General features: G+C 36.7%; 3 protein-coding genes and 3 non-coding genes across 9 annotated transcripts; 5 read left to right on the top strand and 1 right to left on the bottom strand.

Moving 5' to 3' along the window:
• Positions 1-10,074: 10,074 nt before the first annotated feature.
• On the bottom strand, positions 10,075-26,268 carry LOC149834131 (Pyridine nucleotide-disulfide oxidoreductase family protein). Of its 3 annotated transcripts, none has more exons than XM_090009988.1 (13): positions 26,108-26,268; positions 25,927-26,031; positions 25,182-25,295; positions 24,906-24,959; positions 24,687-24,803; positions 13,984-14,093; positions 13,807-13,880; positions 13,040-13,101; positions 12,556-12,748; positions 12,343-12,403; positions 11,036-11,103; positions 10,603-10,745; positions 10,075-10,515 (listed from the first exon to the last, which is right to left on the bottom strand). In XM_090009988.1, the coding sequence occupies exons 1-13, from the start codon at positions 26,231-26,233 to the stop codon at positions 10,285-10,287; spliced, it is 1,458 nt and encodes a 485-aa protein (XP_089866114.1). In that variant the 5' UTR covers positions 26,234-26,268; the 3' UTR covers positions 10,075-10,284. The 3 variants fall into 3 exon arrangements, 2 of the variants coding, with proteins under 2 accessions (XP_089866114.1, XP_089866115.1); XR_016432508.1 differs by lacking the exon at positions 10,075-10,515 and adding an exon at positions 11,200-11,277 and having other exon boundaries at positions 10,687-10,745; XM_090009989.1 differs by lacking the exon at positions 26,108-26,268 and having other exon boundaries at positions 25,182-25,308; positions 25,927-26,013.
• A 10,003-nt stretch (positions 26,269-36,271) lies between these two features.
• On the top strand, positions 36,272-40,317 carry LOC149834127 (small ribosomal subunit protein RACK1-like). Its single transcript, XM_090009987.1, has 2 exons — positions 36,272-37,148; positions 39,961-40,317. The coding sequence occupies exons 1-2, from the start codon at positions 36,303-36,305 to the stop codon at positions 40,060-40,062; spliced, it is 948 nt and encodes a 315-aa protein (XP_089866113.1). The 5' UTR covers positions 36,272-36,302; the 3' UTR covers positions 40,063-40,317.
• On the top strand, positions 37,943-38,025 carry LOC149834130 (small nucleolar RNA SNORD24). Its single transcript, XR_016432851.1, has one exon. It is a non-coding gene; the product is annotated as a small nucleolar RNA SNORD24 (small nucleolar RNA).
• LOC149834129 (small nucleolar RNA SNORD24) lies at positions 38,249-38,330 on the top strand. The gene has a single exon (XR_016432852.1). It is a non-coding gene; the product is annotated as a small nucleolar RNA SNORD24 (small nucleolar RNA).
• Positions 38,419-38,501, top strand: LOC149834128 (small nucleolar RNA SNORD24). The gene has a single exon (XR_016432853.1). It is a non-coding gene; the product is annotated as a small nucleolar RNA SNORD24 (small nucleolar RNA).
• Positions 40,318-59,802: 19,485 nt separating the features above from the next.
• Positions 59,803-70,994, top strand: LOC149834126 (uncharacterized). Of its 2 annotated transcripts, XM_090009985.1 has the most exons (5): positions 59,805-60,055; positions 64,902-65,058; positions 69,503-69,553; positions 70,393-70,485; positions 70,847-70,994. In XM_090009985.1, exons 1-5 carry the CDS (start codon positions 59,886-59,888, stop codon positions 70,916-70,918), a joined length of 543 nt encoding a protein of 180 aa, XP_089866111.1. In that variant the 5' UTR covers positions 59,805-59,885; the 3' UTR covers positions 70,919-70,994. The 2 variants fall into 2 exon arrangements, with proteins under 2 accessions (XP_089866112.1, XP_089866111.1); XM_090009986.1 differs by lacking the exon at positions 69,503-69,553 and having other exon boundaries at positions 59,803-60,055.
• The last annotated feature ends 1,095 nt before the right edge of the window (positions 70,995-72,089 follow it).

Here is a 72,089-nt window from a genome sequence, read left to right as displayed (position 1 = left end):
CAATTTTAAAGAATTTTATGTTCTCATTCAAAATCAATTTCATAGCAACATAGTTATTTTTAGATCCGATTCTGGAGGAGAATACATATCAAAATTATTTCAAAACTATCTTAAACTAAACGGCATTATACATCAAAGATCTTGTCCAAAAACTCTTCAAAAAAATAGTCTTGCTGAAAGAAAATATAGGCATCTCATTGAAACAATAAGGACTCTTATTGTTTCTAAAAATGTTTCAAAGAATTTTTGGGCCGAAGTTATCCTTACTGCATGTTATCTCATGAATCAAATGTCCTCCTCTTCTTTAAAAAATGTTTCTCTTTTTGAGAAATTGTTTAAAATATCTCCAAATTTTAAAAGATTAAGAGTTTTTTGTTGTAAGTTCTTTATTCTTTTTAAAGGACAAGATAAATTATCACTAAAAGCTCTTAAATGTGATTTCATTGGCTATGGTAAAAATAGAAAAGGTTATAGATGTTATGATATATAAAACAACAACCTTTATGTCTCAAGAAATATGACCTTTATTGAAGAACAAAATGGTTTTGAAATTCAAAAATCTAAAAAAGAGATTGATTATTCTTTTTTATTTGACTTATTACCAAGAAATAAGTCTAAAAGTGATTTAATTTGTGATCATGCTTGTAATGACAATTCACATCAAAATAATGATTTGTCACATCCTATTGTTGATTCTCACAATAAGGATCCTAATGATATGCATGTTTATACTCTGCGTGAGGGCAATGTGCATCAAAGTGCCTTCAATAGATACTCTCAAGACATCTCCTTGGAAAATTAAGTTGAAGAAACCCAACTTCGAAGATCTTTTAGGAATAGTAGACCTAAAAAATTCGTGTCATATAACTCATTTTCTCTAACATATAGAACTTATGTAATGATGATACACTCGTATCATGAGCCTTCCAACTTTAAAGAGGCCAAACAACATCTACATTTGGTTGATGTTACGAGACTTCAACTAGAAGCTCTTAACAAAGCTAACACTTGGACCATCGTAAGTCAACCATTAAGAAAAAAGGCTATTGAATGTAGATGAATTTATAAGGTAAAAAATAAGAGCAATGAGACATTAGAAATATACAAAGCTAGGTTAGTTTCTAAAGGATACATCCAAAAATATGAAATTGATTATGAGGAAACCCTTGTCTCAGTAGCTAGGATGACTAGTGTACAAACTTTGATAGCCTTAGCATCTATTAAACAATTGCTTATCTATCAACTCAATGTTAAAAATGTGTTTTTAAATGAAAATCTTTGTGAAGAAGTTTTTATGAATCCTCCACCGGGTCTTGAGATTGGTAAAGGAAATATTTTCAAACTTAACAAAGTTCTTTATGGTATCAAACAAGCTCCAAAAATTGGTGTGATATTTTTAATAAAGTTGTTATTGCTATTGATTTTACCTCTTGTTATAGTAATATTGCTTTATTTGTTAAGATTGTAGGAGATCACATAACTATCTTATTGTTATATGTTGATGATATGATCATCACTGAAAATGATAAAAAAGGCATTGAGCTTGTTAAAAATATTTTCAAAGATAATTTTGATATGTCCGACCTTAGTTTTCTAAGGTATTTTTTAGGGATCAAAGTTGCATATTCTTCTAGGGGGTATGTTCTATCTCAGATGAAGCTTGCATCAGACATTATTGCTTGGTCTGGATTAACTGATGAAAAGAAAGTGAAGACTTTTGAAGTAATCAATGCCAAGATGAGAGTCAATGATGAAACTCCTTTAGCAGATCCCACTCCTTATTGTCAGTTGATTGGCTAACATATTTGTTTATTACCAGGCCAGATATTACTCATGTTCTTCATAGTGCAAGCCAATTTCAGACTGTTTCTACTTCAATTCATATGGTGGTTGTCATGAGAATTTTCAAATATTAAAAAAAAACTATAACAAAAAGATTATTCTTATCCTCATCTTCAACTCCTAATTTAATAGCTTATATTGACTCTGATTGGGTTGTAACCCCAATGATTGTATTTTTACAACAGGTTATTGTATTTTTCTTTGAGACTCATTAATTTTTTGAAGATGTAAGAAACAACAAAAAGTTTTCCTTTCTTCTACAGAGGTTGAGTATAGAGCAATGACTACTACTACTACTGAACTTGTCTGGTTGAAAAGTTTGCTCAAAGATATGGGTGTCCTTTTTCTACTCCTTCAAAGTTGTGTTGCGACAATAAGAGTGCTATTTATATTGATAGCAACCACACCTTCCATGAATGAACAAAGCATATAGAGATGAATTGTCACTATGTTCGAGATGAATTCTTATGAGGTACCATTCAACTACCCTATGTTACTTTCGAGTATCAACTAGCGGACTTTTCCACCAAAGCATTGCCATCGCCCCACTTCTACTTTCTTCTCAGCAAACTCTCAATGATCTCACCGTGTGTTTGAGGGAGGGTGTTAAATTATATTACATATATAGAGAGACACCATACATATATATTATATATATATGTTTATGTGTCTATCTAGACATATATACATTTTGTAATATCTATTAGAGGTAAAATAGTTTTTTCACATGTTTCATGCATATTCATTTGAAATATGTTTTTTCTTTTTCTTTTATTTATTTATTTTTTTACATCATTGGAGGGGCCTACAATATGAACGTTGGAGACCCCTCCAACGGTCATAAATATGAATGTTGGAGGGGCTCCAATGTTCCTATGAGAGCCCCTCCTTGGGTCTCCTCTTGTGTATAAATAAGGAGTTTTGCCACATGTAATCTCCAAGCTTCTTGAAGCCCTTTTGAATAATTTTTTTCATATTTTAGCTCTCTTTCTCATTTTATGTTTTTCAATTGTCCCTTTGTGGCTTATTGTATTCTTGCGTTTGTACATTTTCTTGTCACTTAGTGACATTATCTTTTTTTTTAGTATTTCGTGACATGTTTTACCTGGTCAAATAGGGTCTACTTTGACCCAGGTTAACTTAGACCTGGGTCAAAACAGAAGTAGGTCTGAATTCTTGGGCCAAAACAGGCCCAAGTCTGTTCTGATCTAGCTTAGATTCACACTTGGGGCAGATTTGACCCATGTCGGACTCAAACTTGGTCAAAACAGACCCCAAGTCTAGTCCAGATCTGAGCCAGATTTGATCGAGGTCTGATCCAGACCTGAGTCTGGCATGAGAGAGAGAGAGAGAGAGAGATGTACCTCACTGGAGAGTCTTGTTGCCAGTGAATGCAGGAGAAGGAGAACATGAGAGGAGGAATGCAGTGGAGAAGAGGTCGGGGTGCTTCTTTGCCCTTTTTTTATTTTTTATTTTATGCAAAAATTGGACCAAAATGGAATTGGTCAGTGTTGACCAAGTCTATTTTGAACATTTTTGGCATTGGGTGCAGGTTGACCGCACCCAAGAAACATTGAACACACCCGCAGGGTGCGTCAGGCTATATGAATATTGAAAAGTCCGTATGACATAGGTGAACTCATATTATTGGTATACCTGTGGTATATAAATATTTACTTCACTAAGTTAGACCAACTAGCCAGTATTTCTGTGTCTGTTTCAAGCCACATATTTATGCCTCTGCCCTTGTCTGAAATATCCTTAATGACAAACTATTTATGTTCTTAAAGATGGTAGAGATCTTGTACAAACTTTAAAAATGGGGAAGAAATTTTAATTTTGAGAGAGAGAGAGAGAGAGAGAGATGTACTTTGCCACATCTCTTATCCTTTTGGTCTATAATTTGCCGTTTTCTGAAAGAAATTATCTTGGCAGCAGTTGCTTTTTCTCTTAAAAACTAATATGAATTGGTAGGATTGGCATATCTGGGGTATATAAATATTTAGGCCGACTAGCCAGTATTTGTGCCTAATAGCTTATGCTTTGAAAATACACATCAAATTGCTTGAGCACTTGAATAGTTATTGGACATTTATAGTTTCTGCTACTTTGCAACATTCAGGCACATGAACCTTATTGAGGCAGCTCTAAGAGCAAGATTTGTTTATGGAACCCCCAGCATGAATCGTGCCATCAGTTTTGAGTACATGAATCGCCAGTTGGTGTGGAATGAATTCTCAGTAAGTTTTCTTCTGCTTTCAATATATGACACCTTATCTATTGCAATTGCAAGTAATACAAATACGAGTCACTAGAATACTAGAACTAATGCGTAAATCGAGATTTTCATGGATTTTCTTTTCTTTTCTCCCGAATCTAACAGTACGGATGTGATCTACATGCTTGGTTTTATAAAAACCCACTTTTGAATCATCCAATTTTGATGCATAAACAAGATTTTTTTAAGGTTTTAAAATCAATGGCTCATAATCAAATATTCAAGCATTCAAAAATCACATTTTTCATCGAAAATACATGATTCAACAGTTGATTCCTAGCAAATTCACCATGCCAAGCACATCCACATAGTTGGATTTACAAAAAAAAAGTTGAAAATGCTCATATTTCTAGTTCTCATATTCGAGCGATTCATAAGTACTACCATGAAGGCATGTAAATGATCGTGTGCTGATGGCTTGCCTAATTTTCTGTCTCTCGGATTGTTTTCCCATTGTGTCAAAATTTGCATGAATGGATAAAAAGATATAATTTCTTCTGCAGGAAATGCTGCTTCTTCTTCCCTTCAATAAATCATCCATGAGGAGATATCCCTTTCCCAAAGGATCAACAATCTGGCAGCTCCAGTGATGATACAGCCTGTCCCATTTGTCATAGAAGTCCTATAATTCCATTTGTCAAGCTGCCAGTTACTATCATGAACAGTGAGCCTCGGTTTCAAGTGATTTACATTGATCAATAATGGATATTGGAACGTCTAAAGTTTCGGCAACACCAGAATCAGTATATATATATATATATATATATATATATATATATATATATATATATATATATATATATATATATATATATATATATATATATATATATATGGGAGGATCATAATTCTGCAGAATCCTCAAGGTCTGCCCTCTGACTGCCTGAAATATTTCCGTTCTAATGGCTTCCCTCGATCCAAGTTTTCCTTCAAACACTTTCATTCCTAAGATTCCAAATCTTCCAGATGGCTACTTGGAAGCATACCATCCAGCCCATTTCAATGTTTTCATCCTTTAATCTATTCCAGCTCCATTTTTTCAGCTCTTCATATACATTCCCTGATGGAATGCAATGCTTCTCATACACCCTTACTATTCTAATCCACACACCTTTAATAACCTGACAGTTAAAGAATAGGTGCTCACAGGGTTCCCTTATGCTTTATGACATAAGGGGCATCTACTTACTATACATCGCAAGCTACATTTTGTCACGAGTCATCAACCGATTCATAACAGCAAAATATAACGTTGTGGCCGCTCTCGAATAGTGTTCTTTACACCAAATTAATTTATACAGAGGATATAAGAGCCCCATGGTTGGAATGGTCTGACACACGGCTTTGGCTGAGAACTCACTAGTTGCTGACCATTCAAACTTATCATCCACAGAGGGGTTCCATAGCTGTGTCTCCAGTATCTGACGCACAGTATCATGAAGTTAAATCCTTAAGGTGCTGAATCTGCATTCAGGCCAGACCTCCCTATTCAGAACGTTTGCCACTTTGACATTCATCGATTCCTGGAAACTTTACATTGTATAACTGTGTACAATGGAGATGAGCTGCTTCACGGGATCCATCCACATTTTGATGGATTGTCCATTCCCTAGTTTCCAATGAGCACCCTTATTGCATCAACACCCTTCAAAATACTCCTCCCCTCAAAACCATGAGACTCTGGTTTCTTCACACACATAACCTCTTTGCCCAAATATTTATTTTGGATCAATTGAGTTCAGGGGTTCTCAACCATTCGATGGCTATGAAAGAAGTTAGACACATTATACAAATCCACTCCCACAATATCCCAAAAAGTAAGGAAAAAACTTCCTGGAAATCCATCCGGGTCCGGTGCCCTTTGCCAGTCCAAACTAAACACCACATTTTTCACTTCCTGGTCAGACACCGGAGCCATGATACTGGAATTCTCTTCAAAAGTAACAGGATCAGTAGCCTTTTCGTTTATCCATTGATTGGTTGTGGGTTGTTAGGAGAATAGTTCCTGAAAATACCTCATCTCTTGCTTAGTATCCCTTTGGCTGTGGTCAAAAGATGCATCGGCCTTCTCAAGAGATGATAGAATTTCCTCTGAATCCTGTGTTTCACCAATGCATGGAAATATGTTGTGTTACCATCCCCATCACGAAGCCACTTACATCGAGACTTTTGTGCCAGAAGGATTCCTCCATGGAGGATAAGGTTGAAGCTCGTGCCCCGTATCCACTTAAGCTTGAATGTCCTCTAGCTGCTGAATTACATCTGTAATCTGCTTAGGAAGGTCTCCAATGCTCTCCTTATTCCATTTTACTAGTCGGTTCTTCACTACTGCTAGTTTATTTAACAATCTAATTATCGGACGTCCTCTTAACAGTAGTGATCCATTCCTTTTTTTTAATGTCCCTACGCTCAGTATTATGGGTCCAAAAATCAAAAAAGGAATTTTTTGGCGACTGGCCTTAGACATGCTTATCCTCAATGAGTTGTGATCCGACACTGATTTGGGCAAAAAATCCAATATGGTGTTGGGAAAGGAGGACAAACCACATGATTCATAAAGGTTCGATCAATTTTACTCTCTCAAAATGACCTAGAAGCTTGGCCATTGTGCCAAGTGTAATGCACACTGTCATTAACAATTCCATGAGTCCACAAGTTTCAATGGTCTGGTTGAATTCATGCATCCCGATTGCACACCCAGTTGAACCCCATCTTTCTGAATTACTCCTGGTCTCATTCTAATCTCCAAGAATGGGACAAGGAACTTCAAGATTATGCTCTGCCAATATGTTACACAATGCCCTTCTTTCTACATAGTAATTACAGTCATCGATTGTTCAAACAATTGAAGGAGGTCCACTTTTAATTCCGTTTCCCACATACAAATGATGAGACTGTTGTTGATACATTAATCATCAAATAGTGTTTAACATCCTGCTGCAACTCAGGCATACGATGCTTGGTTATTTTAGTCTCCAGAAGGAAAACCAACTCCACAGATGCACGTTAGAGCTCAGCTGCAATTCTTTTTCAGGCCCCTCACATTCCATGTTGCTACCTCCATTTTGAACTTTAGTAGGGATTTGATTTTCCTCCATGGTGATCTGGCTTTCAACATTCTCTGTTGGCCCAACCTCTAAGCTCTACTCCTTGTATTCTTTTGGAGTTCTCGCCTCCCCTACCTCTTCTCTCTTTTTCCTGGCATGGGTCTCTCTTTCCTCCTGAGTCATGCATTGGATATATCCCTGATAACTAGTCTCCATAAGGAAGATTTCTGTTCCCTAGTTCGACCCCTTGAAGCTACCCTGCGATCCATATACTCCTGCCTGAATGGGTTGGATGGTTGTTGCACACTAGCACACTTGGCAACTAATTCAAAACCATGGGGGTATAGTTGCATTAGTTGTTGCTGAATCCCCTTGTGTTGTTGCTGGTTCAAGTATTAGAAGCTGGGAGGCAGACGCCTTGCTCTACTTCGACGCCTCTCCATCTTTTCCAACTTGTTGAACTTTGAGTTGCCTCTCCTTCTCTACTGGCCCTCCCTCACACTCTAGGCTATGCCAGCCTTTGTCCTAGTAATCTCCATATTCTCAACATCACTCTCTTTTTCTGCCCTTCTTATAGAGCCCCCTAGTTTTTGTAACGAGTCTCATTCTTACCACCAAGCTGACAACCTGGTTGAATCTTAGGGATGGAATTCCTCTTTGAGCCCTTTGGCTTGGACTTACTGGCCTCCTTCACTTGACGAGCATTACCTTGTTCCTTTCTGATACCATCTAAGATTAGAAACCTAGATCCTGCTCCTTGCCGCCCCCTCATGGCTCCACTTGTTCCCCGTGTTGCTCCTCTGCGCCTATTTCTATCAAAACCTGAAACTTGTTTTGTTCTCCGGCACAATGTTGTCAGTATCGGTACCAGCCCTGTATCGTTGGACAACGATTCAGGTGAATCCGGCCGATACCGATACTCAAGTGAAAAGGCCAAAAAAATAATTAAAAAAAACATTACGTGCCAATCAGGATGTGATACGTGTGAATGTCATTAAAATAAAATTAAATAATATCAAAAATAATTTTAAGTATTACCCGATTCAGGGGTGAAGGGTATCGATTTTCTGTTGATACTATACATATCTACCGATACGCACTGATACTGACAACATTGCTCCAGCACTCTTCTTCTATTCTGCCTCTTGGAGACCTTGAGAACCTAGGGGTTTCAATGGCTTGGGTTTGACCCAAAACCGACCCATACCAAACCCTATAGGGTCAGAGTTTTGGTGATAAATAAGAAGGTCCGATTATAATCCCTGTCGAACCCGATGGGTCCAATTAATATATGGAACCGTGTATGGTTTGTGAAAATTCATACCAGACCCAGGTCTCACCCGAGTTCCAACTCAGATTCATAATTTTTCAATGTAAAAAGATAAAAAAATTATATCTTATTTTACCTGGTATGGTCCCAGTTTGGTTCATGTAATCCTTATAAGATCCGGGTATGGTTTCTCTTATGCTGAGTCCAATTGGACCCTAGTCCTCAAATCGGGTTTGGGTTTGATTCCACGTGTCGGAATCAAACTCGAATCCTACTCGAACGCATTCATCTTCTGGTTTAGGAAGTTGCTCCTCCCCAATTTTCAGTATAGGGCATGTTGCCGCACTATGATAAGTTGTTGAAATGACCCACACGATGGGCAAAACTTGATTTTTACCTTCGTATACATCTGTTGAAATGACCTACCATTATCATGGAAGGTATGGCCCGAAGCAAAGAGGGTGCAGTGGCACACTAAAAAGTGTAATGTGATTACACCTGATCTGCCTGTCGCCTACAAAATATCTATATTTTGTAGGCGACAGGCAGATCAGGTGTAATCACATTAACCTCCCCAATGGAAACCCTCCCAAACCTCAATGAAATTTCTTTGGTATTTTTTTCAAAAATTTGACCTTACAGATGTTTTCAGCATGATTGATTTACTCTAAATCAATACTTGGATCATGAATTTTGGATAGGAAAATGGTATTTGAGGCCTTAAAAATTTATGAAAATTGTACACCATTGAATTTGAAACTCATAAAAACCTATCCATGAGTCCAAATCAAATGCTCCAAGAACTAATTCCTATAAAAACAAGCATATAGATCACATATGTACAGTCCAAATTTTGAAAAAAAACACTCAAAATCAAATAACACGTCCATTGAAGAGGTTTGGAAGGTTTTCCACTGGGAAGGTTCTCTCTCTCTCTCTCTCTCTCTCTCTCTCTCTCTATCTATCTATCTATATATATATATATATATATATATATATATATATATAGATAGATAGATAGATAGAGAGAGAGAGAGAGAGAGCTTCAAATATCAAAAGCATACACTGTACTATATTGACTTAAAAACCTGGTTTTATGTTGAAAAAAACATGATTCCAGATGCGATTCCTAACAAACATCTATGATGTTAGATTGAACTGATACAACTTTCAAGTATGATTTCCCAACTAGATTGCAACAGTCAACTGTGGCAAATATACAAGAGAATGCGAAGTACAAACCACCTTTGGTGCGAACTGTGTACGAATTGGGCATTGAACCCGCATAATCCATTTGCTAGGAATTGACACTCGGATCTTATTCGATCAAAAAATCTGATTTTTTGAGTCTTACATTATGCAAAATTTGTGGACCATTGATTTTGGAAGTCTTAAAAAATCCTGCTCATGCGGTGTAATTGGATGATCCAATAATTGGTTTCTGACAAATCCAGTGATGTAAATCACATCTATATGGCCAGATTTTAAAAACAAAAATCAGAAAAGCTGTTGAAAGTGCCCCGTTCGCAGTTTGTAACTAGGTTGTTTCATGCCTGTGGAAAATGCTCTCTTCTCTCATATGTAATGCTGATATTACTAAATTAATGACTCAGGTATTGCTACTACTGTCTCCGGACCCGTTGTGCAGCAAACTCCTCGTTCCAGTGTGTTCGTTGCAATGAACCTGTTCTTGCCATGCAGCGTGCCCGTGTTTAAGCAGATATTAAGCCTCAGTGAATAGCAGGAGAGAAAAATTTGTATTAAAGTTACAGAAAAAAAACGGTAAGTTTCCAGTAAGGTAATTGATCCTAGTCATGTAATAAAAAGTGACAAGCTTGTTTTTGTGATTATGCATTAGCAGCTCTCAGTAATTCTTCCCATGATGTTATCTTCTCTCTGGGCTTGTTCTTCTTGCTGCCTACAGCTTTCTCTATGAAATCTATTCTTTCCCAGTGGTTGAAAGTCACATATCTGATGCCTCTGTCTTGCAATAACTGGACCAGACCTGTTCGTCCCGGTTTCATACCCATGAATTGCAGCAATTGGCCTTGTTCCAGGTCTTCTGAGATGCTATGTACCTGAGATTTCCACAGTGGTACTTTAATCAGCATTCTGAATTTTCCCATACTCAACAGAAAGGTTGACTGGTCTAAGAAGGAACTTACAGTTTCTTCAGAACAGTAGAGGTTTGTGGCAATGATTCCAGTGGGGCCTCTTTTCAACCAACCTGCTACATAAAGACCTTTTTCTTGAACATGGGGTTCTGAGCTGTCTCTTAAAACTCGGCCTCTGATGTTTGGTACTATGCCTATAATAGATGGAAGTGTCAGATGGACGTGACCCAAATGTTTGTAGATGGAGAAGAATTTGAATGATAATCAAAAGCGAAAAAATTCCTTATGGTATAAAACCAACACAAACAAATTCAGGAAACTTGCTTTGTGGTTCTTCCCGAGACTGTGGTAAATTGTTGGTGGCATTCTTGGTGATTTTATGAAAGCAAGATTGAACTTTGAAAAAGCAGAAGCAACGGAAAATCATCCGAATTGATACACTAAAGGACTTACGAAAATAAGCTGGAGATCTGAATATGCTAACCTTTGTGATTATCAAAAGGCAGTCCATCAACTGGAAGAGACTTGTAACCGACACTCTTCAACACCAACCTAAATGTAGCAGCAGGGTAGACAACAATTCAAGCATTAGATCTGCCGATACCTAAATCAAATTCATAGCCTAACGGGGAAGCAAAAAATGTTAACCATTTAGTCATTCATATGTCGCAGTTGTGGACACCATGGTGGCTCACCAACCTAGTATTATATCACATGGAACCAACCCTGCATGGAAATAGAAAGAGTTTCATGGGGTATGCTGGAATGCCAATGCTTACCTATGGTTGATCACATATATCAGAGTCTAAGCACAAGTTTCCTTAAATGATCACATAATTGAGAAGATGTGGCATCTAATTTGATATTATTGTCACCAATGATGTATAGTGGGAAGAAATTTTGCGAGCTGTTCATCATGAGGTGTGCATGCCAATGCTTAACTAGGTTCATCAAGTGATCAGAGCCTAACCACAGGTTTTGTTAGTAGAGCGCATACTTGAGAAGACCACATGTAATTAGCTATGTCACAAAGACACGTGGACACGAGGGAGCGAAAGACGCGTTCAACTTGTAAGTTCGAAAGCATTTTGGGAAATAGGACACAATTTTTTTTTAAAATTTAATCAATAAAAGCTCTTTTTAGATGTTTTAACGATAAAAAATGTATTTTTATTGAAATAAAACCTTGAAACATTAAAAATAACACAATAATATAAAAATATTATCTGTATGTGTCAATGTCCATGTCCACATGTCTGCACGACACGCCACCAAAATGGTATGTCCCTGTGACATAGATAATTTGAAATTAAGACTAGTGAGCAGATTGCGTAGTGGGAATAACATCTGTTCATCCATTCCCTCATTTCAAATTAACTTAGAGAAAACGTCAGTGCCGGTTTATTCGTGAACAAGCTACCAAAACTCAAGTCTGTGAACCATCTGAGAAGCGCATAACGTAAATTTATCTTATACCAAGAAAATGGAACAGACATCATATTTGCTTATCATTCTTGTCATCCATCTGTTCTGATGTTGGGTTAACTTGGAGGCTTCAAAGTTGGGCCAGAAGTATCAAAGGATAAATAAACCACATCAACAAAAAAACAAAAAGTAGAATTCCGTTGTTTGGTAAGATACGTGCTTGTCAGTATTTTCAACAGTTTTTGGTATACTTTTGGTTGAGGTGTAAGAATGTTAATATAAGGAAAAGAAAAATTGCTTGATATCACTTTTCAATATTAGAAATGGCCACAATATCTGATGGTTTCTGGCTACCTGAATACTTACCCAGTTTGAAGGTCTTCAAATTGCCCGGTACCAAATGCAGACTGTCTACTAGCTCCATTTTCTGCGATACAAGATGCATGGTACCAACAGCATTTAGTGAACAGAATGTGAACATTCTATAATATATCTCAGAACAATGTTTCATTCCTACAACCAAATAAAAGGCAGATCCCTTCCTCAACACAGTTCCTTAAGCTATTATACACAGCAAACCTCTCAAAGCTGTCTTCTCCAAGCGTAGCCCATAGATTCTGCTTCCTGTATCAGATTGTAAGAATCTGTCTGGCTTCCTGAAGAAAACAAAGTGAAGCTCACGCTGACAGGAGATGATATTTGAATGTTGGAAGGCTCCTTTACGGAATAGTTCATACACTCTTTTCTGAATCCTACTGTTTTTGAGCTCTTCCTGTAAATAACCACACCATGCACTATGTATAATAAGCAGTGGTTATCAACAGACGAGTCAAAGAAAAGAACCACACAGTTGGTCATGTGCATGATCAAAGGCGCACATTTTTTTTTTTGCTCAAAGGCGCCTTTAGCGGTGAAAAAGACCACTGCTAAAGCCTTTACGAGCAGACACACGGTGTGCAGTGGTTCATTCAATGGAGTAACGCCGTCCAACGTTACTCCCGTCCCTACACACACACCATAAAATTCCATGAATTGCTCAACTGCATGTTAACAGACATTATACCTCATCCAGATGTGACAGCATTAGATCGGCTTCCTGTATGTGTACATGCAAATTCCTGATTCCTATAAGGGAAAATAAAGTGGTTCATTTAGAAGGAAATGTGAATGACATGATACCCACAATCAACAGATAGGTCAATGCTCAAAATCATAAATGGACATGAGGCCTATATCTGGATTATATGGGACGCTAATCATAATGACCAAACATAAAAGAAAATAATCCATGCTTCTGTGGCCCTTATACATTACTCCTTTTTAATTCCTAAAGGTGGGTGACCCACTTTGGGAACGAAAAACTTTCTTTCATTTTATAGAAAATTATGCATGTCATCTAACAAGAGAACCTTTCTGCAATGAACATATGAGAAAACCTTCTTTGTGTTTGCCCAAGATCTCCAATCCACTCTGGAAAAGAGAAATTATCTTCCATTTTACAGAAAAGTGTACATGTGCATAGGGTGGTTAGCCAGCACGCCATCAGAATCCATTACCTATTGTCAGCAAAGATTGCTTATTGTGATTTTCTATGCAAAATCTGGTTTCTTTTTCATTTCCAATAAAGAAAGGTGGTATATTGGCATTATGGTTATCATGTACAAGACACTACTTTTGACTTTACAATTTAGGAGGTTGAAATAATCATCTAAAATAAGAACCTAGGAATGTGAAAACAGTTATTCTGTCTTTGTTGCGCTAAAAAAAATCCATGAGAGAGAAAAACAAGGTTCAAGTCTACAAATTACTTCTAAAAATGCACATACTGACCCAGAATTTCACGTAGCTCCTTTGCAGTACAAGCAGCCTGTGCTGGCCCACGTCTCCCAACCAAATATAATTTCCTACAGAAGGCAAAAAGGAGAACAATGTGTTGAATGGATCCAACTGCTCAACTCTCAAAAATGTTCCACCTATAAGTATTTATCAATTTGGCATGGACGTTACCTTATAGAACTCTCTTGCAAAGCAACCAAAGCATGTTCTGCAATATCTGTAGTTGATAACTCGGCCACATCTCGCAAAAGAATACGGGCAACATCCAAAGCCACATTACCCTAAGATCATCACGACTGCAATTGGTTAGCAGGATTTACAATTTTATAGCACTCAACATTTCTAACACACACACACACACACACACACACACACACATATATATATATATATATATATATATATATATATATATATGTGTTGATTAAACCCTATATATATGATATATATACATTCTGTCGTAGAAAACATGCTTGGATCATGTGATTGTGATGCACTAGTATGCTTCTTAAGATCTTCAAAAATCAACAGCCTACAATATGCCAAAATTTTATAACTTAGAAAATCGCATTTTCACATCCAGAAAACATGATCCAAGGCATGATTCCTATCAAATAAAATTTGTTGAATTCATCTAATGAGGCCAAATTCTGAAGATGCAGCCTACACCCATGGTTTCTAATAGGTGGGTGTAGGTTCTCCTAGAGCACCGTAGCATTACTATATATATATATATATATATATATAGAGAGAGAGAGAGAGAGAGAGATGAAAACCTACCAGATAGAAAACATACCAACCCTACCCACTAAGAAAATTTTCGGTGTTTTTTCAAAATTCTGACCTTACAGATGTGTTCAGCATGATTGATTTACTAGAATTTGACACTTGGATCATGCATTTTGGATGAAAAAAATGGTATTTGAAGCCTAAAAAATTTATGAAAAATGTAGACTTTTGATTTTTTAACCTTATAAAAACCTATCCATGCAGTGGAATCAAACGATCCAAGTGTCAATTTCTATTAAATCAATCATGCTAAACACATCTGCAGGTCAGAATTTCGAAAAAACACCAAAAATTGATGGTCCCAAGCAATTGGGTAGCTTCCCACTATATATATATATATATATATATATATATATATATATATATATATATAGAGAGAGAGAGAGAGAGAGAGATCATTTTTTAAGCAGTAGAACTGCATGGTTAGCATGAAGCTCTACTACTACTGACCATCCATCTCAGCATTTCTCGAGATGAACACTACATCCATCTTGAAAAATGCCAAGATGGATGGCTGTTAGGCAGGTCACAGCATGCCCACCATGCAACGGCACTGCATATAATGCAGAATCTCTCTCTATATATATAGAGAGAGAGAGGGTGGTATCTGCTAACCGCTAACAGGCCCGCTAATCAGGTTTTTGAAGGGTTTCTTCTTCCATGTTTTTTTCAAATCTAACTATACAGATTTATTCTACATGGTTAATTTACTAGGGAACAACAATTGGATCATGTTTTTTCGATAAAAAACATGATCCACCCCCGCCATTATTGATAGCTTTGTTATGATCATTTTTCTTAAGAAAAGATGGTTTTAACTTTCAAGTCTTGAATATTTATGAAAATCTTAGACCATCATTTTTAAACCTTATAAAAACCTACCTGTAACTCCGCCTGTGTATAACTGTTTAGTTATACACTGCCGGTCCCAAGCCCGGATAAAGGAGGAGGGTTGCGGTAGGCCAGTGACAGCCAGCATAAAAACTTAGTCATACCCTATGAATATGAACCAATTTGAAAATTTCGTTAAGGCATTCCTTACTGAGCAACGCGTTGTACTCTATAGGCCCGGAGGCAGTGATAAATGGGCAAGGGTTGCTAGGTCATCGCCCAGAAGCGACGCGTCACATCGGCGCCCGGGTGTAGTGTCAAATAGGCAAGGGTTTCCTCACTTTGTTGGACGGGTGGAGGTAAAAAGTTAGTCCAAGACCATAAAATTAGGTTAGCCACTTGGAACATAGGGACTTTAACAGGTAAGTTAGTAGAGTTAGTAGATGTTATGTGTAGGAGAAAGATTGATATTTTATGTCTACAAGAGACCAAATGGGTAGGTGAGAAAGCAAAAATGATAGAACCTTGGAGATATAAGATTTGGTATATAAGAATAAATAGGAATAAGAATGGAGTAGGGATTGTTATGAGTCGTGAGTTTATAGATAATGTAGTTGAGGTTCATAGGAAGGGTGATAGGATTTTACTTATTAAATTAGTATTAGGTATGGATATTATTAGTGTTTATGCACCTCAAGTAGGTTTAGATGATTTCATTAAGCGTCAATTTTGGGAAGATTTAGATGAAGTAGTACAAGGGATATCTTATGGAGAAAAGTTTTTCATTGGCGGTGACCTTAATGGACATGTAGGCATTAGTAGGGATGGATTTGAGAGTATCCATGGAGGCTATGGTGCAGGAGAAAGAAACGAAAGTGGAGAAAGGATTTTAGATTTTGGTTTGTCCTATGATATGATCTTAGCAAAGACTTGGTTTAGGAAGATGGAGTCTCACCTAGTAACATTTAAAAGTGGGGTTAATACGAGTCAGATAGATTTTTTCCTACTTAGAAAGAGAGATAGGGGTTGTTGCATCGATTATAAGGTTATACCGGGAGAAAGTGTAGCTAGACAACATAGAGTCTTAATTTTAGATCTTAGAATTAGACAATGCCGCAAAAGGGATAGACATAGGATAGATCCTAGAATTAAGTGGTGAGCACTGAAAGGAGCTAAACAAAGAATGTTTGTAGAGCAAGTAGTTAAGGAAGCTGATTGGTGTCTCGAGGAGGATTCAGAATCAATGTGGAATAAGGTAGCGGGTGGCATGAGAAAGGTGGTTAAGGAGGTATTGGGTGAGTCTAAAGGCGGTGCACCGTTAGGTAAGGATACATCATGGTGGAAGGAGGATGTCAAATTAGCTATTAAGGTTAAAAGAGTGTTATAGAAATCTAAGTAAGAGTCGTGATAATGAGAATTTGAAGAAGTATATGATAGCAAAGAAGGAAGCTAAAAAAGTAGTTTGAAACGCGAGGGATAAGGTATATAAGGAGGTTTATAACAAGTTGGATACCAAAGAAGGCGAGAAGGATATTTATAGGCTTGCAAAGATGAGAGATAGAAAATCGAGGGATCTGGGTATGGTTAGATGTATCAAAGATGAAATGCAAAGGGTTTTAGTCAAAGATGAAGAGATTAAGGAGAGATGGAAAGATTATTTTGGTAAGCTATTTAATGGAAGTCATGTTGAAGATCTTGGGACTTCTTCATTCCTTTTCATGAGATGAATCGTGACTTCATGCGCAAGATTCAAAAGAAAGAAATTGCAGAGACTTTGAAGAAAATGAAATCAAGAAGGGTAGTTGGCCCAGATGGTATACCTATCAAGGCTTGGAAATGCTTGGGAGAGAAATGTTTAGAATGGATGACAAATCTTTTTAACAAGATTTGGGGGACAAATAAGATGCCTAATGAGTGGAGGAAGAGCACTTTGGTGCCTCTATATAAGAATAAGGGTGATATACAAGATTGCACAAACTATCGTGGTATAAAACTCATGAGCCATACTATGAAACTTTGGGAGAGGGTGATTGAGTCTAGGTTGAGGAAGGTTGTCATGATATCGGATAATCAATTTGGTTTTATGCCTGAAAGATCAACTATGAAAGCTATACATCTTCTTAGACAACTTATTGAGAGATATAGAGAGAGGAACAAAGATTTGCATATGGTTTTTATTGATTTGGAGAAGGCATATGATAGAGTACCTAGAGACGTTCTCTGGTGGACAATGATGAAAAAAGGTATTTCTCTCAAGTACATTAGTATAATTAAAGATATGTATGAAAGAGTAGTAACCAATGTCCGCACTTGTGGAGGGGTGACAACCAATTTTCCTATAACGGTTGGGTTACATCAACGATCTGCTTTAAGCCCTTTCCTATTTGCTATAGTGATGGATGAGCTTACGAGATCAATTCAAGAAAATGTGTCGTGGTATATGTTGTTTGCTGATGATATTGTTTTGATTGATGAGTCTAAAACTGAGGTTAATGCTAAGTTAGAATTATGGAGACAGACATTGGAAGCAATAGGTTTTAAGTTGAGTAAGAGTAAGACAGAATATATGGAATGTCGGTTTAGTAAGCAACGAAGTAGTGATGGGAGTGTAGTGAAGCTTGGTGAGCAAGAAATACCGGTGGATGATTTGGGATCTATCATTCAAAAGTATGGAAAAATTGATGGAGATGTAAATCATAGGATAAAGGTTGGGTGGATGAAATGGAAAAGTGCAACTGGAGTGTTGTGCGATCGTAGAATATCATTGCGGTTGAAGGAAAAGTTTTATAGGATGACTATTAGGCCCACTTTACTATATGGTACGGAATGTTGGGCTGCCAATAGACATCATATTCAAAAAATGAGTGTAGCTGAGATGCGTATGCTTAGATGGATGTGTGGAAATACAATAAAAGATAAGATTTGCAACGAGGAGATACGTAAGAAGGTAAGCATTGCACCTATTGAAAATAAGATGAGAGAGAATCATTTACGGTGGTTTGGACATATTCGACGAAGGCCTAATGATGCTCCAGTTAGAAGGATGAAGAAATGGGAAAATATATTAGTTAAAAGAGGTCGGGGTAGGCCTAGGAAGACATGGATGGAGATGATAGGAAAGGATAGGAATGCTTTGAACCTCACCGAGGACATGGCATTGGATAAAAATGATTGGAGGAGAAGGATTCATGTGAAAGACACATAATGATTTTCTTTTTTGGTTCATATCGCCGACCCCAATTGTTTTGGGATGAAGGCGTAGTTGTTGTTGTATAAAAACCAATCTGTGCATCAAAATCTGATGATCCAAGAGAGAGAAAATCAAGTGATCTGTCAAATAACTTTAAGAAAGTGATTTGACATCTTCACCGTCCATTGCTTCATCCCACAAGGACCTCATGGTCATTGGCATACATCTCATAAAATCAAGCATGTAGAACACATGTATGGTCAGATTTAAGGAAAACATGAAAAAACCCAGTTAGCTAGAAAAGTTGTTAGCAGCTACCACCTTCTCTCTCTCTCTCTCTCTCTCTCTCTCTCTCTCTCTCTCTCTCTCTCTCTCTCTCTCTCTCTCTCTATATATATATATATATATATATATATATATATATATATATATACACCTGAAAAATCCGATGCTAATCAAATTAATTTGTGCTGCTGATCACGCGTGTGCAATCAGCAGCGCTTTTTAGCGCATTCACGTTATTTAGTGGCAGTCAGGAACCACTAAAGGGATGTGCGGCACACAGCCACGAGTCCGACGATACACTCTTTCGTGTATGTGTGTGTGTGTGAAATCTACATGCTTGGTTTTATAGGGACCAGCTCTTGAATCATCTAATTACGATGCAATAGCAGGATTTTCAAGGCTTGAAAATCAATGGCTTAGAGTTTTCATAAGCATTCAAGCACCCAAAAATCTTTTTTTTTGTTGAAAATACATTATACAACAGTTGATTCCTAGCAAGTTCACCATGTCGTACACATCTGCATGGTTGGATTTGCAATAAAAGTGATGGAAATACCCAGTTCACATGGTAGTTGTCATATTTTAACACCCCTATATATATATGTGTTGTTAAAAGCGTGCCTCTAGGCTGCCTTTGGTGCCTCAAGGCATATAGAAAAAGCATAAATGCTATGCGGCGTGCACCTCATATGCTATGAGGCGCGCCTCAGGTCTCTTCCCCTCCTTTTCTCACACTTTCTGCAGATCACGTCAGTTTATTAGCAGATTTATCAAGGCTGAGGTATGTGCCTCATTGATGTTGGGTCAAATGGGGGCTTTGGGTCAAAGCCCCCATTTGACCCAAATTAGTGGAGGCGCCGATTAGGTCTCTCTCTCTCTCTCTCTCTCTCTCTCTCTCTCTTTGCCGAAAGGAGGAGGAATTCTCGTCTCTCTCTATTATTATTCTTCCTTTATTCTTCTTGAACAATCGGGCCTATTAATCAAAAAATTACTTTGTTCTTATTAATTAATTAATTCTATTGATTTGTTGTTTATTTGTGTTTTATATGAGTGGCATGTTATTTGTATTATGCTGTCACATGGGTGCGGGTGCGGGTGCGGGGATTCGGCACTTCCAAAAAACCCGGGTGCGGGGGTGCGGCAGGGGCAAAAATTAAAAAAAAAAATTATATATATATATATATATATATATATATATATATATATATAATTTTGAAGTTTTAACAGTTTAACATTTAACAGTAAACATTGTCATAAACTCATAATATGATTCATCATGCATGCAGTATATCAACCTAAATATCAAATTATCAATCAAATAAGTAAAGCAATTACATAAATCGACCTAAATATCAATCAAATAAGTATTGCATAAAAGAACTAAATTACATACCAAAGTATATCCTGATGAAGTAATGGATGCTAATAATTTTCTTCTTCATCATCAAATGCATCATTAGAAGGAATACTGGGCTCAGCTAAATCCATGTTTGTTACGTTGAATTCATGTTCTCCCTCGAAGTCACGCTCTTCTGGGTTTACATCCCAAAATTTGGATGTTCCTTATTTGCATTATAAACCCAATTTGAAAATGATAAATACAATACAAGTATATTTAAATGAAAACTAAGAAATAATCAAATAACTAAGAGAGCAAATTAGTACATGTATTCATCATTGCTTCGCGAAAGTAATCGAAGATTTGAATGAACATATACTAAATCCTCTGCACGCTTGCTGGTGAGTTTATTTCTCTTCATGTTGTGGATTTGAGAATATGTGCTCCAATTTCTTTCACAACAAGATGAACTAGCAGGCTGCAATAGCAATCTTAATGCAAGACGTTGCAGAAGAGGTGTTTCTGATCCAAATGTTGACCACCATGTGATAGGATCTATATTATCTTCTTCTCTCGCGAATAATGTCGGTGCATATAATCTCGAAGATGAAAATTTTTCAAACTCTTGTGTGACTTGATGTAGAAGATATGCTTCTGAAAAAAGTCTTGTCATACACATATTTCTATGTCTTGATAGCTCTGGGTCTAAATTTGGAGGGACATGACCAATACCATCAGCCCGCCACTTATTTGCATAATATTTTGGATTAAGAGAATGTGTCATGCAATGCAAAGGAGTGTTGCTCTTATCCCATCTTCTGACTAAAATTGAATGAATATGATTAAAAAAATCTGAATCATCCAATGCAGGATTTTTTTCTTCATGCATGAAAACTATAGCTTGTATTTTTTCAATCATATTATCCCACATTTCATAAACTCTGTGAAGCATGGGCTCATCTTTATCAACTTCTCTTAACATTTCCCAAATAGGTTGCGTAAATTGAAGGAAGTATACCACTCTGTCACAAAACTCATCATCAAGAATGAATTTCTTAATTTCTTGAGCCTTCATATCATCATCAACACGATAGAATGTCCAATTTTCATCAGTCACCATGTTAATCAAAGCATTCTTCACTCTTTTAATCCTCTTCATCATCACAATGATGGACACAAAACGTGTTTCAGCGACCTTCAACAATTTCAAATCAGAATGCCTATTAAATATAGCATTAGCACGATGGTGGTTAACAACAAAATTCCTAATGCTTTTGACATTTCTTTCTAAATCTTCAATCCATGAACATAAAGCATATGCTTGTGAATTTTCTTCTTCTTTGGGGTTGCATATGCTCTTTAGGGCTAGATTTAAGCTGTGTGCTACACAGGAAGTCCAAAAAATATGAGGGTACTCACTTTCCAAACTCAACGCTGCACTTTTACAAACCGGAGCGTTATCTGTAATGTTTTGTACCACTTTCTGATCACCCACTTCTTTTATCACTTCTATAAACAATCCCTTCAAATACTCTACATTTTTATATTTTCCAGATGCATCAACTACTTTCAAGAATATTGGGCCACTAAGCGAACAAGCAATGAAATTGATTAATGGACGCCTTTGAATATCTGTCCATCCGTCAGACACAATGGAAACTCCATTTTGCTCCCATGAATATTTTTTAATTTCTAGCAACCTCTCCACGTTTGCCCTCTCTTCTGCAAGAAGTGTGGTTCGTATTTTTTCTGAACTTGGAGGCACATAACCACTCAAATTACAATTTGCCAAGGATGTTACTAAATCCTTCCAATAAGGATTTCTAGCCGCATTAAATGGGAGTGAACCAGAATAAAAATACCTCCCAACTTTTCTATCCAATTCTTCTCTTCCATATGTATTGAATGCTGCTTGTATCGTTCCTCTACCTCCTAGATTGACTTTTCTTTTTTTTCAGCATCTTCTTGGTGGCTTGCAAATGGCACACTGAGTGCAGAAGAATCGACCATTGCATTTCTCTTCTCATATTCTTCTTGTATTTTCTTGTATTGCCTTCGCATTGCCTCATCAACTTTTCTGCAAGCTGAAATGCCATGTCCTGGTATCTTCAACAAATGAGCCTTCACTCTTGTGTAAGACCCAACAAAATCTTTTTCGCAGAGCTTGCATCGAAATCTTTTGTTTCCACCACCTCCTTCTCCAGTTTTTGCAAGTTTATCTACATGTATCCATAGTAGCCCCACATCATCAATCCCACTGCAACTATCAGCAAAACTAGCAGCAGAACTCACATGTTGGGATGAGGATGACGCAAGTCCTTTCCCTTTATCCGTCATTTTTATCCTGAAAACACAAAAAAAAATACATTACAATTTTCAAATCAATTCGAAAACACAGGGAGAAGGGGGGGCTCAGCCCCTCCCCTGCCAACCCAACAAGAGAGCGAGAGCGAGGGGGGCTCGGCCCCTCCCCTGTCGACCCAACAAAAAAAAAACAGATGGGGGAGGGGGCCCCTGTCGACCCAAAGAAAAAAAACAGATGGGGCTCGGCCCCTCCCCTGTCGACCCAAAAAAAAAAAAAAAACAGATGGGGGACCTCCCCTGTCAACCCAAAGAAAAAAACAGATGGGGGAGGGGCTCGGCCCCTCCCCTGTCGACCCAAATAAAAAAACATATGGGGGAGGGGCTCGGCCCCTCCCCTGTCGACCCAAAAAAAAAAAAAAACAGATGGGGGAGAGGCTCGGCCCCTCCCCTGTCGACCCAAAGAAAAAAACACATGGAGGAGGGGCTCGGCCCCTCCCCTGTCGACCCAAAAAAAAAATAGATGGGGGAGGGGCTCGACCCCTCCCCTGTCGACCCAAAGAAAAAAACATATGGGGGAGGGGCTCGGCCCCTCCCCTGTCGACCCAAAAAAAAAAAACAGATGGGGGAGGGGCTCGGCCCCTCCCCTGTCGACCCAAAAAAGAAAAACATAAAAGGGAGGGGCTCGGCCCCTCCCCTGTCGACCCAATCGACCCAAAAAAAAGAGGTAGATGGGGGAGGGGCTCGGCCCCTCCTGTGCCGAAAAATGAGGGAGCAGGGGAGGCTCAGCCCCTCCCCTGCCGACCCAACAAGAGACCGAGAGGGGGGGGGGGGGGTGCTCGGCCCCTCCCCAGCCGACCCAAGAAGAGAGTGAGAGACATACCTGCGAAAGGAGAGGAGGAGTCTGGGAGGCGGAGCTGGGGGCGGCGACGCTGGGGGCGGCAGAGCTGGGGCGGCGATGGGAGAGCTCGAGCTCAGGGGGAGAGAGAGGAGAGATTAGGGCAAAAAAAAAATTTTGCCCTAATCCTCCTCCTTTTCATCGGGGGGAATTTTTTTTTCGCCCAAAAATGTGGACAAAAATGACCCTGGGTGCGTTGACCGCACCCAGGGTCGTGTTGACCGCACCCAATGCCGCACCCGCACGCGATCCCGCATCGCGTCGCGTCGACGCGGGTGCGGCATCTGTTTTGCCGAGTCCCTGTGACATAGGTATTATGTAATTGTGTTTACTATGTATAACTATGCGTGGTGTAAAGCATTATGTTATCCTTTATAAAATAGAGTGGTTCTTGCTAGTTATTGTGATTTTCTTGAAGATTATTTATTAAAATATTCAATTATTTATTAATAGTACATAAATGATGCATCTTTATTTTATTTGGCCAATTTTTTAATATTTTTTGTGAAGCTTATGCCTTATGCCTCACTTCATGAGTGGGTCTTATGCCTCGCTATGCCTCAACGCTATTCACAACGTTGATATATATATATATATATTAAATGCAACAAGAAAATCCTATTTAGAATTAGAGCTGGTAAACAAGCTTTATGAGACAAAATTGAAATGTTCAAGCTTGGCTCATTCTTGTGGCGAGCCAAGCTGAGTTCGAGTTCATAATCAGCTCAAGTTAAACGAGCCGAGTTTGAGCTGGCTTGTTTATAGAAAAAATCACACTATCTTTTAGCTGGAAAAAATAGGAATACTAAAAGATATATGTAAAATATACACAAAATATATTTCTTACTGCCTAACGACTTTATACGAGTTGAGCCAAGCCGAGTACATATTCTTCGTGTTCAGCTTGCTGAGACTATTTTATGAGTTCAAACGAGCTCTTTATGAGCCAAGCCACGAGCGGCTCAGCTTGTTTCCCAACCCTACTTAGAATGGTTCACCAATTTAATGATGCATGAGTCTGAGAGTTACAACTTGAGAATATATATTCTGTAGAAACTATTGATTTAACATAAAAAGACTAGAGTACTGATCATCTTGTTCAGAAAAAACATAGAAAAAAACATAAATTTTCACATCACACAAAACAAGCAGAAGACTTTCCTTCTCAAAATAATTTCATGAAATCTAAATCATACTGTTTAAAGCAAAAGAAAAAAGAAAAGATTAAAATAATAAAATACCTGGCCAAGCACAACTGCTGTATCAGTTGTCCTCAAGTCAGGTGAAAGGTTGCTGCAGTCAGGGTGCCCATTGTACCACCAAACAAATTCTCTAGCTGAGTGTATCCCAGCCAAATCCTAGAAAAGAAATTTCTAAGCAAAAATATATCCATGACCCATGTCTATGCTTTGACAGATTTTATTTATAAAATGCACTCGTTTAAATTTGTGGAAACATACTTCACCCGGAACACCCAGGACTCTGTCGCTTTCAGCACCATATGCAAGCACCACCTGTACACATTGTCTGGATGTCAAGCAACATTCTCAATGATAAAAACTCTGTTTTAAATTATGAAATTAAATAGAGGAAGCACCATTCTTCAAAGATCCAACTCAAATATGGATGACAATTTGCCCGTCAGTGCAAAATTTCACTGAAGTGTTGCATCCATTTATACAGGTTCGATATCAGTTTAAGCATTCAAACAAGTGTCTAAAACAAGGTCAGATTACCACATGGTACATCTCCCGTAGTTCAGAGAGTGAAACACTAGTGCCGAGTGTCACGTTTCCAAAGAAAGAACATTGTTCAGCCGCAGCAACACGTGAAAACTGGTTGATGACAATCTGTCACAATATTCTGATAAAACTAAGTTTAATTAAGCATCCACCGTAAATAGTTTCAAATTCAGCATCATCCCACTCAACAACATTCACAAAAGAGACTCGATTACTAAATTCAGTATGGTGATGTCCAGAACATAATAGGAATTTGACTACCAACCAAAAATTTCAAAATAACGAAACATGATCATCGAAGTAACAATAACTTGTGATTCCATAAGACAGAAGAAAACCATGGTCATAAACTTCTTTAACCAATGATCATTTATCTGAACAACTACCATTACTTTCATGCCCAACAGAAAACACGATCAATCCTTTATTTCTATTTCAACAACAGACCATGAAAAAAATCCAAGGAAAGAAGCATTCAGACTTGCTCAAATGCAGAATAATTTCCATGACTAGTGCCAACAAATCACACCATTCCAGTTTTCCCAAATTCCAAGTTTGGTATTAGATCAATTAATGACAAAATCTCCACAATCTTGAGCAATGTGTACATCATTTTAGACAACAAATTGCAGGCACAAATTCTTGGGAATTCTGAATATCTAAAACTCTCGTCGAACTAAGAAACTTAAAATTAAACTCCATATTTTAGGTTCGCTTTTTGCATCTCAGATTTCCTTACCTTCGTTTCAGGATGATCCGGTGCAACTCCCGAACGAACAAGCCCGAATGGCGTTGGTAATCGATCGATGATATCTATTTCTACTCCTCTGTGTGATTTTAACATCTAAGTAGAAGAAAAATAAGAAATAATCGAAACCCTAATTCCAAAGATCATGAGAAGCGAAGATGCCTTTATTTACCTTCTCTGCGGTGTAAAACCCCGCTGGTCCGCTCCCGACGATGCAGACGTGCAATGGATGAGAGGAAGAAGAAGAGGTGCAGATGTTTCTGGTTCTCCATGCCCTTCTTGCTAATCCGAGTGCCATTCCTGCGTTTCCACCTTTCCCCTGCCTAGTTACAATGCGCCAAGAAATGGGCAGCCTGCACAACTCTCCCCCCTAGGTATTTGATAATACTGAATCACTCCTTCTTTTCATTATAACAAGTGGGATGCAAATATTGATAATTGTTTTTCTTGAGCACACAAAAATGTATCATGGTTGAATTAGCTACTTGTTTTTTTCTATCATTTGATTGCCTACTTCATACAGATCTAGGGGCTTATCTGTAAATTATTTAATTTGAAACAGCTTCTGTACTTTAAATATGTGAGTTTGGACTGAACTGAAAATATTGATATTTTGTAATCTTTTTCTTAGACTTTGGTTGGGAACCTTTTGTCAGTAAGCACATTATCTATTGTTAAAATGGATAACTGACATTCCTATGTGACAAAGGTTAATTAATCATTCTACCAATGCACTTGTGATAACCAAAAGCAACAAACTCAAATATAAGTAACAGAGTGACCTAAAATTTTGAATTGTACAGTTTGCAGAATTATGGTTGTATATGGCATGGTACCTTTGAGATTTACACTAAATCTGTAAATTTTGTTTGACATTGGAAACCACATTCACTTCTCATATTTTTTAATAATATTCCCTAAATTTGATATAGTTTAGTAATTTATTTATATTCCTATGTAGCCATTTTAGTTGTTTTTTTTCTTAAAGCCAAAGTTTGAAATTACATCTTTATTTTTGGGCTGAACTGTTCTCATGTTTCTACTGGACATCGAGTGATGTTTATTATCAATTTATATCTCACAAATTGCAAAAATTGAGGCTTTCATCATCTGTCTTGGAATCCTTTGTCAATATAATAGTTTTGATAATTTCCTTTTAAGTTCATTCTTAAACTGAAAGAACTTTTCATTCAAGATGAGAGGTGCACACATGGTTGAGCAATCAGAGATTAAGAAGATGGTCAATGCTGGACATATTAGCACCATGTTTTGTATTGCCACTACAGGAGCTTCTTTAATTATTGGGTTTGTTCTCTATGCACCTTTACTAAATAACTGTTGCATTCTTCTGGTTTTTGGTTTTTATGTTTTAGTGTAGAATGTGGAATGATTTATAAGTAGCTTCATAATTTATGCATCTTTTAGATCTCAATACTTGATGATCTTAATTTTAATTAATAATTTCACCCTACTATGTTGTTCTAAGATATTTTTATTACTGGAAAGAAATCCTAAGTTGTTCTTTTTCATTGGGAAAAAAAATGATTCCACATTATGGTCTACTATGGTGCCGTGCTAAAGCTATGCTTGATTTATTTGCTTACATGAATAACCATCAAATTAAGGCATCCATTAAAGAGTAAAAGGGCTGGTATTCATAAATAGGAGGTCTACTGGTTCAATGGCATCATCTTATTAATGTAGAACGTGTAGTGTTTAAAAACCTGCACTTAATTATCACAATAAAAGAGTTGATATATTTCTTTCAACATGCCTTATATAAGCGCTTAAGTATTTGTATGGAAAATAAGCTAGATGCAACCTAAGTGTTGTTGTCCTTTAGGCTTTACCTCTACAATGGTGTCTTAAATGAATTGGAGCTCTTTGTGCCAATAGAGAGACAGCAAGAACTTCATCAGCATTAAGGAAAATCACCTGCATCATCTCATCAAAGATTGGTATAGGAACTTTGTTTTTGTCATATTAGAAATAGTGGGATAGATCCTAGAGGCTTCAAGATCTACAATCATAAGAGGAGTTACCAAAGTTTCTTATATAGGTGAAAAGTGTACTTTTCGTAAACTCACTTTAGAAGTTAATATTATGCTTCATTCATATTTTCTACATGTTGTTTATATGTCCTCTCACACTTATTTTTATGTTTTCTATGTGTTTCATTGCATGCTTCTACTCACTTTCCACGTGCATTCTCCAAATATGCAACCACCATTTTTAGATTTTGACAAAGTTTCATTCTTACACTAAATTTTGACAAAAGTTCAATTCTTACACTAAAAAATTATGAAACTTAAGAATAGCTATTTTTATTTTTATTTTTATTTTTATTTTTATTTTTATTTTTATCCGTTTCTCATTAGATTTCCATTTTGCTTTTCATTTTATTATAATATCGCTTTATGTTTGATTCCCATTTTGTTTTCAAGTTGATTATTCGCTTCTCGCTTCTTATAAATTTTAAAGTCTCGCTTCTCACTTAAGCTTTTCATATTGTTTCCCGCTTGCGCTTCCCAGCCTTGCAACTTTGGTTATAACATCACTAATTGGATTCAAGTGGTTAATGATTGATCATGAACTTTATCTTATTAAGACATTCCATGGTAAATGAACTATCGTGTCATACTACAATAAGGTTGAACTTAGGTTCTTAGATAGTAAAAACTTTTTCAGATTAATGACATGATGTATGGGTTAATCCTTGAATATTCTCTAGTTACCCAGAGAGGGATAAGTGTACAATTAAGTCATGGCTTCTCAAAAAGAGAATGATTTTCTCTTTTCATGTAACAAACTTTTTGAGTAATCTATTTCTCAACAATGAATGCATATGTTGAGGATTAGAAAAAACAATGGCAAAATAAAACATAAAATAGATAAAATAAAGAGAACAAAAACTAAATAATTATAGAGTTGTAAAAGCTTATTAAAATGAAGATATAGTAACCCAGGTTGAAACTCAAAATTAGCTCTCAATGTTGTGGCAATAGAGAATTGATGACATCAACATGCTAAGAATATAACTTTATTTTCAAATAACATTTTCTTTTTGAGATTCATTAAATATTCTTGATTCTTTTTGTTATCTCCTTTGAACTAGAAGGTGACTCAATAAAAGAATATAAAGAAGGGCATTATAAAACTGTAAGAAGTGTTAAAGAAGAAACACGAAGATAAAGAATGAATAATGTATTTGATTAAAAACGATTCAGTAGAAGCATGGGTTCATAATTCATTTACTTTATAAAAAAATTAGAAAACGACATCAATATCTTTTGCATTTGTTGCATCTATTTCTTTGAGAAAAAGAGTCATCTTTGTCTTTTTCCCTATTGCACTTTTATTTCCTTTTCTTGTTATGATACAAAAGCTCATATCTTTCTTCTACATTTTTCTCTGTTATACTTTTATTTCTTTTTTTTACTATACATTGGCTCTTTTGAAAAATGTAAAGTTGTTGTATGAATAAGTTTGACTTGCCCATATACACCATCATAAAACTTTATTATGGCTTGAACCCAATGTTGTGAAAAACATTAAGGCATAGTAAAGTGCTTAACCAAAAATAAAGCAAGGCATAAAGTGTAAGCCTCAAAAATATATTTTTAAATAAATTTTAGAAATAAAAAAATTAAAATATAAATAAATAAACAATGCTTTATTCATGAAGCAACAACCAATATAAAATAAGAAATATTAAATAAATACAAAAAATATGAGAATAACATGTAAAACATTAAGAGCAACATTAAAGCAATGACTTTATCTATCTAACAAATAAAATATGAACATTCAATAAAAATTTAAGAAACAAAATCAAATCACTAACAATCAAAGTCCTTAACATCGTCATATAATGCATATAAATTCATCCAAAGTTTTAAACAAACATTAAGTTATTTTTTCATGCATGCTTGTTTAAAAAATTAGCTCTACTACTAAAATCAAACATAACAATTTATATCTAATCTTAGTCTCACAAAAAAAAACATTTTCATTGAACAAAAAATTATTTTTAATTTTCATGATTTAACAGTCAATTACATGTACATACACAGTCACATGCATATTTGCAAATAATTAAACAAATTGAAAGTAGCAATTTCACATATACAATTTTTATATAGACAAACTAAAGCATTACCAAACTAACAAATTTGATGTATACAATTTTTATTTGCAGACAATTAATTGCAGAAAACAAGTCAAGAAGAAGAATAAGAAGAAGAAAAAAAAAGGAAAAAAAAGAAGGATGAAAGAAAAAGAATAACTGAAAGAAGACACAAAGAACATAAGGAGAACTGAAGATGTGGTTTATACTCAACAGTTGTGTGCTTTCAATATCACCAAATATTAATCCTAGATGCAAATTGTCACTTGCAATAATATACCAATGTTTATTGCATTGCAGGTATTTCTATACCACACCCATAAAGTTAGACCTGTGATTTATACTCAATAGTTGTGCGCTTTCAATAACACAATATTAATCCTATATGCAAATTGCCACTGGCAAAAACACACCAATGTTTATTGCAAAATTGTTTATAAAAAAATACATTGTTTTTCAAATTGGAAGTAACTTTAAACTTGTTTCTTTCATGCCAAAGACTTCAACTATTTATTTTACATTATATTATATAATATAAAGAGTAACTAGAACATGAGAACTAAAATACAAGAACTAGAATATGAGAATCCAACACTTTTTTTTGCAAATCCAACCATGTGGATGTGCTTGGTACGGTGAATTTGCTAGGAATCAACCATTGAATAATGTATCTTCAATGAAAAAATATGATTTTTGAATGCTTGAATATTTATGAAGAGTATGAGCCATTGATTTTAAAACTTTAAAAAATCACCTTTATGCATCAAAGTCGGATGATTCAAGAATGTGTTCTTATAAATCCAATCATGTAGATCACATTTATATGGTTAAATTCAAGAGAAAAGGATAAAAAAACATGAAAATAATGGTTCAAAATTAGTTCTCATATTTCCAGCTTTCATATCCTAGTGATTCATGATATAAATATATACAAACCATAATTTTGGTTACTTATGTCAAATACATTTTATGAGTTCGAACAAGCTAAGTGAAGCATAAGTTGAATCACAAGCAACTGGTCTCATTACTTAGCATTACTTAGGTCCAATAAGGATTGCATTATTTAGACCAATAATGTCCTTTATCTTTTTTCAATTGAAAGTTTATAGACATTAATCAAGACTTGGATCAAACTTGGGGTTGGTATAAAACTTCATAAACCGTACCCATCTTCATATATCAAACAAACTCTATAGATTTGACCAAAATTCTTAATGAGCCTCCTTTTTTATTAGCATACTCGAATCCTATTCGATCTGCTATAGGTTAGAATTCAATCTTACTCGATTGTTGACACCGCTATCAATAAACCAGTTTAAAGGACATGACTTTAAGTAAGGCTACAAACTGATTCGATATGGCTAGATAATCGATGAATCTGACATGATAATTTCATATATGGATCCAATCACATTGTATCTGTAATGCTCCAAAAATATCAACTTAACAATCCATGGTTTTTAGAGATTTTTTTTTTCTTTTCTTTATAAGATTGCTTAAAGCGAAAAAACTATAAACGGGAAAATAGTTGGAAATCTTTGAGCGGGTTACAGGCTAAGAGTTCAGCAAATGCAAAAATACAAAATGAGCTTCCCTTTCCAAATACAAAATGAGACATACAAGATATACAATTTCTTTTTACAAAATGTCTCTCACATTGGGATATTCCCCCAAATGACTATCATAATCATAAAAGTTTAGAAGTGTGGGTCCAAATCTCGCAACACATCCCCCCCCATCGCACCACCTGACAATCATTACCTACGCCCTATAAAATGAGGTCAGAACTCTTGTGAGTTGGTGAGATAAATCTATAACTAACCATTTTATGAAAAACATAAGTAAAGCTAGCATGATGAAACAATTAAAAATATTTACATGAAATTTAATGCAACTTTGATCATAGGTAAGCATGTTTACAATTAATACAAAATATGAGTTCATCTAGCATGCAGAGATAAACGTAAGCAGTGAGTGACAATATTACGTAACTAGCATGCTCTTAAAATCACAATTAAGTGCAGTTAAGTAATTAAGCAAATGCATCTTTAAACATGTAGCAGACTATTCACTAAGAAATGTAACGAGCATGCAATTATGATCATAAGCAGAGAAATTAGACAACATGAGCAACAAAAATAGCGACTAAGCAGTAATCATAATTCAAGTTGAATTCAACAAATAGTGGATAATAGTCAGTACGTCAGTTTAATTGTTCTATCTTGATTACTCCTTCGAGTACGCGAAGAAAAACCTCACATTTATGAAAAAATACTACCGACATTTATTATTTTATTGAGTGTAATAATTGAGGTACCTACCGACCGAGTAACAACCTATGCGAGCAGCTTGTGTCTCAGAAAAACATCGCACAAGCAACGAATTGCAATCCACACTACTGCAGTAGGTAAGGAATACCTTAATAGGTAACCTCAACCACTCTAACTCTAAGTGACTAGAGTCCAGAGAACACCATTGCTACTCGAAATATGTCATAAAATTGATTAGTCACTCAAGGTTGTACCATCCACCTTCTTCAAGGTGAACCATTTGTGAATGGGCTACCGAGCGATTTATCTTTTTAGGCCTTTGTTAGTATCATTCCCTCCTTTTAAGGTACTTAGACACATTTGCCTTGTATTTTTTGCAGGGCAACACGAACACCATAACGAGATCAGCCTGGCCATTCATGTGCTCTAGCATATCTAGGCTAAGAGGAGCACTTCGTCGATAAAGGCAACATCAACACATATTATTTTAGGGGTGTATGATATTTATGCACAAGTTAGCTCAACTCACTAAATGAATCCATCGCCCAAACATAACTCGCCATGAAGTTTCAATATGCAACAAGTCGCAAAACAACAATTCACCCCTACAGTGGTGCCCCAAGTCCCTTTTGCATTTTCAGGATGAATCAAGTGTCAAAAATATAACATGCTTCCTAAGACATGAAAAATGCACATGAATCTATTTGAGCATACATTGCATGTTACAAAACAACGTTAAGTTTAATACATTTAATGAACAAAAGCATGCTCCATATTTTAGTTCAAGGACATGATGTGCCAAAGTGCATGTAACATGTCAAAAACTATTAAACATGCTGGAATAAGTTTTTGAGTTTGAATCTATGATCATTCAACAAGACATACATGTCACATAAGTGTTAACATGCAGGAAAAACATAAATTATTATAGCTGATGGGATGATGCCCTGTATGCCGAAACTGTAGAGAAGACGCAACAAGTAAGGCACTACCACAAGTGTCGTCATTGCAGGAATTTGCAGCAACTCATGCACTACCATAGAGTGCCATTTCTGCAGAAAGAATGGCAGCAAGCCAAGTGCAACCACCTTACGCATTTTCTACATAAAATTGGTAGCAAGCAACATGCTGCTGCCATACACATTTTCTGCAGAAAATTGGCAGAAGCAATGTGCTGCCAAGAACGCGATGTTACACCATAATGCTTCGATGACATTGTTCATTGAAAGAAGGATGTTTGTGAGTCAAACATCTAGGTGAAACTTGATGCGAAACTAACTTTGAGTGAACTCAATCGTGCATTGTATGTATTCATTTTCGAAGGCTCAAGCTTAATTCAAAAGATGGATATGTTTATCCATCAAAATAAATCGAAAGCTGGCTTAACCGATTATTAAAACTATATTTTGCCATACAAGTATTCATTACGAACATACACCATGTGTGTATATATACACATTTAGTTTTCTAACTCGAAAAGTGCAATATATATATATAAATCCTTGGTTGATTATAAGATAAATTTTGAGTTAACTTTACAAAATCATAGGGAATTGAAGGATTGAGCTAGACATGAATACAAAGTTTGAGGTGGTTCAACAAGAGTTGGTCAGCCAAGCTCTTGAATGTTGAAACCCCTCACAAAATTTTGTATATATATCTTCATTTGTTTTATTTTTTATTTTATACTTATGTATACAGATGTGTAAACGGGCATACCCCCGTTTTAATGGGTTGGTTCTATGGCTTGCACCCAACTTGGCCCAATCGAGTGGGTGTGCCTGCCATACGAAAGTGGCCCAACTGTTAGGATGAGCTCGTATCTGACCCAAATGAAGTCAGACCAAGGTCACGTCGGACTGACAGACTGACCTGGTATGAGTATCCCAAACCGACACCCAAGGTCAGAAAACAAAAGAGAATGGGTGTGCCCCTTATCATTGTTGTTTTTTTTCGCAAGTTGGGGTGCCAAAAATGACATCCCTTGCTCTCAACGCAGCAAGGGTGTGTTCCAGCCACCCCCACTTCAGATTGTTCCTTGTGCTGAGGTCAACACGGCCACGAAAAGGTCGTGGGGCACTCAGCCATGGTGTAAGTCTAAAAGAAAATGAGGTGCATGGAAGAAACCTTGTACATGTGTGTTCACGCGATGTGCATTATATAGATGAACCAAAACAAAGAAAAATACCACTTTTAAGAGTTATAATCCGCCTAGCCCCCATGCATTTTATATCCGCCTAGCCCCCATGCATTTTATAAAATGCATTGAGGATGCATAGCTTCATGCTAGAGCATTGAAATATATTTTCATTCAAAAAATGGGAGTTAGGAAAGGATCTCACTTTTTACCGTCGGGTTCTTTTTGAGAGGAATGGAGGAGAAGGAATTTTCTTGGCTTGAAGGGTAGAGGGGAGTCCCTAAATCGATACCCACCCCTACACTCTAGCACAAAAGAGAAAATCGGTCTTCAAGGAAGGAGGGTTCCATGTTTTTTTTTTTGAGAGAGAGAAAGAGAGAGGAGAGAATGATCTCTCTCTCTTCTTTAGGGTTTTAGATCTATGGTTGAGACTTAATATAGCAAATAAACGGTTAGGGTTCATTCACTTAAGTGTCACACCCTTCTAGGCGGTGACACACTTATAAATAACCTCTATAGCCCCCACATGCCCCCTACGAGGTTCTTTCTTTTTTAAATTTTTGATTTTTTTTTAAAAAATGCCCTTGCAAGCCACACGCCCCTCTAGGACACTTCAACCATTTTTTTTGTCTTGACAATCAAAATGGCGTGGGCTGCACTCTAGAGTACGCCCATGCCCCCCCTTGAGTGACGTTGGCCCTATGCCATCTCAAAATTTTTAAAAACCTCATTTTTTTTTGAAATTACCATAAGTCTTGCTTTCTTTGAAAGAACTTTCTAAACTTACACAAAGACTCAATCATTTCTAAAAAACCTCTATTAAAAAAAATGCTTGAATTGAAATGAGTGTATGCGTTTTAAATATTCAGAGCCTCGATTCATATGGCTATATATGTATATATATAGTTTGTTGCATCTCAAAGACTTCAACCATTTATTTTACATTACAGTATATGATATAAATATATGCAAACCATAATCTTTATTACTTATGTCAAGCATATTATATGAGTTCGAAAAAGCTGAACGGGGTATAAGCCGAATCAAAGGACTTGGTTTCATTTCTTAGCATTACTTAGGTCCAATAAGGATTGCATTGCTCGGACCAGTAAAATAATATCCTTTATGTTTTCTTAATTGAAAGTTCATGGACATTAGTAAAAGCTTGGATCAACATCGAGTTTGGTATGAAACTTCATAAACCATACCAGTGGCTGAGCCAAAAATCCAAACTGGGGTGGGCACTGGTGTGTGGCAATGTAGAGAGAGAGAGAGAGAGAGAGAGAGAGAGAGAGAGAGAGAGAGAGAGAGAGAGAGAGAGAGAGAGAGAGATTTGGATTAGGGTGGGGACTGGGCACTCTGATCCAAACCCCCTTATTGGAGATTTCCGGGTCAGGGGACACTTCCTTACCCTGACCCATATGTAGCTCCGCCCCTCAACCATAACCATCTTCATATATCAATCAAACTCGTCCAATCCACTATTGGGATTTAGGCCACCCATCCAGAAAAGATAAATATATTGCCGGTTCCAATATTCTCATAAGATTCAACTTACCTCCTCGGATCTGGTTCAGATTCAGATTCGGATCTGGTAAGATCCGGCTCGAGTCCAACCCGTTTTCACCCTAACTTTAAGTAAGAAGTAAGAACCAAATATAGTCCGAATCCATGTAGCAAAATAGGGTACAGTGCCCGGATCCATAATGACCAGAGCCAAATCCGACCCGTTTGCATCCCTGAGGCCAAAACCCTAACCCCTCTTCTCTTATACGCAAACCACCGCTCCCTCTCATCTCTCCCCCCCACAGAGATCAGAGAGAGAGAGAGAAGAATGGCGGAGACGCTGGTATTGCGGGGGACGATCAAGGGTCACTCGGACGCCGTGACGGCGATCGCGACGCCGATCGACAACTCGGACTTGATCGTCTCGTCCTCGCGGGACAAGTCTGTCCTGCTGTGGAACCTGACGAAGGAGGAGGGCCCCAACTACGGAGTCCCCCGGCGCCGGCTGACTGGCCACTCCCACTTCGTCCAGGACGTCGTCCTCTCCTCCGACGGCCAGTTCGCCCTCTCCGGCTCCTGGGACGCCGAGCTCCGCCTCTGGGACCTCGCCACCGGCGCCACCACCCGCCGCTTCGTCGGCCACTCCAAGGACGTCCTCTCCGTCGCCTTCTCCATCGACAATCGCCAGATCGTCTCCGCCTCCCGCGACCGCACCATCAAGCTCTGGAACACCCTCGGCGAGTGCAAGTACACCATCCAGGATGCCGACAGCCACACCAATTGGGTTAGCTGCGTCCGGTTCTCCCCCAACAATTTCGCCCCCACCATCGTCTCCGGTTCCTGGGACAAGACCGTCAAGGTCTGGAACCTCACCAACTGCAAGCTCAGGTGCACCCTCACTGGCCACACCGGCTACGTCAATACCGTCGCTGTCTCCCCCGACGGCTCGCTCTGCGCCAGCGGCGGCAAGGACGGCGTCACCCTCCTCTGGGACCTCGCCGAGGGGAAGCGGCTCTACTCCCTCGATGCCGGCAGCATCATCCACGCCCTCTGTTTCAGCCCTAACAGGTACTGGCTCTGCGCCGCGACTCAGGACAGCGTTAAGATCTGGGATCTCGAGAGCAAGAGCGTCGTCCAGGAGCTCAAGCCGGACATCACCACCGGAAAGAACCAGGTGAACAGATCCTCTCTACCTTTTTCTTCTTGAAATTACCTTTTTCATAGCCACAACTCCCAGATTCCATTTTCTTTTCTTATTTTGATCTTCCTTTTGATCAATTTTATGGGTTATCTGTTTATTTTGGGGTTTATGGTGTATACTTGTGGAATTTTTTCTTTTCAATTATATTTGAACCTTACATTATTAGATTTGCTCGATTTATGGCACTATTGGTGAAAATAAATGCATTGTGTTTGTTTTGTTAAGTTTCAGGTTGATCTGCTTGATGATCGGTTCCTGAAATTTCTTGATGTCCATGGATTTTAGCGTGTTTGATTTCTTTACCTTTGCCTTTTTAATCGAAGTGCATGAGTTTTGAAAATAAGAACACAAGATCTGTTAGTCTACAACTCTTGATGCGTCTAATAGAACCTCCTGAATTTGTTTTTTAGGAGGGATAGTGATGCAGTGCAGCCGAGCTACACTTTCTTATTCAGTTTGTTTAAGCTATGCCGCGAGTTTTGGCTGATTCTTTTTGACCTGGTGTTGCCGATCATTGCATCTTCATTTTTCTCTGTCTTGCTTGCAAAATGTTATTTCATAAATCTTGGAAACAAGCTTTTTGTTTGATTGCATTATTTACAGACTACTTGGTTCTTTGATTTCTCGACTCTTTAGAAGCTTCATTTGCATCATTGACCAGTGACCTATTACCAATAGTTAGAATGTGTATGAAATGGAAAGCAATCCAATTTTCTTGTTTGTATTTGTTATTTGATTTCTTTAAAACTTTTTCATTTTTTATTTTGGGCTGATGATGAATCGTTAATATTTGCTACTCTTGATGGTGAAGTCCAAATGACGAATATTATCCACCAAGATCTCTGAGGCCTGTTTATATTTCTAGTAAATGGAAAGAAATGAGAGGTCTTTGAAAATACGTGCTTCTGCAGGTTGGTAGATCTTGATGCACAATTTTCACCCACAGCCTATTGCCTGCAATTGTATATATAAAGTTTGTGTTCATAATCAATCGTGGCTACATGTCCTATTGTTATTTTATACTACTCTTTGTTGTTCAAAAAAATCTTTGATCATGTTTGTTTTCTATTTTGGGCCCATGATGTGACGATGATATTTGCTACTCTCGATGGTAAGACCAAATGGCGAATATTATCCACCAAGATCTCTGAGGCCTCTTTGTGTTTCTATTAATAGAAGGAGATGAGGGGTTCTTGAATATACTTTGTAGGACACTAATTAAAAAAGTTCATTTTCTCTTTTGGGCCTATGATGTGATTTTAATATTTGCTACTCTTGATGGGGGAACCCATTTGATGAATAGGATTCACGAAGATCTCTGAGGCCTTCTTTTAATTTTACTGATGAAAGGAAATATAAATACAAAATGATTTGGTAACAAGGCTTTGATGTTAATGGCATTATAAAAAAATGATGAAAATAATTGGTTTGTTGAATGAACACCTTTTCTGAATATCTCTATCTAAACTTAAACATCCTAATTTTTCCTTGTGTCAATAGGGAATAATTAATTGGCTTGTATCTTTTGATCAGTTGTCTTAAGAATTTATTTGATTTTGTTATGGATTTGCACATACAACATGATTAGTAGCCAATCAACGCATACTTGTAGCTTTATGCACTGGTCTTATATAAATATGACTTGTTGAATGGCACGGTCTTCCTATAGGATGCTATGTTGTTTTAATTTGGTTGTGGTTGTATCTTTTGTGTTTTCTGTTGCATTTATGGTGGTTGAGGGCTACATTCTTCCATGAGGATGATGCTTGAAAACCATCCTTTGGTTTATATACTTCGATGTCACTCTTGTGATAATCTGCAGTAGCTTTTTTTTGTACCCTTTTTTTCTATTATTGAAACCTGACTTTGGAACAGAGCCAACAACCTGGTGTCATGCTTAAGCTTAGATAAGTATGTAAATCACTACCAGCCTTCGTAGATGGGTTGTTTGGTAAGTAGCATAGTTTAATTTAACTGGAAAAACGAGTCTATTGTTTCAACATTATGGACTTCTAAAATCTATTGCATTCATCAAGCTGTGTGGACTATTGCATCTCTCAAGTCCAGCAGTTCCCGTGTATCATAGACTTTAAACTATAAAGAGAGGATAAAGCATGTTTGAATATCAAACTACATAGCGAGAGGGTAAAACATGTTTGAATATCGAACTACAAAGAGGGAGGGTGTCAAATTAGTAACATGATGTTTGAGACTAAATAATAACACAATACTAATATTAGTTTTCTATAGGTCTTTTCTTTCTGATTGAAATAACCATGTGATGAAGATGTTATCCACAGAGAGTCACTAAGATACTCGTAGTTAAAACATAAAAATATATATCTATATGAAAAAGGAAAACCTGAAGGTACACTTGCAAAGAAAATTTGAATACTAGGCGAACTAAAAACTAGAGTGTTCAGAAAGTGTCTGCTGGTCTTGATCTCACCAGTTGCACGACACATGGACAACTACTGGCTGGTGGCAGCTTCTGGGTATCATTGACAGTAATAAAGCAATCATTGTGATCTAATGGACATGGTACCAATCAAACTTGATTTTTTTGCGTTTTGTTGTAACAAATTTATTGCGGACTTTGGATCAGCACTTGTGCATTAGTCTGAATTTCCTTGTTCTGCATATGGTGGATACCCTGTTTGATAGAATGACGTTTGTATGCTGCATCTTCCTTTTTCCTGAATGTAGGACAGTCTTCACTTGACATGCATTAGGCTCTACATGTAAGCCAGTTTCAACTTAAAATGATGCCTGTTTGCTCTTTCAGATGCTGTACTGCACCAGTTTGAGTTGGAGTTCTGATGGAAGCACATTGTTTAGCGGATACACAGATGGTGCAATTAGAGTCTGGGGAGTAGGCCGCTATTAGATCAAACAATAGTGGCAGTAAATATTGGACAATTTTGTGGTACTTGGAATGGTAAAGAACAAACAATGTTTTTTTATTGTTTCTTTCTTTCAGTTGCCTATTTCCAAACTCATATCTCGAAAACATCGTGGCTCTGTTTAGATTTTGGTTTAATTGTAATCTTGTAAAGTCTTGTTGATCGCCACGACCGACTGTTGGGGGTTGATTTTCTGCGTATGTGCATGCATCCATAGCCATGAATTTAGCCAAGTTCATTCATTCTTGTCTGTGTTATGCTTACAACTTGATTGAACTGAACAATATCATTACTAAAGCCTTATGGAAGAAACTAAACAAAGTGTCTTTATATTATGTGCCTTGCATAGGAAGCTACCATCCTGGAGATTTTCTCAACCATGCAATTTCTTGCACCGTTGTCCTTGATGTGATTCCGAACCTGTGAGGAAATAAAAGCTTTTTCCCGATGGATGCCTTCTTAATGAAATTTGCTCCCACGTACAATTTCCTCCTGTAAATTCAGAACAATGCGATTTGCTTGATGACGAATATCAGCTATATTTTGAAAATATTGCAAAAACAGTGATATTTTGGTCACCCGTTTCAGTGGCCGAAATAGCATCAAATTTCCAAAAAATCAAAATATTACAATTTTAATAAATATCATCATTTTATCGGTAGGCATATATTTGTCTTCAAACACTGTTTTTGTAAAAAAATGGTTTAATTTTATTTTTTGAAAAATGACCATACTGTCTTTGGAAAATAGCAGGTTTCTGAAAATGCCTCACAATTTAACAAAATCTTTCTCATGTTTAAAATTTTGATTCTTGATTTTTTAAAGATATTTTTGCAAAAAAAAAAAAGACACAAAAACCCTAAAACATAATGAAATATTCATATTTCATGCTATTTTAAAAATAAAAACTAAATAAAAGGCTTAATTCCTAAACAAACCTATACACACACACACACATATATATATATATATATATATATATATATATATATATATATATATATATATATATATATATATATAAGTTGAAAAATAACTTTAAAATATCAAGCATGCGATTCTAATGTTGATTGAAATGAAAAAATACAAAAATATCTAAATTCTAATTTAAAAAAACACAAAACACTGAAACCTAATGAAATATTTATAGCTCATGCTATTTAAAAAATAAAAACTAAATAAAAAATCTAAATTCTAGACAAACATCATTCACACACACACATATATATATATATATATATATATGCTAATAAAAAAAAGCCATTTTTTTTAAGTTTTTAACTAAAATCAAGTACGTGGAATAATCAATCATATTTAATGTTGCATTCGATCTTATTTGCAAAAATAAAATAAAAAAACCTAATTGCTAATTGCAAAAAATAAAAAAACCTAAAGTCCTAAACCCTAAAAAACACAAGAATACGAAGATGGTATGCCCTGTCTGTGCTCTTTGGAGAGCCCGCTGAATGTTGGACTCGGATTGCACGCTTGGGACTTGAGAAAGAGAGGGACCACCACCTTGAAGGGCTGCACTACCGCACTTGCGTTGGAAGAAACTACTAGACGAGGGGGTAGGGAGATACTTGTCGTGTGATCAGAGAGTTGGAGATACAAGGGTTATGTGTGTGAGAGAGAGAGAGTCGAGTGGGGAAAGAGGCATGTCGTGACCCTTGGTGGGTGGTGCCCACCCTCACTCGATACCCCTTAAGGGGGGGTGGGGGGGTTCTCTGGTCAGTGTAAGCACATCCCACCCTAGCCTTCGTGTGGCTCCGCTAGTAGTCAAAGCAAAGGTAGCTAGGCATAGATGAATATGTGCCCACCCTAACCTCCGTATGGCTCCGCCAGTAGTCAAAGCAAAGGCAGCTAGGCATAGATGAATATGTTTGACATAGATTATGATTGCGCCTTAAGAATTAAAATAAAAGGTAAAATATATAGAAGATGATCATATTGTATGACAAAAATGATACATTTATCAAAATGCCCTATAAATTAGTAAATTTGCTTCATATCCAAATTTGCAAATGTCTGACTTCTTTAGGATTATTTTACCCTTTATACAAGTGAACCATATGATGTTTGCGTGATATATCGGTACGCTATCGATACGCTCTTCGAGCATTACAAACTCTCACTAAAAGATAGATTCACACAATTTTTTTGTGGACCACACATGATGTTTACGTGACCAAATTTGCGAACTTTATATAACTGAAACTTGTTGTAACTTTATAAATATTCACTAAATTTGCATATATAGAATGAAGTTTGCATGATCAAATTTGTGAACTTCGTAGAACTGAAACCTGTCAAAATTTTGCAAATATTTTACTAAATTCACATATATAGTATAAAGTTCGCATAACCAAATATACCAACTTCCTATAATTGAAACATGTCGAAACTTTATAAATATTTTACTAAATTCACATATATAGTACGAAGTTCGGATAACCAAATATGATTTTTTTTTTGTAACTGAAACCCGTCTTAACTTTGCAAATATTCAATTAAATTTGCATATATAGTGCACCATTTGTGAGATACCATGTGAACCTCCTATTACTGAAACCTCATAAATTCATAAATATCAGACTAAATATTATAGATATAATATGAAATTTGTAGGATACAGTTCAAACCTCCTATAACTGAAACCTCATAACTTTGCAAATTCCGTACTAAATTCACTTATATAGTACAAAATTTAGGAGATACCATGCGAACCTCCTTTAGTAACTAATCATCAAGAAGATCTGCAAATATATGACAATTTGCATGAATTTTTGGCATATGAATTTTTGTATATTCACATTTTTGTTGAATCATATATAAAGTTGTTTTTTGTTTATTTTGTTTTTGGAAATAACTCTAACCCTTTTTCTTTTAAAACCTTCAATATTTTCTCTTCTTCTCATGATTCATGTGATTTTTTTTTTACTATATTTCAATGAAGTTGCGGTATGCTTTGCATCAACTTATCCGATTAGATCGAAAGGTGAGTTCCTTACAAACAATATCATTTTATTTCATTCTATTTTATTTTTATTTTTTGTAGATATGAGTATTTAATAACCCTATGTGTATTTGTGTTTGGTTGTTGTTGTAACTATTTTTCGTATGTTTCATTGTGTTTCATTCAATATTTGCTATCGGATTTACCATTTAGGGAATTTTCATAAATATATATATATATATATATATATATATATATATATATATTTGTTTGTGTTGTAGATGATTTATATTTGTTGGATTGTCCTTTAGTTTATATTCAATATTTTTGTATTGGTGTAATGGAGTTAGGGTTGATTGTGCACAAGCATTGAATATGAGTTAGGTGGTTATTGTGGGTAGTCGATTTTCTGAGTGGTTGTTGCAAATAGTTATGTTAGTTAAATGTATAAAGTGTATATAGATGATTTTTCTCATATGATATTTTTATTAGATAAATGATATGTTGTCTGGTTGGTGTAACTAGTTAATGATAGCCTTTGAAAGAGTTAAAGTACACTATTGTAACACTGATCACACTAATTGGAGATCTATATTGATCTAAAAAATAATAGTTTTAACGAATTTGTAGCTTTGATGTCTCATAAAATCGATTATGCTAAAGGGTTATTGAGTCTTCAGTATAATTATTCTCTAAACGTAGATAGCCACCAAATATGTATAGATGTTTTGGACGTTGATAATGTAAAATCAATGTTATTTAGTGACAACATTTAGTTGCTTGCAAAGCTGAACAAACTATTGATTTTGAAATTAAACAAGCATATGAAAGTGATGTACAAGAAGCAATTGATGAATGAAATGATGAGAATCATGTGGATAATGTATATCTATCTCAAACACTATCTATCGAGCCGAGTTCTTTGGTAAATATCTAACTGTCTCAAAGAGTAAACAATATTGATGTCACAAACATTGAGCTCAGATACGCGAAGGGCATGTAGTTGTCCAAGCCAATTAGGGACATAGATTTTTGACATGCAGACAATTAAGAAATTTTACGAACAATTGATGTTATATATGATAAATGATCACTACAAAGGATGTTGAAACACGTGAGCAAACTAGTGCCAATGATCTTGATTACAAAAATATAGATAACATCTAACCTTTTAAGGCAAATGGAAAAAGCTAAGGACAAGTTGTTAGACTGTAATTTATGCTTGAAATGTATGTGTGATGATGAATGCTATATTTTTAATCTTGAAAGTTGAAAATGTATGAATGTTGCATGCATGAAAACAAAGGAAGCGATAGATACGATGAATTTTCATTTAGTTTATGCAACAAAATAGTCAATTAGTGGTACAACAATGACATAGACCATAGATAATTAGATGATATCGATGGTGATGACTATACCATATCTGTTGAGCCGAACTTAGAAACGATAGACAAGGACCACAACATTGATGACATTTGACAAATAATAGCGACTGAAAATATTGCATAAATGATAATTAGGAAGTCGAATCCTTGGTATGTTGTATAAGCTATATGAGCATTTGTTGGACACTAGAATTGTTTCATATTTTTATACTAAAGTGACGTGGTTAAACAAGTTCTCGTTTAATGAATTCTCATACAATGAAGAACAATTAAAAATCATTGAAGCACAAATATCTTTGTTGTATGATAAATTGTATAGCATTTTCAATTGCTAATAACTGGTTCAAACGATTGAGAGATTGCTTTAGGCAAAAAGATTAATAATCTTCAACATTGTCGCAAGTTTTTGAAAGATCATATGACAAAAAATAACTACAAAGCAAAATTCATGAACAAATGCAATAACAATCACTGTCGTATGCATGAGAAAGAATTCACAGACTATAGTTAATTGCCTCTAAAAGATCCACTGTATAAAAGTGTGCAAAGCAACGTTCTTTTAAGTGAAAAAGTATGAAAGTAAGCACATATGTGGTGGCTCATTCAACTATCTTATAGTATAAAAAATATTTTTCAAGTAGATTTTAGGTGTTATTCACAAATGCAAGCATGATAAGTCAAAGATGACTTCAACATAAATCATGAATGACATCAGTCGTGAGGAAGATATGAAGGTTACTTACCAACAAGCATGTTATGAATGAGAACAAACAAGGAGGCACTATATGGTTATCCGAAGAGTCATTCAGGATGCTTTTTGTCTATTTAGATCATTTGATGAAGGCTAACCGAGGATTATTATGGTACATTCATATTGATCCGAAAGATTGATTTAAGTATAAATTTTGGTGCAAAAGCCAAAAGAACATTAATTTTATGAAGAAACAATGTTGACAAGTAATATAAGTATTAAGTATTAAGTTTGCACATTAGTTTGTTTGTTCTTTTGTTACGTTAGTATGTACACTCATTTGAATCTAACATGAATGTATCACATATCTAATGTCTTATGTAGCATCTAGCAAAATTCATAAAAAGACTTAAAGTATTCCCTTGTGACCTACTTTGTACAGTTGTGTCTAAAGTTTGGTTGAGTCATGATGTAAGTTTTGAGTCACTTATAACTTTCTTCGGGCCACCCTTGTACTTTGGTTCAGGTTGATCAATACCTTGAAGGGTTAGCACGTAGATCTGAAGTGTAATGTGTTTGCAGGCAAAATCATGAATGAATGCAAATGCATTGAGTTTTTTTTGTTCACCCTCATCGTGATTACCTTCAAGTGATTGCAATTTCTCTCCTTCTTTTCTCTTTTGCTCTCTATACTCAAAGCTTCCGCAATAGCAAGCGAGCCACCGGATAGGCTTGCAGCGGTAAGGAAGGGTTATCGCGCTGCACTGGCCTATTGAAGAAATAAGCCTATGACAAGTGGTATCAGAGCCCATTCTTGAGCTGGGGAAGGGACTCCAGAGTCTATGTCGAGAGATACGCTGACAAACCACGATTTATGAGCAAGACATTGTGGTGCCTCAATACAACTTGCGCAACATCAAAAGTAAGGTAGTTGCCAAGACCGAGGAGCTCGATTCACCTCGAGGCCATGAGCAAATGGCCGAGACTATCAATAGACTGGTGGCTGATGTGACTTCGCATAATGAAGTGATTTCACGTACATTGGAGTCGTTTGAAGGACTGGATGACGAGGTAACAAGCCTGCGAGATCAGATAAACTTGCTGATGGGGCATGTTATGTCGCTGACTATGACAATAACTGCCCTGTAGACTGAAGTAGGGGAGCTTCAGTTGAAGAACCGCACGGTGCAACAGATAGTGACCCTAAATGGTGAAAGTGGTGATAGGCCATCCAAAATAGATGTGCCAAGGCCAACAAAGTTCAATGATTCTAGAGACAACAAGGTCATTAAGAATTTTTTGTTCCAGATGGAAGACTATATGAATATTCAGAATGTATTGGCCAAAGACCTCAGGGTGAAGGCTGCAACAACTCTGCTTGACGGGGATGCTATAGTCTCGTGGAGACAGAAACATAGCGACATAGAAAGAGGGCATTGCATCATTGATACTTTTGAGGCCTTCAAAATTGAGCTACAAAACTACTTTATACTGCAAAATATACAACGTCAAGCATATCGGATGGTGTCAAAATTGAAACACACTGGAGCTTTGATAGATTACATTAGGACGTTTCAGAAGCTCGTATTGGACGTGCCCAATATGCCAGATGAAGACATACTCAATTAGTTTATTATGAAACTACAACCGTGGGCACAATCCGAAGTGGAAAATAGCAATCCTAAGACTTTGGAAGATGCATATATGACAACTGAGCGCTTAGTGGATACTCAACGCAAGACGTTCACTCCATCGACCAAGGTCGGAAATAAGCTGAACCACAAAGGCAAGAAAGAGGATCATCGCGACAATAAGGATGAGGTGTCGACCCAACACCACTACGACAAGAAGCAAAATTTTAAGAAATACAACAATGACAACAAAGGTCGGGTTGTGACTTGTTGGTTCTGTGGTGATAGGCATATCACAAGGCAATGTCCAAAGCAACTCGTGAAGGACGATGAACATGCCAATGTGGTACAAGCAGAGAGTAGTGATATTGAGGTCGTGTAGCCCAGGATGGGGGCCATGCAGACTATAAATGCGGTCAGAAGCTGTGCAGTAGAAAACATATCGGTCAAGAAAGAACTCATGTACTTAGAAGTCATTATGAATGAAAAGTCTACTATGGTAATGGTAGACTCCGGGGCCACACATAACTTCGTCTTGCGGGAAAAAACAACGGTTGGGCTTAAAGCCCGAGCCAAAGTAGAGGACCATCAAAACGGTGAATTTTGTGGCCAAGCCCATCCTTGGTGAAGCAAGGGATGTGGCTATCCAAATTGGGTGTTGAGCCAGCAAAACCAACTTCTCAGTGGTATGCCTGGACGATTTTCAGATGATTTTGGGCATGGAGTTTCTTCATAGCTAGAATGTAATGATGTTGTCGAAAGTGAACTTATTGACTATCATGGGGTCAAACTCGTCACACATGGTGCAGTGCCTCACTCTTGGAGGCAAGAATTCAATGCTATCTATGATGCAACTAAAGAAGGCTGTCAAGTGGAGAGAGCATACATTCTTAGTTGTTGTGTGCACTGAAGAAGGGGAGGTTGAAGCAACAATGTCTTTGACCCTTGCCCCACTGTTGGTGGAGTATCGAGAAGTGATGCCCCTGAAACTGCCAAAACGTTTGTTGTCAAGACGTAAGGTCGACCACATGATTGAGTTGACTCTAGGAGCAACCCCCCTGCTATGGTCCCATATCGCATAGGACCAACTGAATTGAAGGAGCTACGCAGGCAACTGGATGAGATGTTAGAAGTAAGCATCGTTCATCCATTAAAAGCAGCCTTTGACGCCCCTATGCTCTTTCAGGTGAAACATGACAGCACCAAATGGCTATGTGCGGATTACCATACATTAAACAAAATCACAATGAAGAACAAGTATTTGTTGTCACTGATAGCAGACTTGTTCGATCAGTTAGGCAGTGCTCGAGTCTTTTCAAAGTTGGATTTGCGATCAGGTTATTGGCAGGTGAGGATTGCAGATGGTGACGTGCCAAAGACAACTTTTTTCACTCGCTATGGTACCTATGAATTTCTGGTGATGTCATTCGGGTTGACAAATGCTCCAGCCACGTTCACGACATTGATGTATAAGATTTTCTACCCTTACTTAGACAAGTTTGTGGTAGTCTATCTTGATGACATCGTGATCTACAACAGCAGCATGGAGGATCATGTTGGGCACTTGCGAATAGTGTTTCAGGTGCTAAAGAAGAATGACCTATGTGTTAAGCGAGATAAGTGTCTCTTCGGACATAAGGAGATCAACTTTTTTGGCCACGTTGTGCGACATGGTTTGCTGCAAATGGACGGGCAGAAGATAAGAGTCATTCAGGAATGAAGTCCGCCAACCAAAGTGTCAGAGTTATGATCATTCCTTGGCTTGACAAACTACTATCGGTGGTTCATCAAAGGCTACTTCCTCATTGCTGCGCCCTTCGTGGATTTGCTAAAGAAGAATCATGTATGACTCTAGACAGGAGCCTGCCAAGATGCCTTCGATGGCTTGAAGAAAGCCTTGGTGAGGGAACCTATGCTACGATTGTCGGACCACACACGACCCTTTGAAGTTCATACAGATGCTTCAGACTTCGCCATTGGCAAAGTTATCATGCAGGAAGGAGATCTGATTGCTTACGAGAGTCAGAAGTTAAAGGATGTTGAGAGGTGCTATATTGTGCACTAACATGAGATGACGACCATCGTGCATTGCCTCAAGACATGGTGGCACTACCTTCTGGGTGCCCAGTTCATCGTCAAGATGAACAATATTGCAATGAGCTATTTTTAGACGTAGAAGAAGCTGATGCCTAAGCAAACTCGATGGAAAATGTTCCTGGCTGAGTTCGACTTCGCTTTAGAGTATAAGGTGGAGAAGACCAATGTTGTTGCTAACGCCTTGAGTCGCAAGGCGGAACTGGCGGCTGCGCGTGTGAAGCCTTCTGAAGTTCACTTGAATGGTGCACTGTTGGACCGCATCCGCGAAGGTATGCAGCAAGACACAACAACGCAACACCTTGTCTCTCTTGCGCAAGCGAGAAAGACTCAACGATTTTGGCTACGGGATGACCTTTTCATGACAAAATGGGGACGCGTCTTCATGTTGCAGTGGGAAAGCCTCCACCGTGAACTGCTTAAGGAGTGCTATGATACACTATGAGCCGGACGTCCAGGTCAGGAGCAGACCTTAGCACTTCTTGAACACGACTACTATTGGTTGCAAATGAGGGATGATGTGGAGGGGTATGTGCGAACATGCCCCATCTGCCAACAAGACAAGGGGACCAATCAGAAGACTGCTGGGCTTCTTGAGCTTCTACCTATTCCAGAACATCCTTGAGAAAGCATTTTCATGAACTTCATTGTTAGTTTGCCGAAGGTAGATGACTTTAACTCCATCCTGATGGTGGTGGATCGTTTCTCTAAATATGTCACCTTCATCACAGCTTTAAAGGAGTGCCCCACAGAGAAGAATGTGGAGATGTTTGTGAAGCTTGTTGTGAAGCACTGGGGTGTACCAAGAAGCATTGTGAACGATCGCGATGCTTGTTTCACGAGAAAATTTTGGCCTGAAGTGTTTCAGCTACTCGGCTCTGATATGCTATTTTCAATAAGTTTTCACTCATAGACAGATGGGCAGAGAGAGAGAGAGAGAGAAGAGAGAGAGAGAGAGAGAGAGAGAGAGAGAGAGAGAGAGAGAGAGAGAGAGAGAGAGAGAGAGAGTTGGAGCAGTTTCTCAGGCACTTTGTTAGTGCCAATCAGAAAGACTAGGTGAAGCTCCTAGATGTGGCCCAATTCTGCTACAATATTCAGAAGAGTGAGTCTTCTGGCCAGAACCCATTCGAGATAGCCATGGGGCAACAACCGCTGACTTTGCATACTCTAGCCACACAGGAGAAGAGAATGCCATCCTTTGCTTATCAGTTTGTTTGAGATTTGCATGAGCAGACCGAGCTGGCAAAGGCGTTTCTGCACAAGGCGGTTAAGAGAATGAAGAAATGGGCGGACAAGCATCGTCGGCCTGTTGAGTTCCATGTTGGAGACAAGTGTTGGTGAACACACATGCATCTTCCGTAGACGGCACCACAGACTGATCAGGAAGTATGAGGGACATTCACCATCACCAAGAGAGTGGGTTAGTTGGCATGCAAGCTGGACCTGCCCCCAAACTTTAAGGTGCACCCAGTATTTCACGTGTGCAACCTAAAACCGTTTTATGCGAACGGGGGGGGGGGGGGGGATCCAGAACATAGCATGCCACAACGCGCTCCTATCATGTAGAGGGCCCTGACAACACAATGGGTCGAGAAGCATCTCAGCAAGATCCTTTATCATAAGGTCAACTACTTCGGCAAAGCGAAGAAGTATTTTGTGCAGTGAGAGGAGATAACAGAACCGACATGGGAGCCAATATTTTGGATGAGGAGTCACTATCCAGATGAAGTCAAGGCTTACCATGAAATAGATGACGCTGAGGGCGACACATGATTTGAAGGGGGGGGGCATGTTCCCCTGTGACCTACTTTGTACAGTTGTGTCTAGAGTCTGTTTTGCTTTTGTTGAGTCATGATGTAAGTGTTGAGTCACTTGTAATTTTCTTCAGGTTACCCTTGTACTTTGGTTTAGGTTAATCAATATCCTGAAGGGTTAGCCCATAGATCTGAACTGTAATGTGCTTGTGGGCAAAATCGTGAATGAATACAAATGCGTTGAGCTTTCTTTGTTCACCCTCGTTGTAATTACCTTCAAGTGATTGCAATTTCTCTTCATCTCTTCTCTTTCGCTCTCTTGCACTCTCTATACTCAAAGCTTTCGTAGTGGCGAACAAGTGACCAAATAAGCTTGTGGCGGTAAGGAAGGACCATCGCGCCACACTGGCCTGTTGAAGAAATAGGCTCGTGACACAAAGTGTACCACAACCCGGACATGACAACATGATCGAAACTTTTCAAGACCACTTACCTTGCCCTGTATTTCTTCTTAAAAGTGATGTTTCTATTGTTTTTCTACCAATTAATAAAACTTACTGACAAATATTAACTATTCACAACAAATGGTAAAAATTAAAAGGATGGCAAATAAAGCTTGTGGATGCTTGGAGACTGACCAAATATCGTATCTTTTCTTTGAATCTGATAAGGTATTTGTTTGACAACTTTGCATACTTATAAAACATACATTTTTTTGTGTACAACGACCTTAAACTCAATTTATATTGCAAATCTTAAATTTTGTCAACTGGGGCAACTAACATTAGGTTTTTTAAGAAATGAATATTAATGCAAGGGAGTTCAGGCTGTACAATTTGATGAAGTCCATGTAGATACGAACATTAGAGCATTTGTACAATAACATTCTTATTCAATAATGTGCTTATTGATCTCTCATACTCGGTAGGTTGAATGTTGTGTTAAAGGTTCATTTTTACAGGATAGTTTAGCTTCGACTGTTACACCCATTGGATGGTCTGGCCCATGGAGGGTATTCCTCAATAAGAAAATAGGTAATTATTTTACATATGTTTGTTAACTCAATTTGTATATGTATGTATTCTTGACTTTGTATATGATTGTGATAAGTATGATTATGATATATTTGTCTTACTATACATGGAGTGCTTGGGCAGAAACAAAGAATTAAACTTCACACATATATATGTTGTATTGTATTTTTGGGATGCTAGCTATAGTTAATTATTAGGTAATAATCTTTTTTTCGTAATGTTATGATAATCTACAAGAAGCGTGCAATCAAATTTTATAAACGCATGAGGGAGAGTACGATTTTAGAAGGTGCCAAACAGACGATAAATAAGGAGACAAAGGCCAAACAAAAGGAGAAGGATGAGACATCAGGCAAAGAGGTGCTAGATGGCAAGATATCAGAAGTTGAGTTGTTGATAATTCTAGGAAGTATAAGTTGATTACTAATATAAAACATTGAACGTAAGTTTGATAGAATTGTCAAAGATTGTATGTAAATTTGATGAAATTGTTTTGTAAATGTACTTTAAATATTCATTTTAGGTTTAATGTTATGTATATTTTGTATGTTTAATTTTATTCTGCAGAAGATGTACATATTTGTATGTTTAATTTCATTCCAGATTTAATGTTTTGTAATAAGACATACCCAATATTTGTGATATTTATGAAAATATGCAAATTTGTCAGGAAATCTACATATAAAGAGCATATTTGCAATGACCTTATTTGTGAAGTTAGTACCTTATTTGCTATTGTCATTTAAGATTGCTAACTTCACGAAACTTCACATGTTATATGCGCATATCACCATATATTTGCGGATCGCCTTGAGGATCAGATACTAAAAGAAGATCTGCACGGTTATATGCAAACTTTGTACTATATATGCGAATTTAGTAGAATATTTATGAAGTTTAAAACATTTTTAGTTATAGAAAGTTCACAGATTTGGTTAAGCGAACTTCATATTATATATGCAAATTTAGTGGACTATTTGTGAAGTTTCGACAAGTTTCAGTTATAGAAAGTTCACATATTTGGTTATGCAAACTTCATACTATATATGCAAATTTAGTAAAATATTTTTAAAGTTTTGATATGTTTCAGTTAAAGGAAGTTTACATAGTTGGTTATGTGACCTTCATACTATATATATTCAAATTTAGCGGATTATTTACAAAGTTTCGACAAGTTTCAGTTACAAGAAGTTTGCAAATTTGGTTATGCATACGCCATACTATATATGCGGATTCAGTGAAATATTTGTGATGTTTTGACATGTTTTAGTTATAGGAAGTTCATAGATACACAATTCACCTAGGACATTCAAATTCACTTATAATAATTAAAAATTCATAAAAAATACACAATTCACCTGTAATATTTAAATTTACCATAGATACACAATTCACTTGTAACATTCAAATTCGTCTGTAATATTCAAAATTTTTGCATATACACAATTCATCTGTAACATTCAAATTCATATGTAATATTCAAATTTATATTGAGTAATAGTCAAATTTATAAGTATATACATTTGAAATCTATAGTATAATTCACAAAACTATATACATGCATTCACAATTCAAAGTTAATTTGTTACATTCAAACTAGATATATACAATTCAAACTAGTCAAGTTGTTAAACTTTGTATATATTGAAACTAGTTAAACTGTTAAATAGAAATTCAATTATAATTGCATTTACAATTATTTATAAAACAATGTTTACTTAATTACAATGATTTATAAAACAATCAAAACTAGAAGTCATTGATATGGTCGCGTTAGGCTCACTTGTAGTTCGTTGATGACCTTATTATTATTAGCAATAAGGCCAACTTGAGTCAGGATAATGGATTTTTTTTCTTGAAGCAACTCCTTTAGCATGCAGTTTTCAACCAATGTAGGAGCCAAATCACCTTTTTCCCCACTTGCATTCCTTTTGTGTTTCAAATTTCTCGCCTCATGTTTGTCCTCATTAATGCCCTTTTCGTAGAGGGATTGCTTACATCTCAGTCATCATAAGCATATTCCATGGATGATAAGTCAATGTCTTTATTGTCATTGTACTAGTCTTCAGATTGAGAGAGAAACATTGTTGGATAATCCTTTATTTGATCCTTCATTGTCATCGAGGCAATTTTACTAACTGACATGGTGGTTAACTGGGTCTCTCGGATGTCAACCTCTCAAACTAGTGCCCAAAAAAGCTCAAATTGTCAGACCAAACTTTGGCCATTTGGTTCTCAACTTAATTCATGTTGTGCAACCAAATGTCCCTCCTCACAATGTCTTTCTCTTGCATAACCAAATCTTGATTCTCCTAATCTTCCTTCGCTTCTTCGTAGGGGCATCCCTTTACTTACAGAATGCAGTTTCATTCATGGTTAGTCGTATATTGCATTACTTATAAAAAATATAGAAAATTGTTTCAAGAATACTTACATGTGCCCTTGCGAGCCTGTGTAATGATGCAGTGTAATGAGCCCTTCCAATGTGATGACCCAACACTTTACGATCATTTCTCTCCTCTTTCTTTCATGATTGACTTGACATTGCAACACGTGTATGCTTCCATATTCAAACTTTTAAGGATCAATATAAGGATTTACATATTAATATTCAATATAGTATATCAACAATGTTAAATAACACAAAATTTTAAGTACAATAAAGCAATAAATACATTTAACACAACCAACATGGCATAGATATTTTTTCTTCCATGCCTCGTCGCACTCAAACTTGTATATAGGTGTGCAAGTGAGGCTGCTCTTCATGTGTATCCATTGACACGATCAAAGTATTGCAATAATTTGTTGTGCGATCCATGGATCAACTTTCCACCAGTGTTGATGAATAAGCATGTGCCAAAAAGTACAACAAGAATGTTGTTACCTTCTTGTCCACCTTAAAACCACTCTTCCCTCCAATACATTGTAACTTTCCCTTCATTCTCCTCTATTGCTGAGATCATAATGCTTTCTTAACCATGATAACTTGAGTATTTCTCCTTTAAACACATCATCATCTATTTATAGATAAACATCTAACATGTGCTTAAAATCTTTTCACCTATATGCACTCACTGGCTTTTCATAACACTTAAATCTGGTGATTGGTGTCATGTCCTCTAACATGGTCGTAATCTCAATATCTTTAAACTGAAATATGTTGGTTGCTAGATTTCTGAACTACACAACAACCTTTAGGAGATTGTGATCGATGTTCCATGATGTGATTTACAAGAAATTTAAAAAATGCATCAAATTCAGCTTGTCATTCGCTTCCTTCATTAGTTTTAGGAACAACTCATGTGCTTGAAACTAGTAAAATCAGTGCATGTGGTTTGTTAGATCTTTTGAATCTTCTTGTTGTGGATCCTGCTGTCATAATTTATTTTGTTGAAATTAGTCAAATTAATCACTGAATTACACACACAAATATAATTACTTAATTATAACAATTTAAACTAATTATCTTAAAAACATGTTTCATACACACACATATATATGACAAAATAATGTAAGTATATATTCAAACATGTTATCCTAAAAACATGTTTCATACATACACACATATATGACAAATTAATGTATGTATATATTCAAACTGGTTATCCTAAAAATATGCTTCACACACACATACACACCTATCTCTCTCTCTCTCTATATATATATGATAAATTAATGAATGTATATATTGAAACTAGTTATCTTATAAAATGCTGCAAATATATATACTTTAAATTAATCAATGAATTGCAATACTCATTGTAGTTATCTTACAAACATGCTTCATACGCACACATATATAACACCTTAATTAATATATTTTTAAACTAGTTATCTTATAAATATGCTACAAATATATACCTCAAATTAATCAATGAATTGTAATACTTAACATAATTATCTTACAAACATCTTTACACACGCATATGTAATATTTTATACATTGAAATGCAAGAATCAAATTAGTTATCCTAAAAACATGCTTTACACATACACATATATATGACAATTTAACTATTGATTGAATGTTAAATTGATAATGATTATAAATATCTTATAGATGTGTATATACAAAATAACACATGTATTCAAAGTACCTGTCCACGAGCACCAGACCATATTCCTCACTGCGACCTCTTCCTCAAACTCCTCGTGTCCAAGGGCTCATCCACCCGGACTCCTGAGGATGCTTCTCTGATCACTCCATGTCCCCCTGAGCATCCTTCTATGCACTTTTCACCGCAGCCTCAACTTTTGAGTGAGCATCTAATCTAGCCAAAGGATCCTTGCCATTGCCACTGTAGGTGACATCGTCTCTAACTTCCTCTATTCGGGCATTGAGGTTAGCAACAACCTTAGAGTGAGCCGATGTGTTAAACTTCTTTACTACTGAGTCCCCTGCCACTCCTTAGATACTTTCGAGATCCACAAACTTCTTCACTTTTTTTTGCAGAATCTACCTTAGATTTGGGGCATGATAAAATTGTTAGTTGTTGTTTCTTATTCAAGCACATATTTTTGGGTTTTTGATTAGTGACACTGTATTTTTTGTAAAAAATGTCAGACATCTAGACTTTTGGCCACAACACATGCTTCCTCTCTACCCATGTGTCAACCCTACTTCATACTTCATACTTCATACTTCATATTAGGAAGTATTAGTAAGGTCATAAGTTTTTTTCTTTGGTATTATTTATTGTATTTTAACACTAGCAGATAATGTGGGTGTGGACCCCTCCATGCCACTCTTCTCAATCACCATATTGTAACAAAAAAATTCAGAATTCCTATAATAACAAAATAAGAAATATAGGTAAACAAGTACACAATCGAGACGAGATATATATACTATTAAAAATATATTGCAAAAAATAAACAAAATAGCCCATTGACAATACATAAACTTGAATCATTAAGAAAATGACAAAACAACAAACAAACAATGTTCCCTAATCATGTTTATAATACAAGATACATAACATATAAACAACCAAACTGGAGAATAATGACATACAAATAATTAAGGAACTAGTTAGACAGACAAATACTCACACAAAAATGATTTCATCAACGAAAAAAATATAATAAGCTATGAAACATAGAAAGATAACTTGAAAACCATGCAATTCTTTCACCATATAACTAACTCATGCCAATGTTTAAAAAAAAATAACTGATTTAAACCATTGCTTAAACAAAAAATAACTACTTCAACCGTTAAACATGTACTTACCAAAAAAACTCACCATCAATGATTCTTAAAATCTCGATGATGAACTACCGTCGATAACTCATCGAAAAAGTCACTGGTAATAGTGACCTAAAATTGTTGTTGGGGTAAGCGCGTTGGGGACAACAAAAAACCCTAGTTTATATGAAAATAGTTATGGGTTGAGAGCACTAAGTTTTTAAACATTCAAAGAGTCACATTTAATGATCGTATGAAACTTTGCAAAAAAAAAACACATTTTATTCATCTTAAATTTTTTTTTCTAAAAAAATCATGTAAAAAGTCCATAAATTTGTCAAAAAATCTACATACAAAGAGCATATTCACAATGCTCTTATTTGCGATAGTCGTTTGAGAGTGTGAACTTTACATAACTTTGCAACATATTATATGCACAAATCTTCTTGAAGATCGGTTACTTAAAAGAGATCAATATGGTTTTATATAAATTTTATACTATATATGCAAATTTAGTGAAATATTTGTGAATTTATAGGAGGTTTGCACATCTCACAAAATTTGTATTATATATGCAAATTTAGTCTTATATTTGTAAAGTTACAAAGTATCAGTAACAAGAGGTTCATACGGTATCTTGTGAATTTTGTACTATATATAAGAATTTAGTTGAATATTTATGAACTTATGATCATATATTTCAATTACAAGAAGTTAATAGATTTAGTTATGCAGACTTCATACTATATGTATAAATTCAGTGAAATATTTATAAAGTTTTGATATTTTTCAGTTATAGAAAGTTTGCAAATATGATCATGCGAACTTCGTACTATATATACGAATTTAGTGAATATTTGTAAAGTTTCGACATGTTTTAGTTACAGAAAATTAAAAAAAAAAGTTTACAAAAAAAGTGTGAATCCACCTTTTAGTGAGTTTGCGATACTCGGAGAGCATATCAATATTTCACATAAACTTCATGAGGTTCATTCGTGCAAAGGGTAAAATGATCATAAAAATATGAACATTTACGAATTTGGACATGAAGCGGATTTCAAAAATTATGAAGCATCTTTCATGAGCATAAAATGAAGCCCATATCGAACCAGCTATAACATGGCAAACTGCAAATTTTCCTTCTTAAGAATCGATCGAGCACTTAAGACATTTTGACAATGGAAAGTTTTTTTATTTAGGTAAATTATTCTCTTATTTAGGTAAGTAATTTTCAGTCTAAGGGTCATGTATTGAACTGCTTGGTGAGAGAACAACCTCTTTAAAGTCCTATGAACAACTTGTCCTTTTCAGACCTTATCAAGGTTTTTGAAGGTCATATGAAAAGTCATTTTTGATATGTTCACATACTTTTGCAGCATGTGCAGGAATCACGTCACTTTAGACAAGGTCACCAACACCTGCTTAAGGTATTCAAGCTGAAGGGTGTCAAGAGTTCCCGGGGGTGTGCATCCTCTGCCTCAAGATTAGAACCTCTATCCCTGCACAGGGATGGATTTTAACCTCCACCCCCTCCTTCATCCCCGTTTCATGTCCTCCATCCCCAGTTCAAACGGGGATGAGGTGGGGCGGGCCCGTTTCCCTATAGTCTATTGCCATCCTTTAGAAGGATTGGGGATGGAGTGTCGCGGGGAAAAGTGTAAGTCCATCCCCGAACGGGGATGGATTTTTAACCTTCGTCCCCGTCTCCATAACCGTTTCATACCCTTCATCCCCGGTCCAAATGGGGCGAGGCAGGGCTCCACTTTCCCCCGGTCCACTGCCATCCCTAGAGAGAGAGAGAGGCTATATTTTGTCCAACTAAAATCATAAAGGAGGATTGCTTTGCAGGGATGCAAACGGGTTGGATCCAGAATAACTAAATACATAGGAATTCAGAGCACCGATTGGATCCAGAACAGCAAAAAATAGCAAAATCTCCATCTTGGATCCTACATATTTGCGTCCTCATCGCTGTCATGACATATATCCTCCTTAGGTTTGATGCCTAACAAACTCATTTCTCTCCATTATTAAGAGAGGGACAGAGACAAGGCAGAATGAGGTAGACGTCCACTATCATAACTGAAGGGTCTTACATTCCAATCTCATCGAGTTATTCCTCAGCTTACCTATATTAAAATAAAAAAAGAAAGGAAAGAACCGTGGGTCCGTGGTAGGATCCAAACGCCTCTTGTTAGTGGATACCAGAAAAGGAGTTTCATATCCAAAGATTGTGCATCTATTAACTCCTCTATATTCTCAAGTTCCAAGGTGTAATTCGGCCAAACTCAGGCCTAGGTGAGGACCAACATCAACACCTCATCATTTCACCAGTTTTGGGAATAGACTTGCAAAGATCCGGGATCGGGATCCACATTTTCAATTGGATCAAATCTGATCCATTTGTGTGTGTGTGTGTGTGTGGAACAAATTATTTAAAACCTTTTTTTTACTAGATCCAATACTATCAGATAAAGTTCTAATACGGATTCAGATCTAGTTCATTGGATCTAGTTTAAATTCAACATTTTTCTCCTCGAACCTGGATCAGGTTCAAACCATTTACATGTAATACAAATTTTCTGGCAGCCCTAGCGAGATGCCTGGTTGTGCCCTTAAGAACACATCCAGGGAATGCCTGACGAATATGATTTGGGTAGGATATCTGATTGAGTCCGAGTCCGAGTCCGAGTCCGTTTATTTGGATTTAACAGAGAAAATGGTCTGATTACTATATTAGTAATCAAACTCGTGTCCATAATCCAAGAGGTCTGACACCCGAATTCAAGGCTGAACCAAATCCAAATCGGATTGCATGTAAAATAAGTCCGGTTAGATATTTGGATCCAGCAATGCCTACCCGACCCGTTTAGTCAACATTGAGGGTGCGCCCCACCTGTTAAGAAGGGAGCACGCGGATTGGGATACCCAGCCCCGGATCCAACAATCAGAATAAATCAGAAGAGAGAACCCACCCTGGACAACATAAACACGGGAGGAGGAGGAAGAAGAGGAAGAAGCAAAAGAAGGCGAGAGGGTGTGAGGGGAAAGGGCGAAAAAACCACCGAATGGACGAAGTGATCACGGCGGCCGACGGATCTTCGTCCCTCCACCACCATCGGCTGAGCACATTCGCCTCCTCCCTCCGCCCGCCGCCTTCCCTCGCCACCAACCTCCCTCTCCTCTCCGCCCTCCTCGCCTTCGCCGTCGCCCAATTCCTCAAGCTCTTCACCACATGGTACTCTCTCCTTCCTCCTCCTCTTCTTTTCTCGATTCGCTAGCGGGTGTCGTTTGCCGCAATGTTTACCTATCGCTCTCGTGGTGTTTATCGAAAACTCCCTGAATTTATCAACGCTGAATTATGGATATGTATTGTTTCCCCTTTTATCTTATTTTCCTCTGTTTTTTTTCCTGTTGAATTGTGGTTTCTTTGGTTCAGATCGAGTGATTTTTTTTGTCTTTTTCCTTTTAGTTTCAGTGTGATTTTATGGCATGGTTGTGAAGGATGGTGGTAATTATCGAAGTTGATCTACTTATTCTGTTATAATGACGGACATGATTTTGTGATGTGGTTGGTGTTAGTTTCTCGCTTGTATTTCATCGGGAGATTTTTGTGCCTCGGTTTTTCTAGGGTGTTTGTTTCATTTTCGAAGTGCTGTCTGATGGCCGGATCGGTAAAGTTCTTGCTGTTTTAACTCCTTTTGCAACCACTCTGTAAATTGCAGCCTCAATTTTCATAATAAAACGGAAAAGAAAAAGGGAAGAAGAAAAGTAGGGAATATGCTGCTTACTGTATTGCACTGTCCAGCAATTTTGCAAGTAATTGTTGAAATGCATTTGAAAATTTCTTGTTTGTGAGGTAAATCATACATTTCTAAGTGGTTTGATCAGAAAGTTGAGCAAAAAATTCTGGGCTCTATGAGTTTGTTCGAATAAGTTCCACATGTTCATTTCTGGATTCACCATGTTGATTCGGCATCTGCACAATTGTTATTGAGGTGCAAGAAGTGATAGTGGAACTAAGGTTGCGAGGATAAAGCAGCTGTAATATGGAAAATACTAACTGTTCTAATGATATCATATTGCAGAAGCAACTTATTGGGAAGTATGATGGAAGTTACAAACTATAAATTTGATGATAAGCACAATCTAAGGAGACTTGATGGAGAGTACTTCAAAGTATGCTTTCAGTTGTGGGATCTTTTGAATTGTGCGAGAAGTTGGCGGCACCCCATGGGTGCGATGTGGCTTTCATAGGAAAAGGCACTTGTTTTGTGTGGAAGCCTACGGGCCCCACTGTTGTTTTCTCACGGGGTATTTGTTTCAGCCCTTGTGGGAAGGGCGGCCCATTTCTTACAAAAATGGGCCTCTTTCCCTTGTTTTGGGCTGAAACAAACACTTAGAGGCATGAGTATTAAAGGGTTTGGTATAAGTATTTAATTGGACATTGAGTATTGGTACATTATTAGCGTATATCTCATATTCCCTTTTGCATTAGTATGATTGTTGTTTGGCTTTAGCCCAAAAGATGCATCTGTTGTTATAATAAGGCACTTTATGAACTACTAAAATTATTTAACTGGGGAAGAAAAAATTGAGTTTGGATCGAACTCAATTTGAGGTAATGGCAAAACCATAATTTATAAACATTTTAAAGATTTAATTTATGTTATTTGAAAGTACGGTAGCGTTCATTTGAGATATATCCCGTATGCATACCATGATGAAATTGAGGAATTTACATGAATCTAGTATGTGAGAAAAGTACCCTGAATTTTTTTTTGAATTAGACTTAGGATCAAAATTTCGTGGACAGAGGGGTAGTATGTAATGCCCATAAATTTTTTGGGATTATAAATAGACTATTTTGACATAATTAATTAAATTAATTATCACTAGCTGTTATTAGATTATTTATCACTAATATTCCAGTATTTATTAAAGTATTGGATCATTGAATCTCGAATACATAGTGATTATAGTTAATAATATTTTTATCTAGAAAATTTCAGGGGAAATCCCATTATAGTCACCAAGACCAATGCTTGACAAGGTTAGGTGGTTATTTTTCTGCTACGGTCCTTAGGTTGACTGTTTTCAACCATTCTCTTAGGGATAACCAGATGAAGGTAGAGCCCACCCTTTTATAAATTTGAGATAACAGGTATATTTAGAAAAATGGGAATGAGAATAGATGTGAAGACTTTTCTCAATAAGGAACAGATGTTAGGTTCAGCTTGAGGCACATTATCATGGTTGTCAAGATAGTTTTTACAGCATACTTGAATGCTAATAGGATCTATATCATGCTATACTCAGTTTACAACAAGGTCCATCCTGATAATTCTTCAAGTAGTCATCAAACACTGGTATGAAACTTGAATACCTCATTCATAATCATATCTATCATGCACCTGATTTACTCTCCTCAGATGTACACCTTGAAGGACTTTATTGACTTCTGCTTCAGTCAAGTTGTCTTGGATCAGATTTGTGCAAATCCGCATGTGTGTTATTGTCTTGTATGAGGGGTTGGTTCATGACATTCATTGTTGCTTGGTGGCAATTGACTCCATAAATGAGGAATATGAACCAAAGACACTAGATCTGGTTGCTACGTTACCACTTAAACTAGATAGAATTTTTCATTCTTCCAGCTGAAAAGGTTAGTTACACTCAAAGTCTTACCTAGATCCTGTCACATGGGAGCGGGTGAGGGGGTGCGGCACTTTCAAAAAACTTGGGCGCGGGGGTGCGGCAAAAAAAAAAAAAAAAAAAAAATATATATATATATATATATATATATATATATATATATATATAAAGTCCAAAAATTGGACATAAATGACCCTGGGTGTGTTGACTACACCCAGGGTTAGGTTGACCACATTGGGTGCGGGTGCGATGCGGGTGCGATGCGGGTGCGGCACCTAGTTGAAGAGTCCCTGTGACATAGCCTAGATCTCAATGCATATGCTTCGACGTGTAGAAATGTACACATCCTAAAACCTATGTCACACGGACTCGGCTAGGGGGTCGACGCACCCGCGTCGACACGCCCCGACACGGGTGCAGACACGGACACGGGGCGGACACGGTCAACCAAGTGTCGAACTTGGTCAACGCACCAGGGTCAAGTCCATCCACATTTTGGACTCGGTCAACTTTGACCAAAAATATTTTTGTCCAATTTTATGGCAAAAAACTAAAAAAAATCGATATATATATATATATATATATATATATATATATATATATAGCCGAGTCCCCATGTCCAAATTTTTTGAAATTGCGCCGCACCCGTGTTGCACCGGCACCGGCACTCGCACCCGCACCCACACCCGCACCCATGTGACATAGCCTAAAACACTGGTGAGCATCAGGCAGACCTGCATCAATAAGGTCCAATTCATCAGGATTTTTGGGTTGACCCAGACCTGACAAGTTCCTGTCTGACAATTGTCAGGCTGAGTTCAGGTTTAGGTGTTACTGTGCTTAGGCATAGATGTCTGGTCCATGGGCCTGTATGTTGAGTTGCTATGCTGGGAAATTGGGCTGCAACCCATGCCATTCTGCTTAACATTTAGTTCATTTTTTAGGAACTTTCCAAAGTGGTATTGGGACATTAGGTTTGGCCAAAAGTATCGGCCCGAGCTGGACCAAAGTACTGTTAAAATGTATTGTATATGTGATATATTTGTAATGTATATATATACATATATATTTTGAGGATATATATATATATATATATATATATATATATATATATATATATATATATATATATATATGTGTGTGTGTGTGTGTGTGTGTGTGTGTCTTTTAGTGTGTATGTAAACTGAAATACCCCTGAAGGGTATTTCAGTAAATTCATCTTGTAACAGGTGTCAGTCCACTAGGGACTGACAACCTCATGTTGTTTAGTTGTTTTTTATTTTTCCTTTTTATTTTGTAAAGCTGAACAGCATTGGGTGCTGGTCCAACTAGCTGTTGAACCAGCCCCAACAGCTACTTGGCCAGCCCTTTAGTACATGGAGTGCCTATTTAAAGGCACTCATTCCTCTTGCAAAAACTATGAATGTTGCTAAGCATATTTGAATGAACTCTTATTTTTCATGTGTTGCTCTATTTTGAGAGTTTGTGTGATTAGCCCTTAGTGACTCTTTGTATTCGGCTCATTAGTGACTTGTATTTGTGACTGTGCACCTTCGTAGCCACTTTGTGGCATTGCATTTGTGCACTTTTTGCTTCATTACATGGTATCAGAGCCTTTGGTGCTCTTGAACAAAAGCTTGAAGATGAAATTCGTGGGATTGATGGAGCATTGGTTTGTTGGTTGATTGCCTTGAGAAACACACAATCAAACTTCTTCAACACTTTTTCCCTGCTTCCTTCTCTTCTTCTTTCTTCGTATTCTTGTCTCCATTCTTTCCTCCACTATGGTTGATAAATAAATTGTAACGGTGGTTCCTATCAAATTTGATGAAAAAAACTATAACATGTAGGCCACAACGCTGAAAAAAATACTCATGGGAAAAGAATTATGGCATTTTATTGATGGATCCGCATTGGAACCACAACTAATTCTCACAAAATTAGTTATTGGAGCCAATGGTGGATCAAAGGAAGAAAGCCTTAAGGGGGTTGAAAAGGAAAAGGCTGTGATTGATTACAAAAAAGCCTATAAAGAGTAGAAAGTAGGCCATGCTAAGGTTTTTTTCCTCTTTATGTAGTATGCATGAGGAGCCTTGTTCCAATATTCTTGAATTTGAAAGAGCCGAAGAGGCTTGAGAATATATTAAACAAACATATACCCAAAAAGATGTGATACACAAATGAGATTTCAAAGACAAGGTGCATAATTGCAAACAAGGTGATAAGACCACGGGTGTAGTGTCTCCTTCTCATCCAAAATATGTTTTGTTTAGGATCTCCCGTCTGGGAAGGGTATATGCTTACTGAAAATGTTAAGAACTCCTTGTTCTTTAACTGTTGGATTGGAAATTCTTGTTTGATTATTTATTTACTGAATGCATTATATTTTTCTTGCTTAAGCATTCAAGGTTTTTATTCTAGAAATGCAGGTTTAAAGAGAAGCGATGGGATTCTAAGCGGCTGCTTAGTTCTGGCGGAATGCCATCATCACATTCAGCTACTGTTACTGCTCTTGCTGTAGCTATTGGCTTTCGAGATGGGGCTGGAGGGTCATTATTTGCCCTTGCTGTTGTTCTTGCTGCTGTTGTATGCATTTCTTAATCATATTTTATTACTGTTTGTATTGCTGGATATGTTCTGTTATATGATTTTATTATGTCCATGAAAATTTATCTTCTTCTTCAATGTTCAGACTAAGAAGATTTTGGATCATTATTTATAAATTCATTATTGGCAGCTGTTTGCTGTCTGTATTTGTCATTGTTTGAATGCTACCTGTAGTTTTCAGTTCAGGTTAAGTGATGTTAGGTTTTATAAATTTAAAAATGTAGATGTTTTTTATTGTGGAATATCTAGAGTTAGTCACATTTTTTAATATGCTAGATAAATTCTTCTTTGACCTTTTACCGTGATTATGGATGATTTCAAACAGTCATAAAGATCAACAATATTTTGAATCTATCATCATTTTAAATTCATTAACTGATATTTGTAGAATTAAAACAAGATAATTGAACATATCACTATAACTTAATTTATTGCAGTATTATAATAAAATAATTGTGAATTTTTTAAATTGAAAAAAAATTATCAGGCAATGTTGTCATGACTCATGACTCATAACTCATACTATTGCTTTTGTTTTGGTTTTGGTTTTCAAAACATGGAGTTTGCAAAATGAAGGGAGGCCCTTTTATAGCTAAGGTATGCCTCCCTTCCTCATCGAAAGAAGACTAATAATGAAAAAACACCAATTGCAAATACTGAATGCCAATAGACAAATAGTCAAAAACCAAACTGCAAATAAAACCTAAATGCCCTTACCTATTAGAGCTATCATTTGACAGATGGGAGCTGTGTAATATTCGTCAGTGGTAGTTTTCAATGTATAGATGGGAGCAGTAGCAGCTTTCATACTAGAAGCCTTCCATGTGTTTAAAGTGTGGGTGTCTTGCATGTGTATATAACTTCAGAAACTGAGGGTCTTGTAATATTGTACCATACATGGGACGTGGGTGCATTAGATTATTAACCTTTCAATGCTATTATTTTAGAACAATATGTAGTTTAAACATAAATACTTTAATTGACTAGTTATCACATCAGACTGGTCAATCTATTTCTTTGACTGCCTATGCTGGTTCCTCTTTGTTAATAATGATTCTGGAGGATTTCTGTCATCATATCACAACAGAAGATTCGTAGAGGTGAGTCCTTGTTTTCTCCCTTTCTTTCATCCTTTATCTTCGAGTTTCTGTTTTTTTTTTCAATCACTTTTTTCTTGGTTTCAACTCTTTCTTTCTTTTTCCCTTATCCCCTTTTTAAATCTAGTTCTTGTCATTTGTTGTTTCAACAAAACACATTGCCAATTGTCTCTACAGAGTACACATCCAATGGTATATCAAATTTCATCACAGATCAATCATTTTTGGAGCCATTTTAGCATAATCTTTTTATTATTAAAGAAAAGGAAGGTATGAATTTCTGTTATGGATGCCATGTTCTGTCATGCTGACACCAACTTTAGCATGCTTAATCTGTCATTTAAGATGGTATTTTATCTTCTCTTTTGATTACTCCATTTTTAACCTTCATTTATTGTCTTTTCTTTCTTGGTTCTTTCATTACCTAATGGAAAAAATAAAGCTTACTTTTGTGATAAAGTTTGTGTCCTTTCATGGCATTGACTCCTCTTCCTTCCTCAATTTGAACTAGCTTGTTTTTGAAAAAGTTAGATTTGTCCAGTTTCATTACTTGGAAGAAGCAGAACTTCCCCTTCCATTTGCTCATGACTTGATGGTCAGCTCTACTGTTTTTCCACTAGAAATGAATTTGAAGGTGTTTGTCAATATGCATCTAGCTGCAATCTAGATTACATATCTTGGAAGTGAAATGATCAAGTTGTGGTGTCTTGCACAATGGCCATTCTTTCATAAGAGATGTTAATTTAATTTAAGCTCACCTTTATAATGTATTGCCATTGGGAGAGTACCTCATCTTTTGAAGAATTCAGGCTTTGCTTTTTTTGTTATGAAGGCTTGCACATGATTTTGCAAAGAAATCAAGTAATCAATATAGGCATAACAGCTTCAAATGGATGTGACAGTAGTAGGAATCCAGGAGCTAGAATAAAACATATGGTCATGGTATTATTCCTTCACCTCCTACTCCTGCAACCCACATACCTAATGAGCCATCTGTCACTTGCTAAACATGTAGAAAATGATGACATATTTTAGTCAATTGCGGTCACAAGTATATTTTTTGTCATCCACAATCACTTGCCCTGCAATTTTCATCACCCGTGCAATCATGATCTTCCTTTTATCAGTCATGACCACCTTTATCTGTTGTCTCACAGCTGCAAGCTCAGAATCCAAAGCCTTGGTTGCATCTTTCAATCAATTAAGCACGTAGTGAAACTTTTATTTTTCCACATAGATGCAATAGTAGCAAACCTCTTTATCAAATCCATGGTACTTGGACTTAAGAGCAGCATATCCCGTACTTGCAGTTGCAAGTGTGATTTCTAATGCAATACCTTAACAAAAACGGAACCAAGCGGATCTAGTATGAGTTTTTCACCATCTGAGTTCGAATCCGTTTAACCAACATCCTATTAGTTGAATATGGTATGGGCCACATCCGATCTGAATCCAAAGATATACATCCCTATCGTACAATAGCCTAATCTCTAGTGTCACAATTCAATATTTTAGCCTTTGTCAGCTTCTACATTCAACATGAACCACGAATTAGATGAACTGAAACATGACAATGGCCTTGAAAAAACATACTATTTTATTGGAATGACATGACAATTTAGGAGGAGCTTTGTAAAGTATTTAAAGGTCTTTACATCTCTCATCTTCAGTTAATGTCATCTTCACGTAAAGATCCTTCATAGAAACAAATGAAGGTGAACTATGCAGAAGTTAGTAACTCATCAAATTGAAAAACTGAAAGAAGATCACTATGGTTATATAAGGATCTTTACATCTCTCATCTTCAGTAAACGTCATGCTCACATAAAGATCCTTCATAGAAACAAATGAAGGTGAACTATGCAGAAGTTAGTAACTCGACAAATTGAAAAACTGAAAGAAGATTACAATGGTTATTAGGAAACAAAAAGTACTATTTGTTGGATTCGGTCACAAAAAATCAAAATCATATCCACATCCGGTTATAATCAGATACGGTTTTGGCTTACCAAATCCAACTAAACGGAATCAAATTCGGTCGGATATTGGATAAAATCTGATTCATTGACATCCCTATACTATCGTAGTTAGAATTTTTCTTGAAATATTATCTAATGGAAAACTTATACTTTCAAATATTTGTAATCCGTAAGGACCATTACATTTTGGGGAATAAGGTTTGTACATAAGGAAAAATATCAGTGTGAACTTTGAGGTAATATTTGCATATCAAATTTCCAAAATGAAAAGGCACTATGCTATTAAATTTTCTTCCCTGTTTCTGATGCTACTATCCATTGCACAGTCTGATGATCAAGTTGCCTGAGGCTTGAGTGATGTCACAGTGTTGGTTCTTGCTAACTTCATTAGGGAGATGAAATCCAACACAAGGCTGAGAATCCTTGGCTGAAGATGCAGAAAAAAACAATTATTGGTCAAGTTTGGAGCACTTTCTTGTTACGGAAATAACTTAGAAGGATAGTTGAGTAGCAGAGTTGTATCCAAGGGTCCTGGGATCAAACCTGCAGTTTTCTAGTTAGGATGTGTATCCAAATAGTGCCCTCAGATGAGTTTTGGATAAATTTTTGTGGGCCATATGATGATGACTCATACAACGCATTTTACTCAAAAAAAACTCTTACAGAGCATTTTGAATGAGCTTGAAGAGGTTTACTCTTAAATATCGGCACTTAATAAGGTTGACTTACACTATTATCAAATAAGTTTATATGGATTATCGTACCTCTTATTATGGAGATACACATGGAAAACTTATTTAATGTGAAGGTCAAAAAGGTAATCTTTCTTGGAAAATAGAATGTGTTGGTTTTGTTGTGACAATTGAAAAGGTGATTCACATCTAGTCCAACAATCAAAATGCTTAACTGAAAGGCAAATGTAAAATCAACTATTTGCTTTCAGTTCTACCTATGTGGCCAGATGCAACAGGGAGCTTCCCTAGCTGGTTGAGCCCAATTGCAAGTTCACCCTTTAATACGACTAGAGGTAGGAATTTATGTTCACTAACACATTGTTTGTGCTTATTCTACATGAGCATGTTTATTAACCTTTTGGTGGATGAGGGTTTTCCTGTTACCACATCTTGTTTGTTTTGTGCTTAAATAAGTTCAAGTTTCCTTTCCTTTTCAAACTCTAAACATGCTCTGAGACTTGTCATTCATTATTCCTTGTATCAGATTTGACTACTCTAATCTGCTTATTTTTCTTACTGGTTTGACGTTTAGTTGGTATTTATTCATTATCTGCTTGTGCTTTATTTGTTCCTTGTCTGCTTGGACTCTACATTCACTGAGAAATCTGTTTAGGTAATGTATGATGCTTCAGGTGTTAGACTGCATGCTGGTCGGCAAGCTGAGGTATAGTTCCTTTATTAGCTTTAATTCTGAGCTATTTGTCTTTTCTATGTATACTCATCTTTAAATTTTCCATGACCCCCTTAACATGCTTTACAATATGACAAACTATTATTTTGGAACTGTCATGCAAATTATCAGAACCTTAAATCTTTCATGAGGATCCACACGATGTTAGATGATTTGAACGTAAGTATACAATTTCTTAGGTTATTTTACCAATAAAGGATGAACTTATCAACTAGGAGACAAAGTACAAACGAATAATAAGTAGCACATAGAGATCAAGGTACCCTAAGATTTGTAACTGAAGAACTGAATAGTCATGCAAGAGAGTTATGATGTTAAAAGCCATAAAATATAATAACAAATAGAAAACAACTAAACAAGTTGCCATCAGCTTTCTAACTAGAGAAGTTTTTTTTTTGTTTTCTGATGAGAAATACTGGGGTTAACCAGAGAAGTTATTATGATAAAAAGGTCACAAAGTTAAAGTCATATAATATTAATGATCAAATTTGCTAAGATTGCGATTCTCAAAATAAGAGAATCAATTATCACGTAGAAGGTCCGAATTATGTCTTCTCGTTGTCCATCTTTTTTGTCATTCTTTAAGGATCACATTATCTTCTTCATTTGGCTGAATTTGTACTGCTTTCTTCAACATTTTGTTCGTCTGCTTGCAACTTGAAAAGGCAAATGACAAACTTATTGGTGAAACCTGCTCTAGCAAGCTGACCAAGAACTGTTGTTTTTTAGTTTTACATATTCCACAGGGTAGTTGCTCAGTATTCATTTGTTACTCTTATATTGATTGTTTTGTTCTTTCATTAACAATGCAGTTGCTTAATCAAATTGTATGTGAACTACCACCGGAGCATCCTCTATCTAATGTAAGGCCCTTACGAGAACCTCTTGGTCACACTCCACTTCAGGTTTGTTTCTATAAGTACCACCTGGATACCACTTTTGCTTTCTGATATTCCTCAATAATATGCTGTTACATTTCTTAATATTCTGTGCTAGTAAAATTTATATATCTTCTGATTGTGTATATTTCCTGTAACAATAACAATCGTAGATGTTATCGATCAAACCTCTAAAAAAGCTCAACTCATGTGGATGTAGTGGACATAAAGTCTTGTCATCCTTAGAAAGCTACGTTAGTTATCAAATCAATTCAGAGCGAATCATTGCAATTACTAAATGCTTATTTTATGTATTTATGTCAATCATCTAAATGTCAAGATCATTAATGTTTTAAAACATATTTGTTTGTTTCCTGATCTTGTGCAGGTTGCTGCTGGTGCAGTGCTGGGTTTTATCATATCCTTCCTTATGAGAGAATCTACACCCTCTGAGACTTGATTTGTTACCAAGTACTGTTATGTGTTGATGATAAAGTATTTCAAATTTTAGAAAAAAATCCAAATCCTTTATTCCATACCTTTTGATGTGTCTACTTGTGCATGCTTGATGCTGTGGATAGTTTTAATAGGTTTTTGTCATCCTGGCTGGAATAAATACTGGCACATATTGAAAATGCAAAGATATCCTGCAAGTTTAAGTATACAATGGTAATTATAATCAATGTTGTCAGAATCGGTATTGGTCTTGAATCGATTTTCAAAACGATTCAGGGAATCGGCCAATTCCGGGTCTGAACTCGAACAGCCAGTTTTTAACCAGCAGATGTGTCACAAAATATTAAAAATATTTTAAATGCTTTTAAAAATATTTAAAAATTAAGCCTAATCTGCTTGATTTCATATTGATTTCTTGTCGATACTATATGAATCGGCCGATTCAGGATGATTAGCAACGATACTGACAATAATCCTTCAGTCACAAACTAAAAAAGAGGAAACAGGAGCAAAGTTTTCCCTAACATGTTTTGTTGACGTTGAATCCTTTTTTTTTTCGATAGAGAAAGCTGGGTTAGGTGGACCCTGTTCATTAAATAGATAAGCCGATAACAATTACAAAGGGAGTATCCAATCCGGATTCATGTCTGACCAAAATCTTTTCACATTGATGGTGGCTGCTTTGGCCAGACTCTCCGGGCTGTATCATTAAACACCTGTTATATTAAACCCAAGAAGTGCATCTATTAATCTGTTCATGATTTTTCTCTTTCTCACCTCTCCCTCACAGCACTCCTATCGCAGAGCCACCTCTGGTCGGCCTCCACATGCCTAACCGCTGGCCACCACCTCCCCTCCTCTCGGTTTGCCGGCAGCCTCCACCGATGTCCCTGTTCCGCTCCTTCGTTTGAGCACCTCACCTATGCGGGCACCCCCACCGGGTATTGATTTGGATTTTGCAAACATGAGTTTCATTAGGGTTTTAGGGTTTTTTTGTGAGATTTTGATTCCCTAGAGCTTATCGGTATGTTTGTTGTTTGTGATTTGGCGCATCTATGTCATTTTTGTCAGAGAAATGTGCTGGTATAGTTTTTTCAGGGTTATCAAGGATCGTGCTAAGAGCCAAGTTACGGTAACGTGGTTTCTTGTGTTACTTGTATGAGTTGCATAGTTTA

This window comes from Nuphar pumila, chromosome 6 (assembly GCF_984573655.1).
Source record: "Nuphar pumila chromosome 6, dmNupPumi1.hap1.1, whole genome shotgun sequence".
Taxonomy (NCBI): Eukaryota; Viridiplantae; Streptophyta; class Magnoliopsida; order Nymphaeales; family Nymphaeaceae; genus Nuphar; species Nuphar pumila.
Note: the sequence above shows the minus strand (reverse complement) of the source record. Positions and strands in the feature narration are given on the sequence as shown.

Coding starts and splice junctions, on each gene's coding strand:
- LOC149834126 (XM_090009985.1), top strand. CDS start 59,886: ATGGACGAAGTGATCACGGCGGCCGACGGATCTTCGTCCCTCCACCAC. Junction 60,056..64,901: donor CTCAAGCTCTTCACCACATG/GTACTCTCTCCT, acceptor CTAGAAATGCAG/GTTTAAAGAGAAGCGATGGG. Junction 69,554..70,392: donor ATGCTGGTCGGCAAGCTGAG/GTATAGTTCCTT, acceptor TTAACAATGCAG/TTGCTTAATCAAATTGTATG.
- LOC149834127 (XM_090009987.1), top strand. CDS start 36,303: ATGGCGGAGACGCTGGTATTGCGGGGGACGATCAAGGGTCACTCGGAC. Junction 37,149..39,960: donor TCACCACCGGAAAGAACCAG/GTGAACAGATCC, acceptor TTGCTCTTTCAG/ATGCTGTACTGCACCAGTTT.
- LOC149834131 (XM_090009988.1), bottom strand. CDS start 26,233: ATGGCACTCGGATTAGCAAGAAGGGCATGGAGAACCAGAAACATCTGC. Junction 13,102..13,806: donor GGAGCTACGTGAAATTCTGG/GTCAGTATGTGC, acceptor TTTCCCTTATAG/GAATCAGGAATTTGCATGTA. Junction 12,749..13,039: donor TGCTGTCACATCTGGATGAG/GTATAATGTCTG, acceptor GGTTATTTACAG/GAAGAGCTCAAAAACAGTAG.